The 72,089-nt window shown below is 38.8% G+C and overlaps 3 protein-coding genes and 6 non-coding genes across 9 annotated transcripts; 6 read left to right on the forward strand and 3 right to left on the reverse strand.

Moving 5' to 3' along the window:
• Positions 1 to 7,239: 7,239 nt before the first annotated feature.
• Positions 7,240 to 16,123, forward strand: LOC136764551 (membrane-spanning 4-domains subfamily A member 18). The gene is made up of 7 exons (XM_066718716.1): positions 7,240 to 7,316; positions 8,376 to 8,489; positions 10,968 to 11,078; positions 12,805 to 12,861; positions 13,430 to 13,573; positions 14,704 to 14,817; positions 15,655 to 16,123. The coding sequence occupies exons 2-7, from the start codon at positions 8,379 to 8,381 to the stop codon at positions 15,688 to 15,690; spliced, it is 573 nt and encodes a 190-aa protein (XP_066574813.1). The 5' UTR covers positions 7,240 to 7,316; positions 8,376 to 8,378; the 3' UTR covers positions 15,691 to 16,123.
• Positions 16,124 to 17,429: 1,306 nt separating this feature from the next.
• Positions 17,430 to 17,503, forward strand: trnai-aau (transfer RNA isoleucine (anticodon AAU)). The gene has a single exon. It is a non-coding gene; the product is annotated as a tRNA-Ile (tRNA).
• A 234-nt stretch (positions 17,504 to 17,737) lies between these two features.
• trnaa-ugc (transfer RNA alanine (anticodon UGC)) lies at positions 17,738 to 17,809 on the forward strand. The gene has a single exon. It is a non-coding gene; the product is annotated as a tRNA-Ala (tRNA).
• Positions 17,810 to 20,694: 2,885 nt separating this feature from the next.
• trnal-cag (transfer RNA leucine (anticodon CAG)) lies at positions 20,695 to 20,777 on the reverse strand. The gene has a single exon. It is a non-coding gene; the product is annotated as a tRNA-Leu (tRNA).
• LOC136764556 (ubiquitin-like) lies at positions 20,778 to 25,672 on the reverse strand. Its single transcript, XM_066718722.1, has 5 exons — positions 25,349 to 25,672; positions 24,611 to 24,666; positions 24,246 to 24,309; positions 23,973 to 24,150; positions 20,778 to 21,113 (listed from the first exon to the last, which is right to left on the reverse strand). Exons 1-5 carry the CDS (start codon positions 25,379 to 25,381, stop codon positions 21,031 to 21,033), a joined length of 414 nt encoding a protein of 137 aa, XP_066574819.1. The 5' UTR covers positions 25,382 to 25,672; the 3' UTR covers positions 20,778 to 21,030.
• A 3,239-nt stretch (positions 25,673 to 28,911) lies between these two features.
• On the reverse strand, positions 28,912 to 28,994 carry trnal-cag (transfer RNA leucine (anticodon CAG)). The gene has a single exon. It is a non-coding gene; the product is annotated as a tRNA-Leu (tRNA).
• Positions 28,995 to 29,562: 568 nt separating this feature from the next.
• On the forward strand, positions 29,563 to 29,636 carry trnai-aau (transfer RNA isoleucine (anticodon AAU)). Its single transcript has one exon. It is a non-coding gene; the product is annotated as a tRNA-Ile (tRNA).
• A 234-nt stretch (positions 29,637 to 29,870) lies between these two features.
• trnaa-ugc (transfer RNA alanine (anticodon UGC)) lies at positions 29,871 to 29,942 on the forward strand. The gene has a single exon. It is a non-coding gene; the product is annotated as a tRNA-Ala (tRNA).
• Positions 29,943 to 50,431: 20,489 nt separating this feature from the next.
• LOC136764529 (macrophage-expressed gene 1 protein) lies at positions 50,432 to 55,944 on the forward strand. Its single transcript, XM_066718680.1, has 2 exons — positions 50,432 to 51,188; positions 53,207 to 55,944. The coding sequence occupies exons 1-2, from the start codon at positions 50,727 to 50,729 to the stop codon at positions 54,899 to 54,901; spliced, it is 2,157 nt and encodes a 718-aa protein (XP_066574777.1). The 5' UTR covers positions 50,432 to 50,726; the 3' UTR covers positions 54,902 to 55,944.
• The last annotated feature ends 16,145 nt before the right edge of the window (positions 55,945 to 72,089 follow it).

The following is a 72,089-nucleotide window of genomic DNA, read 5'->3' on the forward strand; positions in this document are numbered from 1 at the left end:
TGTGAGGCAAGTCTCCAATTACTTGATTCTGTCTTTTGATAGTAGGCAAGCAAGTTCACAGTCTAGCTGCATTCCCAAGAACACTACAGTCTGCGCGGGCTTGAGAGAGCTCTTCTCTGTGTGAACTGCCCTGGATAAGAGCGTCTGCCAAGAAATAATAATAATAATAATAATAATAATAATAATAATAATAACTGAGAGAATCAGTGTAGTCACGTGACATATGACCTCTGTTGTCTGCGCACACCAGCCAGGTCCAGGTAGTTTAGGATCCTTATCCTCTTTGTTCTGAGGGGGGTCAAGGCTGCATCCATGCGCTTTGAAAATTTACGGGGTGCCAGAGAAAGGCCAAATGGCAGCACACAGAACTCTTACGCCTGGCCCTGGAAGGCAAAGTGCAGGTATTTCCTGTGCACTGGGAGGATGGAGACGTGGAAGTAGGCATCCCTGAGGTTGATTGACTTGAACCAGACGCCCGGCCCAACAGACTGGAGGATACACTGTGCAGTCAACATGTGGAAGTTGATTTTCTTCAGAAACATGTTGAGGCCCCTCAGATTGAGATTGGGCCTGAAGCCTCTGTCCTTCTTTGGCACCAGGAAGTATCCTCTGTCCTCTGCCTCCCCTAATTGTATCAATCGTTTCTCCCACATCACAGAGATTTGCGACAGGACTCTCGCCCTTTCAGGGCATCCGACAATAGTGGTTAGCACCCCCCTGAAATGAGCAGCGATGAAATGCCACCTTAGGATTCATTGTTAGGAGGAGGTCTGTTAGGTTGTTGTCCTCCTGTAGATCCTTCAGAAAAGCAGAGAGCTCCTGAGGCAAGGGCACCTCTCGTAATGTCTTGCAGGAGATGAAGTCGCTCTCTTCAAATGGCTGCGATGACGAAGTTGTCGACATAGATCGTTGGGAGGTCCATGTCGATTGTCGGGAGGTTAACAGGGGTTCCGCTGTCAATGTGGGCATCGATGTTTGTTGACGTCAATGTTGAGTTGTAGGTCAGAAGCCTCTTCCAATTCGGTAATGGCTGTCTTTCGACTTGAAAGGGAAATGTTGCAATACCTTCAGTAGTAATTTTATTAAGATAAACATTGGGTATATTGAGGTATCAGTCATGTACGATTGATTTAATAGTGAGTTATATTATAGAGTAATATTACATTTTGCACACAGTTTTGTTCTGCCTTTGAGGAAAAACAGATCACGCTCACGTTTGTGAACCCTCAAAGTTGTAAGAGTCGTGCATACAATAATAATTATAATAATTATAATAGGACAATATGTCTAATAACCCCTCCACATTGATTCGATTTCTACATAACAGAACCAGCTTTCTCATTTCTCTTAATAATAGCTGCTTGTTTGATTTAAAGACATTATCTCTGCATCCAGTATAAGCTACAGTGATCAAGTGTCTTCTGTAGCTAAAAAGGAAAAGTCAAATTTTCTTGCAAGACCCAGTGATTGTTTGGACATCTCCCACATTCTTTAACCTTTAAACACCTCTGTTCTTATCGTGGGTTTAAAAAATACCAACAGAACAGGGTATGTTTCTAATAACGTCATCTCCTTCACACAATCATACATTTCTTAGTAATAAACAGTACTGAGAAGAACTTCTAAACATAAAAAAAGGGGGCATTGTTATATTCACCACTACTATTCTCCCAAAATCATTACCATTATCTTACAATGTGTTAATATTTACCTGATTTACTGGACTAGAAAGTGCAATGTAAAAATATATAATATACATAGTGTATATATAAAACAGAGAACACTTATATTAACTTTTTGTAATTAACTTATGCGAATACAAATTGCTGATGTTGCTTATTTTCTTCTCGTAAAGGAGCCAATGTGAGATGGAAAATCATGTTCGACAGATAACTGATGTGACTTTTTTAAGTGTACAGTTACTAACATGTATTAATCACACTTGTTCATTCTGTATGATTTCAGATACATTTCAGAAAATATAAATGTAATCTTTTAAATTGCTTTAATTTACCAAGAAATGTTATATCATGTTAATAGACTTTATTTTTATAAGAGATCTGACACTGTGAAAATTTGGCAATATGAAGAAAAACTTCAAACAGCAGCCACAGAATTGGTGAAAGCTGGCACACATCTTTTAGCCTTTTGCTTTAAACTGAGAAATCATCCTTCTGCTTTAATACAATATTTGTTCAATCACATTTCACTGCTACTTTGTTTTGTTAATTTTAACAAGAGTGGCAGTCAATTCCCAATAGGAATTGCAATTGATTGGTCAATTATAGTTAATTTCTGTAACTGATATTGAAGACAATCCATTACAGAATTAGGATAGGAATTGACATTTTGAATAGAATGGAATTTTACCAAAATCATTTTTACCATGTTGTACCAATCAGCACTGAATTGCTTAAAGAAACATGAATTTCACCAATGTAATATCAACATTAATTGTGATGAATTTGATAAATGTATATTTATTTTATAGTCTATATATTCATTATAGTGTACTAAAGCATGACTGTTACATTTCCAAAGCTTTCTAGATTTTAATTTTAAATTAAATTAAATGTAACTGTTATACTGTATGGGGTGTCATGGCATCAGGGCTCTTTTGAAGAAGTGGGATCCTGGGAAAAAACATATCCAGAGACAGTGGTATGAAAAAAGAAAACCTTTCTTGAGAATTGATTAAACTTAAGCAGACCTTCTCCAATCAACCAGACAACTAAACTGCTTACTGATACAAAAAAACAAATAAATCAGCCCAGAAGCAAATATAGTCATGGCCATATCTTCAGAACTCGAGTTCTCTCTCTCCCTTCCTGCAGTGAGTGCACCCCATGGCATCTGTCAGTGCCAACCAGACACACACAATTCAGCACAGGACTGACTGGATCATACCTGTATAGGTGGAAGCTCTTATATATTTAATCAGTTTATTTCTTTATTTTTGTGCAAATTAGTAATTTTTGGTAAATATTCCCTTCTCATTTGACCTGCTGTAGGTATTGCCCCTGCGTTTATTACATGTTTGTTGAAAAATTCACGTAGCTTGGGGTGATCAAGTTTTTCCAGAGGAATATCCGCACAGACAAATGCCTCTGTCAAGTCATATATAACAGCATGTCGGCGTTCATAACTTTCTTTCCCCCTGCGTTTTAAGCTGGAGAGCAATGCCTCATCACCATCAATCTTAGCCTTTCGCTTTACATGCTTTTGTGATGTTAAATGTCTGTCTATTGCTAGCTTTCGCTTATGGCTCAATGGTTTATTGCAGGTAGTGCATAATATCTTACTCCCATCAGTTTGCAGTACACCAGGTGGGTATTGCTGCACATACTCGTCCAACTGCACTGTTCTTCTGTCGACTGGCGGCTTCTCTTTTGATGTTTGCAGGTGATGGTGAAGCTTTCCTAAGAAGGAGGAAGGCTTGCCACAGGCGTCGCCAGGCACTATGGGTTCTTTCAAGCCACATTTGATGCCGTTTCCATCCTCACCTCCCTGACATGTTACCCCACTCTTCATTTCGAACTGTGTTACTGATTCCTCCACTTTAATATATGCCAGTTCCACTCCTTCCTCAACAACGACACATACTTCTTCATATTCTTCCTGTTTCACTAAGGAAGCATCAATCTGTAGTGCAGAATTAAAATGACCAGACTGTGGTTCACACAACTCCTTCTTAATGGGAACATGTTCCGTTTCATGTGAATCCACTTCCTGTTTAATCTGGATAGGCTCTGGTTCAGGCGAATCGATTTCCTGTTTGATGTGACCATACTCTAGTTCAGGTGAATCCACTTCCTGTTTAATGTGGACAGACTCCAATGGAGGTAACTCACTTTCCTGTTTAACAGAGACAGACTGTATATTCGATAAATCCAGTTGAATGTGTTCAGACCCAAGTTCAAGCCCTTCTTGTTTTATAGGAACGGCTTCCATTTTTAAAATGTTCTTTCAGCTTTGGTCAGAGTGTAGCAAACCTCCTAGAACAAAGAAGAATACAATTCGTTTTATTATCTCACCAGTGTCTCATACAGTGAGCTAGAGCCTAACCTGGCAGGTACCGGACCCAAGGCAGGTTCACTCTGGACAGGGCATGTCCTAGTCTATCGCAGGGCAGCACACACACACGTCAAATACAGGGCAATTCTGAGAGCTGTGGGTCACCAATGTTTTGTCAGCAAGCTGTATTAGGATTACCTCAAAAGTGATGTCAAATAATATATAAAGTTTTTAATTAACTATATGCTTAATACATAATCAAAACTTAAATATTAATATTAATTCATAAACTAGTTTTCCTGATGTCTTTCAATCTTATCAGAGACAAATGTCTCTTTTTTATATTTAATATTAGTAAATTATTATTTATTTATTGGCAGACGCCCTTATCCAGTCACATTGTATTCACATGAACTTAGACAACATTTGGTAGTCAATTAAAAATGTAGCAGCCCCAATAATGTTTTAACTTTAACTACAGCTAATAATGCGTTTTTACCATGTAGTACTAGTATTTGTGTAATGAATGAACCCGTTTGATAAAATCATTATTGGGGGGTTGTTTGGCACAATTCTGTGAACCCTGCATCTCTATCAAAGATTTCATCATTCGGTCATGGATATCATTATTAATAATATTAACCCCCCTTTTATATTTCAAATAAACGCAACACGTCCTGTTTAAAAACATCACTCTAGTTGTTTTCAGCTCCGTTTTCAGATTAATAGTGTTTTTATTCTTTGACTGATCAATGCATTAGCGAACTGGAGTCAAAACAATCGTTCAATTATCTGTATTAAATACGCGGTTGTGTGCTAATAATATATCCCGTGCAGACGTCGCCCACACAGAGCCGTCTTTCTGCTCTTGCTCTTTGGGTTAATCGACACGAATTTCTGATGACAGCAACGAGAGGATCTTACCTTTTGAAACAGTAGCAGTTAATGGTGATCAAGTCTCCACAGCTTAAAAACAAAACTCACATTTTCTTTCAGGAACTAGTGATTGTTTGGACTCTAATTTTATTGAGCTTTAAACACCTCCAATCACAAATCACACATGCAAGAGTCAATTTATTCTTTAGATTTTCTCAATGTGTAATGTATTTTAATTTCATATAAAGAAATATATATGTATATAAACGTATCTGCTTATTACAAGGGATGGTGTAACTTACAATTCCTTCCCCGAAAATTAGTTCCGTTTGATGTCCGTGTCTAATTTATCCGGAAACAATTAAGCATGCAACACTGTCGACTGGTTTCTATAACAACAGTGCCGATACATACAAACTTTGTTACGGATGAAGAGGGGAATAGAAATAAAGATACCTATATGCACTGACAACAATAAAATGTAAATAATTAATTCCATAAAATAAAAAAAATACCCTATGCTGTTGGCTCTATGACGTCAGCTAGGATATAAAACTCTTAACACTGTTAAAAGTTTAGTTTTTCAAAAATACTGTTTTTATGTTTTAATGTTAAGCTATGACAACAACCCAATCTAGTATCCGTTAATCTTTACTTTAGACATGTACATTGTCCCCCTTCCCTCTCAGAGCTGTATTACTGTATGTAGTTGGCAGACTCTCTCTCTCTCTCTCTCTCTCTCTCTCTCTCTCTCTCTCTCTCTCTCTCTCTCTCTCTCTCTCTCTGTGCACTTTCGAATTTCTCTTAGTATCTAGTTGGTCAAAATATTATACATAACAAATCATATATGATATACACATACTCTTAGCCTCTCTTTTTGTTTGTTTCTGTGATGTTAGATTGCTTTTGGTTCAATGAAAAATTGCATGTTGTGACAAAGATGTATTCTCTTCAGATTGCAGTTACAGCAGGTGGATGTTCCTGCATGTGTTTACTCAATGGAATGCAGTTGTTGGCACATCAATGTTTAGGTCTCTGTTAAGGCCACAAACACTCATCATATTTATTTTTGTATAATTCGGATTTGTTGATTTAATTTGAAATTATTTTTAAAGGTAGTGCTGCTCGAAAGGTACATATCCTGTGCTACTGGCTGTTACAGCAAATAGCAGCAATTTTCCATTGTTTACATCTTGACCAATTTTTTACTACAGTCACTCACTACCACTGGTCCATCTTTATGTTATAATGTCACACACATTTAATAAGCTGGACAAAATATATTATCCCAATTTATGAAGCCTCTGTATGAGACTGATTTATATCACACTGGGTTCCTAGGAGTTCAGGCTCTGGTGGCTAGGCTGCTCATTGTTCTTGCCCTCCTGCAACATCTGGCCTACAATATGGTTTAAAACAGATGTTTCCAATGTCTGGTTATGGAGTGCCAGTTTCCCGGAGTTTGTATAAGAATCCCTTTTTATTTTCTATTCATTTATGTTAAGGAACATGTATGAACTTTAATTGTTGTTTTATTATTTTCCCCCAAATTACATGTGGAATTTGTTACAGATTTTTTTCAGAAAGTGTAAAAATGTAGTAAAGGTTCAGAAAAGGGGTGGCTGAAGGTTGGCTTTGGGGGAACACACCAAATATCCTCAAGGGCCACATTTTTGCCCCGGGCCACACTTTGGGAACCCCTGGTTTAGAAGAACCACCCTCTGAACAAATGTAAGGTACTTCCTGTTTTTAGATTTCAACCACAAGGGGATCCTAGCATGTCTTTCTCTCAAGAATGAGCATCATGGTCTTTTCCATGCTCTTTTATGGTACACTGTTTCCAAGACCACACAGCCTATGCCTGTATTCTCCACCACATGTGGCTGGATGAAGGCCTTCCCAAGATGTTTCTATTTGTTTCAAGGTACAGTGTCTCTTTTCTTGGTCATGCTAGCAAAGCTTCTAATTTCATTTTACCATCTTCTACATTGTCTTCTTCTTGGTATTGTTTTTTCTATGGGGATGTGCCTGGCCCATTGCAAGAAGAATAGCAACTATATGTAAGTGCTCAAATAAATATACTCATGCACATTCTAGTTATTCACAGAACTAACATTTGATCCCACTCTCTCTTTTATATGTGCCTACTCTCACAGCCCTGCTTTCTCAGTCTCACTCTGCCCATGAAAACTCCTCTTTACCTCCTTTCTCCTTTGTGCTCCCTTATACTCTCTGAATGCCCCTCCCCCTTTTTCTGAGTGTTTTGTGAACTCTGAAAAACAATTTCAACATAATTCCCCACCGCCCACCCTCTCGTCCCTCCCTCCTCTTTTTTCCCTTTCCACCTCCTGTCCTCCCTCCCTCTCCCTCTCAGTTGTGTAATATCACCAACCTATCCAGTTAAATTTTTTTCCTACAGAGATCAGGTTAGTATGAGTTTTTAACAATCTATGTATCTGTGTCTTTTTCTGTATATATATATATATATATATATATATATATATATATATATATATATAATTCTTATATAGATTAAAAAGCAGTGGATATGTGTTATGTAAGCCTGCATAGTGTGCCTCTGAACATGTTTGTGCAAAAGTGTGAGTGCTTGTGCATGTGCTTGTGTCATTAAGAATCATGTATTCTCTCTCTCTCTCTCTCTCTCTCTCTCCCCCTCTCTCTCTCTCTCTCTCTCTCTGTCTCTCTCTCTCCCTCTCAGTCTCATAAATCCAGCCTGAACTTTACCGATTCATCTCTCTCTCCATCTCTCTCTCTCTCTCTCTCTCTCTCTCTCTGTCTCTCTCTCTCTCTTGCACAGCTGCAGCTGAAACTTTCTCCCATCTGTCCCTCTTATTACACTCCCACTACTGCATCTGTTCTTCGTTCTTCTGTCTCTCTGTCTTCCTCCATTTATTCAATCCAATGAGACACCCCATATTTGTTCATAGTATTACCCCTATACAACATGAACATATTTTAGTGTTACTATTTAATAAACAACTAAAAATGCATTTTAAACTTTCAGATCTCTCTGGAAAAAGTTATTAAACTTATAAAGCCTACTGTTCAGATCGCTAATGAAGAGAGGTGATGCCATACAGAAAACAAGTTTAATAAATGGTTTATATATGTACTTTTTAAAATAAACATTATAAATAAATGTTCTATTTTGTTTAATATTTGTTAAATATACTTCAGAATGTATTTTGTACATTATATATCAGTATATGCACATTTATACTTTGCATTTTTCTCACAAATACTAAAATGATACTGAAATATATATTGTGTATCCAAAAATATTCACATTAATATGTTTAAGAAATGACTTGCAGTGTTTGTAAACAATATATTTATGTATTGCATATAATAGGATACTGATGTTCATACACCACTAAAATGAAGATCCACAGACACAGACATTGTGATTTTAATTAAACTTATTTGTACTTTCTCTATCTGTTTAACCTCTCTCTCTTTCTCAGATCATGGAGTTGACAGAAACTACAGCTGAAGGACCTGGGGAGCCACAGGCCACTGTGGTGGGGGGGCACAAGCCACTGCATCGTTTCCTGAAGGGAGAGCCAACAAGTGTGGGGGTGAGAGAGATGAGTTGGGGTGGAATACACTGCAGCATATGTAATATGTAAAAAAAACAAAAAAAACGTATTGCACAAAAATTATACCTCGCCATAAAGACACAAAAGCAGAGTTCATGGTTCAACATTAAACTTATTTGAAAGTGCAAATCTTTGTAATGAATAGAAGTTCCATTTCTACATCAACAGGTACCATTCATGTCCAGCTCCTCCGCGATAGCTTGCCAAATACACCAATCAGCCATAACATTATGACCACCTGCCTAATATTGTGTAGGTCCCCCTTTTGCCGCCAAAACAGCCCTGACCCGTCGAGGCATGGACTCCACTAGACCTCTAAAGGTGTGCTGTGGTATCTGGCACCAAGACGTTAGCAGCAGATCCTTTAAGTCCTGTAAGTTGTGAGGTGGGGCCTCCATGGATCGGACTTGTTTGTCCAGCACATCCCACAGATGCTCGATTGGACTGAGATCTGGGGAATTTGGAGGCAAAGTCAACACCTTGAACTCATGATTCATCAGACCAGGCCACCTTCTTCCATTGCTCCGTGGTCCAGTTCTGATGCTCACCTGCCCATTGTAGGCACTTTCAGCAGTGGACAGGGGTCATGGTGCATGGGCACCCTGACTGGTCTGCGGCTACGCAACCCCATACGCAACAAACTGCGATGCACTGTGTGTTCTGACACCTTTCTATCAGAACCAGCATTCACTTTTTCAGCAATTTGAGCTACAGTAGCTTGTCTGTTGGATCGGACCACACAGGCCAGCCTTCGCTCCCCACGTGCATCAATGAGCCTTGACTGCCCATGACCCTGTCGCCGGTTCACCGCTTTTCCTTCCTTGGACCACTTTTGATTCTCTCTCAAATTATGATGTTACATTGATTATGATGTTTCTAGATACCATGTTGGGATTTATTCAATTCGGCAACCCAAATACTCCTTTTATTCCTACAGTAGTTAGAGTTTGCACCCAGCAAAATAAATATATTTAAAAACTGTAACCTTTACAGACCTTTGATTGATCTGACAGAAATGAAAACAAACTAACTCTGTCATTTTGTTTTTGTTTTTTAAAAGTACTGACATTTTTGCATGCAGACTAATGTAACTGATTACTTGTTTCCTCAGTTTTTATAGCATGGTACACACACTCAAAGATGCATGATATATAGTGCTAATCCACACAATTCCACTAACTGAGCGATAGACCTGCTACATCCAAAGACCGGTCCCCCTGAAGCCGGGGGGGCTTGAATGCTGTACTGAGTTCAGAGGGATGACATCACTGTAACTCATACACTATGTGGCCCTGTTACAAATGCTAACCCTCATCATTTACCACAGTGGCACATTGCTGCTGAAAGTCAATACAGACAGCCTGGACACCTTTGAGCAGAAATGTCTATAAGCTAGAGAGAGAGAGAGAGAGCACTGTAGCACCCACACTAAGCACCAAGAGAACAGCACAGTAGTACAGCATACCAGCCCTTGTCAACCAGGAAACTGCCCCTGATATACAGACAGCTGCCCCAGTCAACACTCGTCCAGCACCAAGTCCAGACCTTGAACCCCCAACTCTAGCTCTCCCAAACTGCCCAGCTGCAACACAGGAAATGAAGGACAGCCTGTCTCTACTAGAACTAGAGTTCAGAGAGTCAAAATAATGTATTAGAGAGGCCCCTCATAGCAGTGTAGGGATAAAAGTAGCTCAATGTGTATAAAGCCACAGAGAGCGGAGAGAAGAGGTGAAAGAAGTGCTCTTTGTAATGTTTCAGTTTCATTCAACCAAGTTTCTCATGATTGGAAACATGTAATGGATATAATGAAAAATACAAAGGATGAAAACAAATAGGTTATTTGATCAATATAACCTATAATATAGTTAATGGAGAAGGTCTATACAACCCTATACTGATTTGATCCGGAAAATGTATTTATTTATCAGACTCCCTTACCCTGAGTGACTTACAGTTGACACAAAATACAGTTCTCAAAAGCATTACATAATTATTGTAAAATACAGTGCAAAATACAATATGCACCATATAACAGGATGACAGGTACAAAACAGGGCATCGTTTTGGGGCATTGTATTTATAGGTTTTAATTATGAGGGGTGTACAAACTTGTATAAGAGTAAAAGAATGGGAATTAATTTGTGTTGTTTTCTAGATCCCCTGATCCTCTGAATGCATGCCTTCTTGACTATCATGGCACACTACTGGTATATACATAATAACTGCTTCCCTACTTTTTGTAAATATACCTGCTTGTCCCCACTGCACAAAGCACTAATGTGATATTATCACATTTCTGCCAACAGTGCTTCTGAAGAAGCCCAGTATGGAGATCTTGCACTGTTTCCACCAATCTCTCTCTCTCTCTCTCTCTCTCTCTCTCTCTCTCTCTCTCTCTCTCTCTCTCTCTCTCTCTCTCTCTCTCTCTCTCTCTCTCTCTCTCTCTCTCTCTCTCAGATTGCTGTGCTGTTTCTGGGATGTGGACAATTCATTTTTGGCATAGCAATGAAAAACTATGATATGTATGTCACTACTTTCACCTACATCCCATTCTGGATAGGACTGATGGTTAGTTGATGTGTCTTTGTATGTCTGTTTTTCTGTCTTTGTGTAGATCTGTAATTGTCGTGTTCCTTTGTTGGTATGTATGCTTTATTTCAGTGTAGGTGCACAATGAGTTTTTCCATACTGCACTGTACTGCAGTGCATTATAGTATGTGTCAAGGAAACAGGCAAAGTTGTTGCCGACTTGTTTCAAGTCCTTTCCACACATTTAAATGCTGAACATGAAACCAAAACAAAAATCAAATTCGTGCAAGAAGGCAACAAATTCCTCCATTTTCATCAGGGATTGTATAATAGTGATCTTATTTGATAGGATATTTTAACTGACTGGTCTGTGCTAGTCATTTTGAATGGAAAAAAATGGCAGTGATTGCAAGAGGTGGGGGAAAGTGCATTTGTGCATCTAGAGTTTGATGGGACCTGATTTTACTTTGCTGTGGGCCCAGTTGAGATCATTACCTTTGCAACCCCTCTGACGCTAGCATTGCACAAGACCAGATTAGAGTGTACTATAGCACACATACAGTTAGGTCCATAAATAATTGGACAGTGACACAAATGTCACCATTTTGGTTCTGTACACCACCACAATGTATTTGAAAGGAAACAATCAATATGTTGATGTTTAGACTTTCATCTTTAATTTGAGGGTAGTTACATACAAATTGGATGAACGGTGTAGGAATTACACCCATTTTTATATGTGGTCTCCCCAATTTTAGGGGCTCAAAAGTACAAACTTGGACAAACTAAAATAATCATGAATTAAATTTCAATACTTGGTTGCAAATCCTTTGCAGTTAATGACTGCCTGAATTCTGGAACCCATAGACATCAGCAGATGCTGGGTTTCTTCCCTGGTGATGCTCTGCCAGGCCTGTACTGCAGCTGTCTTTAGTTCCTGCTTGTTCTTGGGGTGTTTTGCCTTCAGCCTTGAATCTGAGCAGATAATATAGCCCTAAACACTTCAGAATTCATCCTGCTACTTTTGTCAGCAGTCACATCATCAATAAATATAAGGGAACCAGTTCCCTTGGCAGCCATACATGCCCATGCCATAACATGCTTCACAGATGAGGTGGAATGCTTCGGATCATGAGCAGTTCCTTCCCTTCTCCATACTCTTCTCTTCCCATCATTGTGGGACAAGTTGATCTTTCTCTCATCTTTCTCTCATCTTTCTCTCGTCCATAGGATTTTGGTCCAGAACTGTACAGGGTTCTTTAAATGTTTTTTGCGAAACGCTAATCTGGTCTTCCTGTTTTCTGTTTACATCTTGCAGTAAACCCTTTGTATTTACTCTGGTGAAGTCTTCTCTTGATTGTTGAATTTAAGTGTCAGCACTGGGGAGTAGTGGTTAGGGTTTTGGACTGATGGTTAGAAGGTTGTGGGTTTAAATCCTGGGTGGGGCAGTGCTGTTGTACGCTTGAGCAAGGTACTTCACTTTGATTGCTCTAGTAAAATGCCCAGCTGTATAAATGGGTACAAATGTAAGTTGTCCTGGATAAGAGTGTCAGCTAAATGACAAAAATAAAAATAATAATCTTGATTGTTTCCTTTCAAATCCACTGTGGTGGCGCATAGAGCCAAAATGATGACAATTGTGTTACTGTCCATATATTTATGGACCTATCTGTACTTATTGTGCTGTGCCTACACTACAGAGGGTATATGACTCTCCAGAGTATTATATTGCACTGTAATCACTATTTTTCACTCTCTCTCTCAGTATATAGCTTCAGGCCTGCTCTGCATCTTCTGTGAGAAAAAACCCTCCAAAACAATGGTAGGGCCTACTGTACTCGATCTGTCTGCCTGGCTACCTGTTCTAGTCTTTGTTTGTATGGTTCAATTGATTGTTAATTCTGTCTCTTTCTTAGTGTCTTTAGTAGCTCTCTGTATCTCTCTTGCATAGCATTACCAGCAAATATGCTTCATTATTTTTTTTACTACAAAGTATACTGTTGACAGTGTCTCTACTGTACTAACCCTACTTCCCCCTATCTTTCTCTGTCTGTGTAGATGACAGTGCCTATACTATATTAAGCCCCCCTCCCCCAGGGTGATGACAATAATTGGTCAGTAAACTTCCATTTGAAGAGAAAATGCAAGAGATTTAATAGCAGAACCATGTTCAGTTTTAATGTGTCTGTTTCAGGAAGTAATAATAATTACTTAGAATAGCTACACTTGCCACAGCATTCATCTCTCTCTTTCTCATGCTCTCATACACACTCTCCCTAGGTTACAGTATGCTTGTGCTATTTTGTATTAACCCCTGTCAATCAATAGGTGACACTGTTTCTTTGTTGAATTGCATTGATCTCTCTCTCTCTCTCTCTCTCTCTCTCCAGGTGACAGTGTGTCTATCTTTCTGTATTATCTCAGTGGTGGGAGGGATTATATCCTTATTTATCTACGTATCCTCCATGGGCATGATTTATTATCACCACATTAATGACTTTGACCACGAAGATCCATGGATTATTCTGCACTACGTGAGACTCTTTGGTCATTATATCTAAAGCTAAAACCACTCACATTATTATTATAATTATAATCAAGGCAATGTATGGTTGATAGTTGTCCTGTAGAGATTTCCACATAAATAACAATCATAATCAACCATAATTGTAACCACCATTATTAAACTATTACCCAGAAGCATAATCATATATTCTTTGGTCCACCTAAACTGCTTTATGATCTGTAGTCCAATATGGCTATCTCAGTCCTATAGACTAGACATTGCTGGCTCCAGTCTGGACTGGAATAGTCTAACCCTGTTCAACCCAAGCCATTTCTGCCTGTTCTTACCTGGTGTTAAATTTGTAAATGTAAATGCCTTACATTAAATGAAAATGAAGAAACAGTTCTTTCAAAGAAAAAAAGTAGATAGGCTAGGAATCACCTAAGGTAGCAAAGATAAAAAAGAATATTAATATATATTTTAAAACTAATAAAAAAATTGCCAGCCAATTGATATTGCAAATGCTATGATTTTTAGAATGTTTTGAATACATACACTAATCTTAGAATAATTCAACAATGACAATATTGTGTTGTTGGGTAAAGTTAAATGTGTAAATGCAATTGTTTCTTGCATTGTTTCTGTTATTGTTTACAGATGATTGACATGACCGCAGCTGTCCTCTCGCAGTTTGCATTTAGTTTTTCTTTGACAGTTAATGTGTGATGTCAGACTATAAACATTCTTGCAGCACAGGTTTCTTCATTTGAGCACAGATCTACACTATTCTTGTAACTTAAATAATTAAAATTAAAAGAAAAACAAACCAACCAAACAGAACCGTATATACAGAAATAAGGTGTCTTTTGCCTTGCCACAAACTGAAGAATTGTGTTTGAGTTAAATCATTTTGCGTTCACTACAACCACAGTACAAAATATGTAAAAAGCGCAAAACTTCCTACTGCAAATGTAGCACGGTTACCTTGCATAAGGTAATTAATTTAATAAATAACATCACAAATAGGAGGGAGTATTTTCAATTCTTACAAGAGACAAGTTGTCGTTCTGTTTTCTCCATTGTTTTTAAAAGGCATTCTTTATTTGTTTTAGTCTGTGCAAAATGATAATGTCATGTGTTCCTCTCTCCTGCTCTCAGCGACCGCTATACTTCATGAAGTCTGTGATGTTGGCTCACAGTGTGGTAGGTGTAATTCTTCTCATGGTGATGTGTGGCTTCGCCGCTGCTGCTCTACGCTCCTCCAGGACACAGGTCAGTAATGTTTTTCCATACAGCATATTTTGAATATAGCATATGATCCTATAGACCCAAATGTTTTTACAATGTATATTTACTTACAGGACTGTATAATTAGAATGCTTGTGTCTGTGCTAGAAGTCACAAGGTCACTTTTAATCCTTCAGCGCTGTCAGGAATATAAAGTTTCCATTGCCTCTGAAATCATGCATGTGTGCATGTTTTGTGTTTGTAAATCATTAAGAAAATGTCCTCCAAAGTGCACATTTTGGTGGGGGAGGGTGAGGGAATCGTATTATCATTTGGCTGAAAAGTAAACAGATCCTATCAAGTAAACACACATATTTAACATTGTATCAATAGGTTTACATAAACCCCTGTAAAATATTTAGGGATAATAGTGAGTGTGCTTATGAGGTGTTTCAGTATCTTTACTAGTTGTGAACCACATTGCTAACTGGGGAAGATGTTCAGGTGAGAAAGGCACTAGCAAAATTAAAGTTCCTGAGAGTAAAATTGAGGAAGTCCATCGCCTCGTCCATAGTAACATGAACAACACAATACCAGCCTCTATTTCAACCCTTATGCAAGCTTACCCTGGTATATTTACCATAGTATTTTTGCACTTGTTTACATGGTTTTATTATGAATGTGCCATGTTTCTCGTTAGTGTTCTATGGTTTCAATTTAACAGAATAATTGCTCAATTCGTGTTTTGGCAATATTTAAGTGGATACATCTGTAGGCCAATTACTGAAATGCACTAGAAAAAATAAAATCTTAGATGAAACATTCACAAATTTGGTTCTTATGAAGTACTGTTAACACATGTTTTTCTCTGTCTCCCAATAGGCTGTCATCATAATGCGTAATTTACCTTCAGAATAGAAGATACACATTTAAAAAAACACTTTCTACCTTTTACTCTTTCTGTCTTTCCTATTGCTTAGTGTAATAAGTGTAATGATCTGATTGCAAATTGTTTTTTAAATATTAATATTAAATATATTGGTATTAGTATTTAGTGAAAAACAAAGAATTGCTCTATAACATACACAAAGATAAAAGGAATAATAACAAAATCCCTTAATAACAAAACAAGATATTGTAAGACATGAGAGAGAGGACAATGAAACATCTCTCTGTTACTAACAATAACCCACCCTATATGATATATAGATGATGGAGGAATAAAAGAAGCTATATGAAACACATAACTAAAATGAATGTACACAGATATGTATTTCTTTTGTATCAAATCACACCATCTGTTTGTATTATCTAGGCCTATTGAATAAATGTACTTAATCACTGTGTAAAATGTGTTTTGATTTGAAAATGAAGAAAGGGTACAAACACACACAAACTAACATACATGCACACACAGAAACACACAGACATAGAGAGAACTGGACAGAGACAGACACCTGTGCTGGCCATAAAGAAAAGGCTTCTCCAACCAACAGTCAAATCCATATCCCATTCACTGTAACTGAAACACACTAAATTTTTAAAATTGTGTTTTTTAGTTTCTTAAATTATGATGCTAAAAACTCATCCTATTGTCAATTTAGCAATTTTTTTTTTTTTTTTTTATTTGGGGGCTAAAATAAAGTGATGATTGGGCAGGACCACCAGCATCAGAGGAATGTACTGTGGACTATAGATAAGATAGGAATAACATGGAGCCCAGTCCACAGCCAGCAGAACAGCTGGAAAGTATTTTACAGTTGCATAATCTAGTCGATGTCTGGAGGAATGCCAATTTACAGGTCAAACATTTTGTTGACCAAGATGAACAGATTTTATACCTCCATGTCAATCAGAAAGGCCGGTGGGAGTGATATGGCAGCCGCCGGTCTGACCACTGCCTCGTCATTGTGAGAATGACCCCGCTGTCGTGCCGTGCAGTGTCTGTTGGCACTTCAATAAGAGTTTGCTACAGGACCAGAAATGTTGTGAATCTTTTATTTTCTTCTGGTAGAGGAGGAGGCAAGAGAGGTTTGTCTCCCTGAGGCAGTGGTGGGGCATTGACAATATTCAGACCATGGCTCTTCTGCCAGCAGTAAACTGAGCACAAATTATTGGTTCTAGAAAATGTAAGAAATCATGTGGAATTAAAACCAGAACAGTTTTCAATCCCTTTCTTGTACTGGGATATTTCCAACAGGGATAATGGCTGTTGATTTCCAAACACTGTCTAGTGCATCTCTGCTATGTGCTGTGTTATGTTAAAGTCTGAGGAACATGGCAAGTGAAAAGAGAAAGAAAGTGCTTCTTTCAGTTGAACACACAGTTGGAGCCTAAGAGACAAGACGAAGGCGAGTCCATGCAAATAATACAAATGCATGGATTCGCTGTGGACTAAACATATACATATAAACTGACATAGACATTGATGTATTTGTGTAGCCTATCGTTTTACACAACAACTGAAGTGTGAAAATCTATCAGCCAACAGAGGCAGCCAGATCATGCTGAATATAGTGACCGGGAGTAATGCTGTGAATATGTGTAAGGGTTGTTCTTTTCCTCTGTTATCGAGTGATGAACACAATGCAGTGAAATGGACCCATATGATGCTTTTGTCTGTTTTTTCCACATTTGCCAAAACGTTCCGCTACGGCGGCCGGTTAGCTCAGCTGGTTAGAGCGTGGTGCTAATAACGCCAAGGTCGCGGGTTCGACCCCCGTACTGGCCAGATTGCGTTTTACATCTAACCCATCCCAATATTACTGATATTCTCATTCTTATCATAACTTATAATGTACGCGGGAATACTGCCATGTCCTTCTGAACGCCTCTCATTACAGAAATGTGTGCGTGTTCACCCCCATCATTGCAAATGAACAATAGTCTTCACTTCAGAGCAGATCATGCGAGAGATGGTTACAGGACAGGAGGCTGCAGTGCGCAGGGAGAGCGCGCATGCGACGGGGATGTAGCTCAGTGGTAGAGCGCATGCTTTGCATGTATGAGGCCCCGGGTTCAATCCCCGGCATCTCCACACTGTGCGTTTTACTGAACATAAGACATCATCTTGCCTTTTAAAGCTATCCAATGCCAGCTCTAACAAATAGTGTGTTGCAGTGACGTGCCCTTGTAAACAATATAATGCTCTCCTTACAAGAGTACAACCGCATTTTATATTAATTTTGTAAATAAAAATACGTACCACGTTCATTTGAAAAATAAAGAAATACGTTTATATCTGTATTCTCTCCTTGCGTTTTCACTGTTATTTATTGCAGTAAATGCATCGTTGTCTCGCTGCGACACCTAGTGGTGAGACATATGTATGGCGTATGGAGGACTGTCCATGCCAAAACGTCAAATAAATGCAGTACAAAGTGCAATAATACAGTAGGCTGCAGTTCAAAGAATAATGCAATTTACACAAGTGTATAGGAAGATATACAGTAAACAAAATAGAAGTCCTACATCCTAGATTGTATGTGTGCCAGTGTGATTTCCCTCCCCGTCTGGATTGCCCCACAATCTATCCGCTCACAGAACACTTTCATTTTCGCTGCCTGGAAAAGGGTTATTTCTGGGAACGCATCTGTGTATTTAGCGGGCGAGAGAGAGCTTGTGGGAGAGGTCAGCGATACAATACAGAATAGGACAGTGCAGGAAAGAACAATGCAATAGAAAGGAAAGGGGGGGAGAGAGATAGAGAGGGTCAAATGCAATACAGTGTAGGAGTACAGAGAAAAGAGAGGTAGAGGAGGGAGAAACAGTCAAGTACAGTAAAAGTCTTTGAGGAAGAGGGGGGACAGAATCAAAGAACAGTACAATAAAGCACAAGAGTGGGCAGAGTATTATTTTCCCCCCAGATAATGTAAAGATGACACAGTCCATTCCAACACAATAACTTGCTCTGCAGTGCATCAACAACACCTGCATGCCAAATAGTAGTTTGGTTACTATAAACAATTATTTATTTATCTTCCACTCTTCTTATCTTATCTTCCATGGTGCTTCATAAATCACATTCAATTGGAGAGGAACTCCCTTGCTAACACACAATAAATTGGTAAGAACTACAGTGAAAACATTATTTTACAGTATAATACAAATCATTACAAAAACTTCCCAACTCAATCATAATACAAAAAGGAAAAACTAATCCTAGATGAATCCCCTTCCCCATGAATGTATATTAAATCAGCACCAAGGCTTAATAGTTTCTCTCCTGGGATCTTTCAAACATAACTGACAAAGATTATAACAAAAGAGGGCTGTAAGGACTTTTCAGGACAGAGATAGTTATTTGGCAGGTGGAGAAAACGGTATCAAGCACACCAGGTTTTAGAAGGGAGACTACTCGGTCTGTTCCTCTTGGCTACCACATCTCTCCTGCCTCAGCAGGTTTATATGTCGCTCTGCTCCCCTCCCCCTTTCTCACCTGCAGCCCTTCAAAGAATAATCAGATTAACCGGTCATTTTTTCAGCAGTCACATCATCAATAAATACAAGAGAAACAGTTCCCTTGGCAGCCATACATGCCCATGCCATAACATGCTTCACAGATGAGGTGGAATGCTTCGGATCATGAGCAGGTCCTTCCCTTCTCCATACTCTTCTCTTCCCATCATTCTGGTACAAGTTGATCTTTGTCTCATCTGTCCATAGGATGTTGTTCCAGAACTGTACAGGGTTCTTTAGATGTTTTTTGGCAAACTCTAATCTGGTCTTCCTGTTTCCTGTTTACATCTTGTGGTAAACCCTCTGTATTTACTCTGGTGAAGTCTTCTCTTGATTGTTGACTTTGACACAGGTATGCCTATCTCCTGGAGGGTGTTCTTGATCTGGCCAACTGTTGTGAAAGGGTTTTTCTTCACCAGGGAAAGAATTCTTCTGTCATCCACCACAGTTGTTCTCCATGGTCTTCTGGGCCTTTTGGTGTTTCTGAGTTCAGCAGTGCGTTCTTTCTTTTTAAGAATGTTCCAAATAGTTGATTTGGCCACACCTAATGTTTTTGCTCTCTCTCTGATTGGTTTGCTTTGATTTCTAAGGCAAAACTTAAGGCAAAACACCCCAAGAACAAGCAGGAACTAAAGACATATGTAGTACAGGCCTGGCAGAGCATCACTAGGGAAGAAACCCAGCATCTGCTGTTGTTTATGGGTCCCAGACTTCAGGCAGCCATTTGTTGTCCTTGTCCAAATATCTATAGATCTAGTCGTTACGGTGGTGTACCAGGGGTACAGCAGGGAGTAGGATTCAAGTGCGGACAAAACCAAAGGATAAATAATAGTTGTAGAGGTCACGACCTGGCGGTCAATCGATCAGGCGTACAGACTAGACTAGGGAAATCCGAAAGGCAGGTAACGAGCTAAGGGTCAAAACACAAACAGGCACAAGACACACTAAGGCTTGGTAGCACAGCTAAGAGACCAGCAATACTTCACAAGGAAGTGATGGAACAAAGGGCTATATATGCTGTGGTGAGTAAACTCAGTTTCAGTTTAAGCATGTTTACCCCATTCCCTCAAATAAGGCCCTATGAAATCCGAATTGCAGAGAACACTGACGGAATCGCGGAATTCAGGGCACAAAACAGAATCACATACAACAAATTAAGTTTAAACAAACATATGTGTGTATATATATATATATATATATATATATATATATATATATATATATATATATACATATAAAGAAATGTCCCTTTTTCAGGACACTATTTTAAAGATAATTCTGTAAAAATCCAAATACCTTTACCATTTAATTGAACATGTATTTTAATCTGTAAGTATTTGTTATTTTAAAAAAATGTGGTCCTCTATAGTAATCCTCCGCAAGAAGCACAGTGCTGCTCATGCTTCCAAGTATAGTATATGAGGGAATCGCACTGACTAATGTGGATTAGAGACACAAAACTCTTGTCAGAAGTGGGATTCGAACCCACGCCTCCAGGGGAGACTGCGACCTGAACGCAGCGCCTTAGACCGCTCGGCCATCCTGACAGCGAAAAGCAGCGTTGGTGCTTAGGAGTGGTTTTTGTGTGTGTTGTCTCTGGTAATTTGACAAGAGCTTTTGCCAAGTAAACCAATTGGAAATGAACTACTCTGATGTCTTTCTCGCTTATCATACTTCTTATTATGAATCGTTGCCGGTTGGCTCAGCTGCTTAAAGTGTGGCGTGAGAAGGAGTGGTAAATACAATACATGCATAAACAAAAGCTTTAGCAGTGGACAATGCTCAGCCCTCTCTATCTCTCTAAGCACGGCGAATGAGATTCAGAGTATTCCCTCTCCGGAGTTTGCTCTCCCTCACTCTCTTATTTTCATCCAGCACTTCTCCTGAAAGAAGGGAGGGTACAGAAGGAGAAGAGGAACAGAGGAAAAGACTTAGTCAGACAATCATTCCTTCTATTTTTATGCATTTCTTTATCTATACATCCATTCATTATAAATGACCACTTCATCCAGTAAACAGTCAGTTTAAGCACTGCTCCAGGAAATAATAGCATTTGAATAAGAGCGGGGATCAGTTCGAGAATGTTCCGGGTTCTTTGCCTTTGTGGGTGCCAGATACGTATATATCAATATACACTCACCTAAAGGATTATTAGGAACACCTGTTCAATTTCTCATTAATGCAATTATCTAACCAACCAATCACATGGCAGTTGCTTCAATGCATTTAGGGGTGTGGTCCTGGTCAAGACAATCTCCTGAACTCCAAACTGAATGTCTGAATGGGAAAGAAAGGTGATTTAAGCAATTTTGAGCGTGGCATGGTTGTTGGTGCCAGACGGGCCGGTCTGAGTATTTCACAATCTGCTCAGTTACTGGGATTTTCATGCACAACCATTTCTAGGGTTTACAAAGAATGGTGTGAAAAGGGAAAAACATCCAGTATGCGGCAGTCCTGTGGGCGAAAATGCCTTGTTGATGCTAGAGGTCAGAGGAGAATGGGCCGACTGATTCAAGCTGATAGAAGAGCAACTTTGACTGAAATAACCACTCGTTACAACCGAGGTATGCAGCAAAGCATTTGTGAAGCCGCAACACGTACAACCTTGAGGCGGATGGGCTACAACAGCAGAAGACCCCACTGGGTACCACTCATCTCCACTACAAATAGGAAAAAGAGGCTACAATTTGCACAAGCTAACCAAAATTGGACAGTTGAAGACTGGAAACATGTTGCCTGGTCTGATGAGTCTCGATTTCTGTTGAGACATTCATATGGTAGAGTCAGAATTTGGCGTAAACAGAATGAGAACATGGATCCATCATGCCTTGTTACCACTGTGCAGGCTGGTGGTGGTGGTGTAATGGTGTGGGGGATGTTTTCTTGGCACACTTTAGGCCCCTTAGTGCCAATTGGGCATCGTTTAAATGCCACGGCCTACCTGAGCATTGTTTCTGACCATGTCCATCCCTTTATGACCACCATGTACCCATCCTCTGATGGCTACTTCCAGCAGGATAATGCACCATGTCACAAAGGTCAAATCATTTCAAATTGGTTTCTTGAACATGACAATGAGTTCACTGTACTAAACTGGCCCCCACAGTCACCAGATCTCAACCCAATAGAGCATATTTGGGATGTGGTGGAACGGGAGCTTCGTGCCCTGGATGTGCATCCCACAAATCTCCATCAACTGCAAGATGCTATCCTATCAATATGGGCCAACATTTCTAAAGAATGCTTTCAGCACCTTGTGGAATCAATGCCACGTAGAATTAAGGCAGTTCTGAAGGCGAAAGGGGGTCAAACACAGTATTAGTATGGTGTTCCTAATAATCCTTTAGGCGAGTGTATACAAACATATTGTCAACTGAAAGAAAAAAAAAAATACACAGAGGGCCCAGCCATCTAAAGAGGAGATATCAAACCAATAGGCCAAGTTGTAATAGTTATAATTTGCCAGGATGCAGAGAACAAAGCCATCAATCAAATTACAAGAAATTGTTGGTGCAAACTTGGCCAGCATTGCTTCTGCAATTTGAATGTTGTTCAATGCTGGCCACACATCATAAAGTGTGTGTGTGTTGTGATTTTGTGCAGTTTGATCAAAAGCTTGATAATATTTCAATCTTTTGAGTATGGAGCTTTTAACTGTATAAAAAAAATATAATACTAAATACTATTAACTACTTAAGAGGTGTGTTACAGCAGATATTTCAAATGTTTTGGAATGAAGGTTTCAGAGGCTGCCCAGCTCTGGTGCAGAAGATGTAAATGCAAAGATCTTAATTCAAATCCATTACATTTTAAATTAATGTTAACTTAAAAACAAATCCTAGGTCAGCCTGCACATGTAGCCAGTGAATACCTTCTCAGATTTCCAGTTTGAAATGTTAAGTCGCATCAACAAGAGTTTACAAGGCTAGATTTTGAATCTCTGTCACTGTAAACTGAGAGACTATGAAATATATGGTTGTATTATAAGGATCATTGACATTTCTCCTATTGTATTTCTTGTCAAACAGTGTCTTCATGTATGGAATATTATATTTAAAAGGTCAGGGCCCCTGCAAATGCACGTCATTCTTTCAAGGATTCAATTACCTGTAACGTAACCACTGTTACTGTTTTCGGTTTGATTTGGTCTTGCATTTTGATGCATATGTATATATTCAAACATTTTCAAAAGTAGCTTTAGCTAGCTACTTTTAATCCAAAGCAGTTTAGAGTGCCATTATCAACTTTTTTATTAAAAGTAGCTTCCCCAATTCTGGGACTCCACCTCTGTTATTGAGGCTCCAGGGGTCATAGGTTAACCTTTAAGTCACCCTGGATAAGGGCATTTAAAAAAAAAAACCTACATACATAAACTGGTGTGTCAGAACAAACTCTCTCCTGTTGCTTTTATTACTTTTCTGTAGCCTGCTAAATCTATCTTGCCACTGCAAATGCTACAATACCAAACAAAAAATAGAGTCTACATACTACTTCTGTTACAGATATAAATATTAGTATTATTTGTACTACCACTATTAATACCATTTATAATAATAATAAACACAACTAATAACAATCATAATAACAATATTAACTAAAATATTACTCATCATGCTATCCTTACCTGACAAGCCTAAAAATAATGACACAATATAATAACTAATATAAACTTCAGTACCCATCATTCTCTGCCAATAACAATAAAACAATATACAAAAGGAAACCCAACATGCTCTGCTCACCATCAAAAACCAGTTGCATGTGGTCTGGCTCCAGGTTCGCCTGTCGACATGCTTCTTCTTTCACACTGGCCAGCATCTCCCCTGGAAACACATCCAGTTCGATGGTCTTGCCCCCTTGGAGCCTCACATGCAAGTTCAGCCTGTCTTCACTTTCTGCATCACTGCACACTGAGAGCACCTGAGAGAGTGGGGCAGAGGGCAGAGATGCAGTAAAACTCTCACACGCACTATAATAATACCACTACAGAACAGTGATATTAGTTGGTCAGTTACCCTGAAGTGGTTGGGGACAGGGGAGCTGCTCTCTTCTAATTTCTCCCTGTCTGGGTCCTGCACTCTGGGGAGAGAAAAAGAAAGAAAATTAATTGCAATTAGATTATCATAGATAGTTGCTATACATCCATACATACTGATCTGTACTCCATGTAGTAAAAATGTCTCAGACTGACATGCAGGTTAAACATTAATGTTTAATTAATATGGGTGTGGTAGTGCACGCGTGTGTGTGCAAGAGAGGAGAGATAGGGAAAGAAAAAGAGAGGGGGAAGATAGAGAATCAGAGAGGGAAAGAAGAGAGACAAGCAGAAAGGGGACAGAGAATGAAAGAAAGCAATACATGAAAACAGTGCAGATATTACCTTGGCTGTACTGGACTGGACTCCTCCTCTCTCTTCTCCTCCTCCTCCTGCTCTGGCTGTATACATGAAATTGGAGAAGTCTTTCACCATCACTTTCTCTTTCTGTTCCTCTGACAATTTCATCCTCATACCTGTGAATGTGTCTCATGCAGAGTCATATTTCTGTTGATTTTTCTACATATTTTTATTTCTATTTGTCTTCATGGTTTAATGCATACTGACAGCTACCCAATGTATCTGTTCTGTAGTGTTGTAATGCAACAATTTGTATTCAACACTAACAACTAACTAGTTTTGGTGTTACTGTTTCCTGCAAAACAAAAGTCAAACCACACAAAGCTGACAGCTAGCACAGCTCACATGCATATTAGTACTTTAACTCCTGTAACACATTACTGTAACTGTGGTCTCATATCACACAGACACACAAATGTATACAATGACAAGACACACACACAAAATTATTAACAAAACTGTAGACTAAAATAAAACGGTTTTAAAATTTCGAACACAAGTAACATGCACACCAAATGTCTAAATACAATTGATTCAGATTTTTAGTTTAATTTACTGATCCTTTTATAGATAGGGTATTATTCACATTGATGTTAATGCGTTTATTCTGATACTGTTTTGTCCAGTATGTATCTATTGCATATGTTCAGTAAAACAATAAACTAGTGTATTATATATCCATAGTTATTATAATATTCAATTTTCCAGTCAGTTTCTACTTACCGCTTCAGTGAACCAGCTCCATAATTGCCCCATCTCTCCTTCTGATCTCACAGAATTGAAACAGAGAACAGCAGAGTCCAAACACTGTACTCAACTGAACTACACTGTAGTGTCTGTACTGCTCAGCACTATGGCACACTGTAACTGCCTCTAAGTCTGTCTCTGTAACAGCACGAATCCGTCCCACTTAACGTGTATAATAAACAGTCCAGAAAGACTTTCACTTGAAATTGTTTTACTGCACTAGACTTTATATGATGCTGATTGTAAGAGGGGCGGGATCCCAGTTCACTACAGCTGGGCTGCGCACGTATATGAAGCGTCTCCCTCTTATTCCCCCATTCAAGTGTCACGACTTATTTTTCACTGATTGTTCTATTGACACTGATTTACATATTACGGTTTCTTAAATAATTACCACGTGTGTTTATTGAATCCAATTATCTTTGATAGATTCCCAAATAGTTGGACCATTCACGTGTGTCTTCTTTATCACTTGACACACAAGAAGAGCTGTGTGCCCGACAACGGATTGGAGAAAGGAGGCGTTTTTTCTACGCGTTTTGTTTTGAGCTCCTGCACCCTGTAAATATAATAGAAGCACGTCTGTTGCACCGGCCCCCTGCCAACTGTTTCCTTAGCCTTGCCTTTTTAGAGCCCTGACCCCGTGTCCATCCCCACACGGTGTCACAGTATGTAATACATTATTATTATTATTATTATTATTATTATTATTATTATTTCCTTAGCCCTTATCCAGGGCGACTTACAAAATATAAGCGCAGTACAAAGTGCAATAATACAGTAGGCTGCAGTTCAAAGAATAATGCAATTTACACAAGTGTATAGGAAGATATACAGTAAACAAAATAGAAGTCCTACATCCTAGATTGTATGTGTGCCAGTGTGATTTCCCTCCCCGTCTGGATTGCCCCACAATCTATCCGCTCACAGAACACTTTCATTTTCGCTGCCTGGAAAAGGGTTATTTCTGGGAACGCATCTGTGTATTTAGCGGGCGAGAGAGAGCTTGTGGGAGAGGTCAGCGATACAATACAGAATAGGACAGTGCAGGAAAGAACAATGCAATAGAAAGGAAAGGGGGGAGAGAGATAGAGAGGGTCAAATGCAATACAGTGTAGGAGTACAGAGAAAAGAGTGGTAGAGGAGGGAGAAACAGTCAAGTACAGTAAAAGTCCTTGAGGAAGAGGGGGGACAGAATCAAAGAACAGTACAATAAAGCACAAGAGTGGGGAGAGTATTATTTTCCCCCAGATAATGTAAAGATGACCCAGTCCATTCCAACACAATAACTTGCTCTGCAGTGCATCAACAACACCTGCATGCCAAATAGTAGTTTGGTTACTATAAACAATTATTTATTTATCTTCCACTCTTCTTATCTTATCTTCCATGGTGCTTCATAAATCACATTCAATTGGAGAGGAACTCCCTTGCTAACACACAATAAATAGGTAAGAACTACAGTGAAAACATTATTTTACAGTATAATACAAATCATTTTAAAAACTCCCCAACTCAATCATAATACAAAAAGGAAAAACTAATCCTAGATGAATCCCCTTCCCCATGAATGTATATTAAATCAGCACCAAGGCTTAATAGTTTCTCTCCTGGGATCTTTCAAACATAACTGACAAAGATTATAACAAAAGAGGGCTGTAAGGACTTTTCAGGACAGAGATAGTTATTTGGCAGGTGGAGAAAACGGTATCAAGCACACCAGGTTTTAGAAGGGAGACTACTCGGTCTGTTCCTCTTGGCTACCACATCTCTCCTGCCTCAGCAGGTTTATATGTCGCTCTGCTCCCCTCCCCCTTTCTCACCTGCAGCCCTTCAAAGAATAATCAGATTAACCGGTCATTTTTTCAGCAGTCACATCATCAATAAATACAAGAGAAACAGTTCCCTTGGCAGCCATACATGCCCATGCCATAACATGCTTCACAGATGAGGTGGAATGCTTCGGATCATGAGCAGGTCCTTCCCTTCTCCATACTCTTCTCTTCCCATCATTCTGGTACAAGTTGATCTTTGTCTCATCTGTCCATAGGATGTTGTTCCAGAACTGTACAGGGTTCTTTAGATGTTTTTTGGCAAACTCTAATCTGGTCTTCCTGTTTCCTGTTTACATCTTGTGGTAAACCCTCTGTATTTACTCTGGTGAAGTCTTCTCTTGATTGTTGACTTTGACACAGGTATGCCTATCTCCTGGAGGGTGTTCTTGATCTGGCCAACTGTTGTGAAGGGGTTTTTCTTCACCAGGGAAAGAATTCTTCTGTCATCCACCACAGTTGTTCTCCATGGTCTTCTGGGCCTTTTGGTGTTCCTGAGTTCAGCAGTGCGTTCTTTCTTTTTAAGAATGTTCCAAATAGTTGATTTGGCCACACCTAATGTTTTTGCTCTCTCTCTCTGATTGGTTTGCTTTGATTTCTAAGGCAAAACTTAAGGCAAAACACCCCAAGAACAAGCTGGAACTAAAGACATATGTAGTACAGGCCTGGCAGAGCATCACTAGGGAAGAAACCCAGCATCTGCTGTTGTTTATGGGTCCCAGACTTCAGGCAGCCATTGAATGCAAAGGATTTGCCACCAAGTATTGAATCTCACAATTGAATTCATGATTATGTTAGCTTGTCCAATTACTTTTGATGCCTTAAAATTGGGGGGACCACGTATAAAAATGTGTGTAATTCCTACACCGTTCACCCAAATTGGATGTAACTACCCTCAAATTAAAGAACATCTTGATTGTTTCCTTTCAAATCAATTGTGGTGGTGTACAGAGCCAAAATTATGAAAATGTTGTCCTTGTCCAAATATCTATAGATCTAGTCGTTACGGTGGTGTACCAGGGGTACAGCAGGGAGAAGGATTCAAGTGCGGACAAAACCAAAGGATAAATAATAGTTGTAGAGGTCACGACCTGGCGGTCAATCGATCAGGCGTACAGACTAGACTAGGGAAATCCGAAAGGCAGGTAACGAGCTAAGGGTCAAAACACAAACAGGCACAAGACACACTAAGGCTTGGTAGCACAGCTAAGAGACCAGCAATACTTCACAAGGAAGTGATGGAACAAAGGGCTATATATGCTGTGGTGAGTAAACTCAGTTTCAGTTTAAGCATGTTTACCCCATTCCCTCAAATAAGGCCCTATGAAATCCGAGTTGCAGAGAACACTGACAGAATCGCGGAATTCAGGGCACAAAACAGAATAACATACAACAAATTAAGTTTAAACAAACATATGTGTGTATATATATATATATATATATATATATATATATATATATATATATATATATATATATAAAGAAATGTCCCTTTTTCAGGACACTATTTTAAAGATAATTCTGTAAAAATCCAAATACCTTTACCATTTAATTGAACATGTATTTTAATCTGTAAGTATTTGTTATTTTAAAAAAATGTGGTCCTCTATAGTAATCCTCCGCAAGAAGCACAGTGCTGCTCATGCTTCCAAGTATAGTATATGAGGGAATCGCACTGACTAATGTGGATTAGAGACACAAAACTCTTGTCAGAAGTGGGATTCGAACCCACGCCTCCAGGGGAGACTGCGACCTGAACGCAGCGCCTTAGACCGCTCGGCCATCCTGACAGCGAAAAGCAGCGTTGGTGCTTAGGAGTGGTTTTTGTGTGTGTTGTCTCATGTGGAATTAAAACCAGAACAGTTTTCAATCCCTTTCTTGTACTGGGATATTTCCAACAGGGATAATGGCTGTTGATTTCCAAACACTGTCTAGTGCATCTCTGCTATGTGCTGTGTTATGTTAAAGTCTGAGGAACATGGCAAGTGAAAAGAGAAAGAAAGTGCTTCTTTCAGTTGAACACACAGTTGGAGCCTAAGAGACAAGACGAAGGCGAGTCCATGCAAATAATACAAATGCATGGATTCGCTGTGGACTAAACATATACATATAAACTGACATAGACATTGATGTATTTGTGTAGCCTATCGTTTTACACAACAACTGAAGTGTGAAAATCTATCAGCCAACAGAGGCAGCCAGATCATGCTGAATATAGTGACCGGGAGTAATGCTGTGAATATGTGTAAGGGTTGTTCTTTTCCTCTGTTATCGAGTGATGAACACAATGCAGTGAAATGGACCCATATGATGCTTTTGTCTGTTTTTTCCACATTTGCCAAAACGTTCCGCTACGGCGGCCGGTTAGCTCAGCTGGTTAGAGCGTGGTGCTAATAACGCCAAGGTCGCGGGTTCGACCCCCGTACTGGCCAGATTGCGTTTTACATCTAACCCATCCCAATATTACTGATATTCTCATTCTTATCATAACTTATAATGTACGCGGGAATACTGCCATGTCCTTCTGAACGCCTCTCATTACAGAAATGTGTGCGTGTTCACCCCCATCATTGCAAATGAACAATAGTCTTCACTTCAGAGCAGATCATGCGAGAGATGGTTACAGGACAGGAGGCTGCAGTGCGCAGGGAGAGCGCGCATGCGACGGGGATGTAGCTCAGTGGTAGAGCGCATGCTTTGCATGTATGAGGCCCCGGGTTCAATCCCCGGCATCTCCACACTGTGCGTTTTACTGAACATAAGACATCATCTTGCCTTTTAAAGCTATCCAATGCCAGCTCTAACAAATAGTGTGTTGCAGTGACGTGCCCTTGTAAACAATATAATGCTCTCCTTACAAGAGTACAACCGCATTTTATATTAATTTTGTAAATAAAAATACGTACCACGTTCATTTGAAAAATAAAGAAATACGTTTATATCTGTATTCTCTCCTTGCGTTTTCACTGTTATTTATTGCAGTAAATGCATCGTTGTCTCGCTGCGACACCTAGTGGTGAGACATATGTATGGCGTATGGAGGACTGTCCATGCCAAAACTTCAAATAAATGCAGATAAAATAATACAGAAATAAACAAATATATGTTAAACTAAATACAGACATGAATAAATTAATGAATATCGAAATAAATAAACAAATAGACATGTTTATTCTTTTTTGTATGTAAACATGTATTCATTTAATTCAACATGTATTTTAATCTGTATGTATTTGTTATTTTAAAAAAATGTGGTCCTCTATAGTAATCCTCCGCAAGAAGCACAGTGCTGCTCATGCTTCCAAGTATAGTATATGAGGGAATCGCACTGACTAATGTGGATTAGAGACACATCTGCGCATCTTGTCGGTGGGGCCCATGCAGCAGGGACGTGCATATTTGTTGTGTTAGCTCCCATGGAACTTGGACCGCACTTTGTAAGCACCCCCCAGAGTCCTCACCCCCAGCCTCACACCCTGCCGAACTGTACTTTTATTCTTTCATGGGGCCCTGAAATCCTGGCTACACCACTAATTGGGATACTTTTCCTCAGCAGGACCTGAAAAGCTTGTTAGGATTGAAGGATAAATTGATTAAGGAAAGTACAGGTAAAGACTAGAGAGAATCCTGTTTCAGTTTGCTAAATGCTTAAAACTGGGGCAACAATGCACCTTCCATGTGAATATTGCTTGTGAGCAGAGATGATTGCAGATCAAATTTGAGAGACAGAGATAGATAGATAGATTCAAAGGTATACAAATATTTAGTTTGCAAAACAGATTTAGGTTTTAGTTAAAGTATTTAAACTGAAAACTCAAAATAGAGATCTAGAATTTAAGGCTGTATTTTTCAAACTTGTTTCTTAAATCTAGAAAAACACAACATTTAAGTTGTATCTGAGCAGAATACTAAATCATGCACAATAAAGTGTGTTTTACATTTGGTAACCCCATATGAAGGAGTGAATGAAAGATCATAGATCATGAATTCTAATACAGAAATGAAGTGGTAAGAATTAGTATTTTTAAATATTAGATTGACCTTTAATTTCCCATTTAAAATAAAGATCACACAAAACACACATTCAATAAGGAATTTATGTCAGAACATATTACAACTTTACAAACCTTATATATACATACAAGGGTACAGGTTTCCGTTCAGAATTAGAATTAGAGGGGAAGCTGGCAATATTGGGGAAATACCCGAAAGGAAATACCGAAGTTGTCGAGAGAGCGGAAAGAGCAGACTTCCCACAAAAGGAGAACCGAGAATACTTATATTTTTAATATGCATGGGCTTAGATACAGAACACATTTTTTTCCATAGGAATCCCCAGGGTGATTGGTGCGACTGACTGTACGCATATCACCATTAGAGCACCCCTGGGAGCACATGAGGGGAATTATGTATATAGGAAGTCATTTCACAGCATCAATGTTCAAGTATTTGATCATATCGTATTTGATCTGACATGTAGGCTAGCCTACATTATTTTGTCCTTTAAACTTCTACTTATATTCAAGACAATTAAAGACACATTAGGTGGTGAGACACGAGCAAGAGTGGATTCCTGAAATATCCCGACATTTCTGCCCAAGTTCTTTCTGTTTGCTGTGAACACGTGAATAGTCTATTATAAGTGTAGGCTACACACCATATCTCTACTGTATATTAATAATGAGTATTATTAATACACACCACTTGATAGAATATTTTTATATTTCATCTGGACTTGTTGCAGGTGCGTTTCCACTGGGGCTGCAGCTGAAATGATTGTGAGAATGAAGTTATTCTGAACACAATAGCATTACATTCAATTCATACAGGCAGCCCTACAGCCTGGGTGCTTTAGGTAGTAGATCTTAATTCATTAACAGTGAGTAATGGGTCGATTTCAGAGATGTAGTCCATAGGCTATAATTTAAGTATCCTAATTGTTTTCACATATTTAGATAGACTATTTTCTTAGTGTCCTTACATATCAACATTATTACAAATATAAGAAGAGTCCGTAAGACAAAATAGAGAACATATGACAAGAACACTACTCTTACGAATTTACGCTGCCAACAAGCCTATCTTTCTTTAAACTGCTCATATCCTGACATTATCAGCGTGCAATCTTCCGGCGACAATATATATATATATATATATTGTCGCCGGAAGATTGCATATATATATATATATATATATATATAATTGGCTCAAATATTGTAAACAAAAAAAATGTATCGAAAGCAAAAAAACCAAAAACAATAGCAAAACTCGCCTGCAGTCCCTGTCTTTGCTTGCGATGATGCAATTTTTGCTTTCGCCGCCAGTTTCTTTGCTTTCGATTTTTATTTTTTTCGTTTAGGAGTTTTGGCGCTGTTTTGTCGTGAGGGCGGGATTTACAGGGAGGCGGGGATCCTGGGTCTCCATTGGTCCAGCAGGCTTGAGTGACGGTTCTTCCTAACCCAATCAGTGAGCAGGTGGGCTGGTCTGACAGTCACTCTGCAACACATCTGACTTCAGCGCTGACTGACCCAGACTGAGTGGAGCAACTACATGGAATTTAATTATTAACAAAGCATGCTTTTAATAAAAGTTGTGAACAAACCCTTTCTACATATTACATGTGTTTATTTCACACAGCCTTTATTCGCATCTTTATCAATGGCGCCAGTAATTTTGTAGGTGACTGTGTGCATATATATATATATATATATATATATATATATATATAATATATATAGTGTGTATGTGTGCATGTATGTATGTATGTATGTATGTATGTGTGTGTGCTCCTCCATTTGCTAAATGCTGTGAGCTGCATCAGTCTGGCGCCCTGTTATCTGAGCAGCTGAATTAAAGTGCTCTGCAGGTTACATTCATATGAACATGATATTAAACATGTTACTGTGCATGTAGCAGGTGAATCCTGTGTTTTGTTTCAGTGCTGTGTGTTTGGGCTCAAATGGCGGTGGGATCCAGTGACTGTCCAGCTCCAGGTCTCTGCGCACACAGGGGGTTTAATGAGTCGCTGAATCGGCGCTGCTGTTGAAACCAACACTGTCGTGTCCATCCCACACAGAGGTCACTAGACCAGCCCACCTGATCACTGATTGGATCAGGAAGAACAGTCACTCAACCGTCACCAATGGAGACCCAGGACCCACGCCCCCCTGTAAATCCCGCCCTCAAGACAAAACCGCGCCAAAACTCATCAACGAAAAATAAATAAATCGAAAGCAAAGAAACTGGCGGAGAAAGCAAAAATGGCAGCATCGCAGGCAAAGTCAGGGACTGCATGCGAAATTTGCTATCGTTTTTGTTTTTTTTGCTTTCAATACATTTTTTTTGTTTACAATTCTAAAAAAATTGCATTCGATTTTTTATTTTTGATCTCAACATCAAGTTTTTTTGTTTTGTTTACAATATATATATTTGAATACGATACTTATGGCGCTAATTTGAGCCCATAACAATACGGAGCACAGCCATTGTGCGCAAACTCAGTCTGCGCTGCCGAACACACACGAACTCCAGTGAACAGCGAGTCAACTAACCGGCATCTTAACCACCGTCGCAGTGCCGTTTAACACCAGTTTAGGCAACCAGTTTGTCAACCTGACTTTCCTTCATAACCCCGAGTTAAATCTGAGTAGGTTAAACTCCCTTCGTAGTACACCCCTCAGGTGTTAGTCAGTTCATTATTCGTATCACTTAATAATAATAATAATAATAATAATAATAATAATAATAATAGTAAATGGGCACTGTAGGATTTTCAAGATATTGACATCACAGGAATGATCAGATCCATCACAAACCATGCTAAATTATAGATGAACGAACACAAGGAGGCACATGACTGATTGTTAAAAAGGATGCATGAATTGTCATTTTTTATTAAACAATACAGTGAAAAAATGCAAGAACGCTGCAGTATTTTATATTTATTGAATTGGTTAAAGACAGAGCAGACTGCTCAATCAGCCATCTTTATTATTTTTCACTGAACTCTGACCCGGTCCTCCTCCCCACCCGGTGGCAGCATATGAACGTATATTACAAACGCTACGTGCAAACATAAAATAGATGTATATATTAAATAATAATAATACAAAAAAATTGTGAAAAAGATAGTTTGAACACATTTATTTTGGACTGTTTACAAAAAGTATATACACAAATATTATTGTGTGTTCTTGGTTGTGTGGTATGTCCATTTTAAGATATCAACAATGTCTGGAAGCATTTGTGGTTGTTCATGAGACAGAATGGGTGGATGTCACATTTTTAAAAAGGTGCGTGCTGCGGACATGTTTGTGTTTCATTGCTTGGTACAACCAACATTATATTTTGGTAACAGTTTCGGTTATTTATAATTGCTTTGTGATGTATAATTTCTCTGCTGTATATGTGCACAAAAAGGTGAAACAGTTAAACAGTGAACAGTGAACTAGTTAAATAAATAGGGATACGGTGCTAAATAACTCTGCTCGTGTGCGGGAGTGCATATTTACACAGATCTGCGTTTGTAGAATTGAGGAAATCTGCCCTACAAGAATGCAGCCTCCATTGTAACAGTTTGTTCATGCAAAAAACATAAAATAATCACACAGACAAAAATCTTTTAGTCGTAATTAAGTTTTATTCAATATGACAAGACTCATGGGCACTGAAAACCACCTTAAATTACCTTACAGTCACACGATATTCAGAAGTCAGTATTGTTTGCTGAGGGAAGTCTCTTTCACAAATGAGACTGACACATAGTAACCCTTCTAAATTTAGCAGCTGTCATTTTTTTTTTTACCAACAGTAGTTATTATAAATGTAGAATAAATGCTCTTGGATGCAGAATGCAGGAAATATGTCCAATTCAGGTACCAATTGAACGTGATTTCTGGACACCAGGCTAGCAGAAACAAAGTATTTTTAATTGCGTAACACTGCTGGCATTTTTTAATGAAACTGACTCTATATTTGTGTGGTTATATTTATAAAATATCTTGACTCTGTTGTTTCTATTCAATAGGCTACTACGATGGACAACACAATTGTATGCTATAAAGACACAGATCATAAACAACGTGGGGAAAAAACATAAATCACCATCTAAACATATTATTCCATTATCAGTTCATGTTATAATCAGTCTAAATGTCTGTTTATAATGATTAAATATGGGAGACAATAATGCTTAGTGAAAACGAATACTCATGTTTGTGGTGACTAAATTTAGAAGGGTTCACACAGGAATGAAACCAGACAAGTGTAGTCATTGTGAGACTAGTTTTGTTAGATAATCCCTCCTTAAATCACATATGTACATCCACACAGGAGAAATACCTCACAGCTGTGTTCAGTGTGGGAAGGGTTTCATAACATCAGGGCAAATTAAAGTACATTACCAAAATCACACAGGAGAGAAACCATAGAGCTGTAATCAGCATGTGGAATAATTCACTAATTCATCACACCTTATTCATCACCTGCACATGCACACAGGAGTGAAACCATTCCAGTGTGCACAGTGTGTGAAGAACTTCAGTCTGTTGTCGACCATATTATTATTAATGAACCTAATGAAACTCATATTTTGATGCCATTCAAAGGGGTTGTGTAGTATGAGGCTGAGGTCTGGTTCAATTGCTAAGAGGATATAACTCAAATGATCCAGTAAAATCCCAATTATTCCATTTATTTTCTCTCTTGGTGAAAGTGCTGTATAGGATTATTTATTTATTTGTTTATTTATTAGCAGATGCCCTTATCCAGGGCAACTTACAGTTTACACAAGCATTACAATAGTGCAGTAATGTAAATCAATATAGAATTAAATTTAAGCTTTACAAAATTGCAGTTACAATTAATATAAAGTACAAAGCATACATCCTAGTTCAAATAGGTTTAAAGTACAGACATGATGCATAAATGATAAATGGAGAGGAGCATAGGAGAAATCATAGTAAAATAGTAGGAGTTATATGTGTAAGAAAGCAGGAGCATAAGGAAATATAATCATATGAAATGTGAAATTACAAGAGTGCTGAACATCTCAGGAGAATAAACTACTATATTAAAAGTACAGTGTGAACAGATGAGTCTTGGGTAATTGGTCGTTTCACCACTCATGGGCAAGGGTTATAAAGGTGCAGGCTCTGAAGGAAGGGGAGTGGAGAGGGGGCAAGGAGGGAGTTGCCAGGGTTTGGATGAACAGCTGGGTGGAGGAGTCGGTGAGGAAGGGGCAGATTTGATGTATGTTACTCAGTAAGATTCGGCAAGTGCATGTCAGCGTGGAGATGTGCTGAGAGTAGGAGAGAGCAGGATCAAGGCTGACCCCTAGATTCTTAGCAGAAGAAGAGGGGGAGAGTGTGGTAGATTCCAAGGGCATTGAGATGGAGAGATCAGTAGAAGGTGTGGTGGGAGAGGGAAAGAAGAGGAGATCATATATAGATAGGTTGAGCTTGAGGTGATGTGAGTGCATACAGGAGGAAATAGCAGACAGACAACAAGCGAGAGGATGATGGGGTCAGAAAATAAATAATTAATACATAGCTATAAGCCTATATCTGTACTTCCAGTAAATACAAAAGTATTTGAGAGTAAACAAACAACTGAAGAATTTTATGGAACAATCATATTTTAGTTGATTTTTAGTCTGGAATTCGCTCAAAGCATAGCACACAAACTCTTGTCCATAGAGTGATTAATTATATATCTCTTGCACTGGATTCTAGTAATGTTGTTTGTGATTTATTTTTTTATCCATCTAAAGCCTTTGACCCTGTGGATCATGCAACTGTATGTTATTTTTCAAAACTGCAGATTGGTTCAAAGTTTTGTCTATAAAACAATCATCAGTTTGAATTTACTTGTTTCTGTGGGCTACTTTAATTATTACCTGGAATTGTATTACACAACAGTAGGAAAGTATACTGACAAAGTATTATGGGACATTGTTACTCTATAGGGAGAGTCACTTCAGAGGGTTTAATATTAGGGATAGTTAGCAACGTCAAATTTGCAGATGATACTAAAATAGGTTTCTCAACAGTTACAATCTCGGCAGCACAGGTTATTCAAAGGGACTTAGATAATATTCAGTTGTGGGCCGACGCCTGGAAGATGAAATTCAATGTGGACAAGTGCAAGGTGTAGCGTTAAGGGGGGGTGTATTGTGATAAGAGCATTCTAGCCCTGAAGCTAAACTTCTCCCCCAAAGTTACCAGAATTCCTGAGCTCATCGGCCCATGAACTGTTCTACGTCAAAGTGACAGTCTTGGGAGTATGGCTCACATAGATTGGGTCAAATGGCTCAGAATCCCTGCTGTGAAAATGTCTGGGGAATAGGGCCTGAAGGTAATAAAACCCTTTGAAGCGGGCGAGAGCCAAAATCCCGAAACAGAGCTACGAACCCAGGCCAACCGGCATTTCCAAAAGATGGCATGGATTGACATCAGGCATAAATCAAGCCTCCTCCAATAGGACACTGGGGGCTGAAACCGAAATCCAATCTTGCAAACTCAAGAACCAATCGCCTATGATCTGAAGGCATAATAGGCAACGCACAGCACTCTCTCTCTCTCTCTCTCTCTCTCTCTTTCACCTGAACCAGTAACTCGCTGCCTCAACTCAACTTAGCTCTGTTGCCAGAACCGGAACCAGAAACCAACAAAGTCTTTGCCGGCAACAGAAGAGTTAAACTGGGAGAAGGAGATTGAGCCGTTCAAAGAATTCTTTAAAGAACTTTAGAAACTGCGCCTGCCCGCCTGTACCCATCTGATCAGTGGAGTGTGTGCAGCTGGACAATTTACTAAGTCGACTGTAATACAGAAGTGTTCAGTCATTTAAATATCTATTGAGTCTTTAGAAACTTGACCCTTGGAAACGAACAGGGCCCTGCTTTCCTCAAAGACTTTGTTTTCAAGTAACTACGGTGGAAAACCCTGCTTACAAAGAAGACAACCTGTGCACACCCTTGGAGCCTTCAAACCAGTGGAAACTCTGTTTGGAAAAGACTCTACTTTCGCGAAACCCCAACTTCCAGAAGCATTGACTGAAGTGGAAGTTATTGGACAAAGCCGAACCGGACTGCCTTTGTTCCAAACCACACGGACCTCGCCCCACCCTGTGGAACCTCGTGCCGTGTGCTTTTATTTGACTGTTTAGTCTGAAATTGACACACGTTAATAGACACTAGATTATAGGTGGCCCTGCCTATCCTTAATCATTGAACAGTAATCAATTAGGGAGAATTGTGGTAACAAGAAATGATAGAATCTTTCTTGGCACCCAACGTAAATGAGACTGATATATATAACAAGAAGTTATTTGATATAAATACTAACCTGCATTAGTTATTTGATGTCTGACTAATAATACTAATGAGAGACTCGCCTTCGTCTTACTAACCGGTATTGTAGTCAATGTGTTTGTAATTTTGTGTAAGGATTTGTGTGTTATCATATGAGATTCCATGTTCTTTCATTTGGTCATGGAAGTGATTTGTCTTTGATTTGTTGATCTTGAGTGAATTTTAATTCGTTTTTCCCTTTTTGTATAACTAGTGTTACATTTTATCTTTGTTTTTAATAAATTTGAGAATTTATATCTTTGGAATTGGTGCCTGCATCCAATTATTGCAGAAATTGAGTTCTACAAGATTCTAGGATTCTTGATAAGGTGATACTTAAATTCACTTCTTTAACTGAAATGCATAAGTGTACCTTACTCTACAAAGGTATTACATGCAGGTAACAAAGATGTCCACTATTATTACACTATGGGAGGAATAGAACTAGAAGAAGTAAGTAATGCATGAGAAAAACCTAGGAGTTTATGTGGACTCATCACTTTCTACATCCTAAAATGAGGGGAAGAAATAAAAAGGCACACAAAACGCTAGGGTATATTATCAAAATTGTACAAATTAAAACAAGGGCAGTAATGTTCAGACTGTACAATGCACTAGTTAGAGCTCATCTGGATACTGTGGACAGTTCTGGGCTCCACGCTTCAAGAAAGATATTGCTGCTCTAGAGGCAGTTCAGAGGAGAGCAACTAGACTTATTCTGGTCTGAAGGGAATGTCCTACTGAGAGACTGAGGGAACTGAAGCTTTTCACTCTGGAACAGAGGAGCGAAACAACACCAGCACCCACCCCCCCCGCTAGCGTGAAAGAAACACCGTCAGCACCAACCCCCCCTACCCGGTGGGAACCGCAGACAAAACACTGTCGGCGGGCGGCATCTTTATGTCTTGCCTAGGGCAATCATGAAAGGTATTGACCAGATCAAACCAGAGGAGATTTTCTAGATCTGCAGAGACACACGCACCCGGGGACACAACTGGAAATTGGGCTTCAAGGCATTCAAGACGGAAAACAGGAGACACTTCTTCACACAGAGAGTTGTCACAACCTGGAACAAACTCCCCAGGGATGTGGTTGATAGGATCCTTGAATCACTTATTAATCAGTTATTAATGGACATCAAATGAGCACCATTGGTCGAATGGCCTCCTCATTTGTAAACTTTCTTATGTTTCTTATGTTCTTATTATAAATATTTAGGCATGTGGATCATGTGGGGTACACCTGTGAGGGTGCAGTGTGGACAAAGATCCTCACCATATCACCTCGTAGGTGTGGTCCTTGAGGTAGGAGGAGAACCAGGTGAGCGCAGTTCCAGAGATTCCAAGGTCGGCAAGGAAGGAAAGGAGGATGGAATGATCGCTGGTATTGAAGGCTACAGAGAGATCAAGGAGGATCAGAACAGAGGAGAGGGAGGCCATCTGAGCTGAGCTGAGGGAGTCAGTGACCACTTGGAAAGCAGTTTCAGTGGAGTGAGCTGTGCGGAAGCTGGTTTACAGAAGGTCAAACAGTGAATGATGGGTTAGAAATGCCTACAAGAAAACCCCTGTCAAGAGTCAAGAATCAGCAGATTTATTGCAAAGGCACTTGGAGAGCCAGAACTCACACAGAGGGCAGAGCTCTAGTATGTCTCCATAACTGTGAATTTATGGAAATATACATTTATTTAATAGATAGACATTTCTACTAAATGTTTGTTAAGAAAAAAAAAAAAAAAAACATAAGGAACATGCAAACAAAGCAGATTTTAACAGAAACAATATCATCATACTTCTGCTTTTGATCATCCTGAGTTTATTATTGGGTCAAATGTAATTTGGTACCTAAGACGGAACTAAGCTGATATCATATTTATTTTGATACTGTTGTGGTTAAAGTTATTTAAAAATACATTTAACTGTCTGCTAGTGCACGAATGTAGGCATGTAGCAAGTTATCTTGTCTTAGAACTAATGAGAAATGCAGTTTGCCTGTATTTGGGAGTGTTAGTAAGATTGCAATTTTAGATCTGCAAAGAAAATGTTCTTTCTTTTGCACAAATCCATATATTTCTCTCCACGCTGGCTGAGACTTTCTAACATTTAAATTATTTTCTTAAGTTCCATTAACGAGAAGAGTGGTGCACACCTGAACCCCCAGGGTTTCATAAGATTTTCCAAATAAGATTTTTTTCCTACTTTCCTTTTCCAGGTCGTAACCATGCACTGTTAAAAACTGCCATATATTTAGGTGGTTTTAACCTTCATTTGTACATTCATTTTGCCATTCAAGTACATGAAAAACCTTTCAGTGTTACTGCAAATGACTCTATAAAATGTGCTATTAATTTTATGTAAATATACAGTGAAACACATTTAGGTATGTAATTTGCTTACAAAATGATAAATTATGTTAAATTACAGAAAATGACTTTAATAAGTCCACAGAAGCTGTATTTATTACTACACAAACTGTAATGTTAATGTATGTAATGGTTATTTAAAAAAAAAAGTAAATTACTGAAAAATCAATTTGTTGTAGAGCACAAAAGTTGCACATTTCAAACTGAATTTGAGGGCCAAGTTTATATCAATTTTTCATTCCACTCAAATCCCCAAATCTTCCCCCATTTCAGTCACTAACACACTTGGGGGGCAGGGTCAGTGAATGCTGATTGACTGTATATCGGGGAGTTTGGGTAGTTGTACGGCATTGGCGGGATGGGGCCGTGGGAGCTCTGAGGACAAAAGGGGCACCACTCTGTTATTGTCAAAAACATAAATTATATATATATTAAAAAAAATTAAAGGTCATATTGATTAATTAATTTTGAAAATGAACTGTACCCGAATTGTTCATTTTAAATAAAAAAGACTTTCTAAAATCTCGCGATACTAACAAGCCTGGATGACGAAATGTCCTGGATGTTCAAGCAAAGAATATAGAAGCACAAGAGACGAAGACTAATAGGACGTTCCATTGCAACATCTGCGCGCAGCAGCAGAGCTACGCCTTTGGACTGTGAATCCAGTAAAACGTCCCTCCAAACAAATTGCCCTATAAAAGTACAAACAAAATGATCAATATTTTATCGCCATATATTTAATGCCTCTACCGAAATAGCATGTGTTAAACAATTATATATATATATATATATATATATATATATATATATATATATATATTTCGTCTCAAGACACTTACGGTTGCATAAACTGGGATCCCGAGCACCTGCCAATAACAGAGACATTTGCAAGTCAAAAATGGCAACAAGAAGAAATGAAAACCATATTCCAAGAAAGAAACTGTGATGCACAGGTCATCTCCACAAAAATGATCGCAACGTACTACACTCAGAGAAAAGACATCATCCGAGGTATGGAAACTGAAAAAATAAGGAGGGAGTGGCCATTTCTGTTTGAAATGCCAGAATTACAAGCACACTTCGGGGTTCTTACAGGTGTACAATTAGAAGGGACATTTTTTTGAGACAAATTACACAGAATTCTTGCCTACTGTCACAGCTACCATCTAGCACTTCCACTTTCCCCCACTAGATGTTGCCATCACCCTTCCTTATCAGTCACTTCTCACAGCTTCCTTCAATCATTCAATTAACATTCCTGGAACCCTTGTGCACTTCTGTGATCACCCCCTGCTCCCTTTCACCCTGCACCTCTCATGTTGTTTCTCTGCTCCACAGTCTAAATTACCAAAGATGCCAGGGCTGGTTTTGGTGCTGCTTGCGTACTTTGGTAAAGATGACAAGTACATGTTTGTCCTGGTGAATGACACTTGCCAATTGCCAACATCTGATCTTCCTGCATTATTTTCTGTGGTATAAGTTTTGTTCAACATATGCTGAATAAGTTTTACTCTTGAATGAGGAATAAATGTCAGTAGTATAACCAGAATTGAATTAGCATCACCAGAAAATTTACTGAAGATAAATGCTTTGTGAACAGTCTGACATCCAAATGACATTTTAAATAGTTGTATAGGATTCATGAGCAGTTTTGAGTGTTTTTATTTTGTTTCTTCTCACCTACTAAATAACTTTGAGTCCAAAAATTGTTTCCAGATTCTGTAAATGTTTTGTACACAATTCTTGCTAGAATTACCTGGAGCATTAATTAAGTAAACTGCTAAGGAATGATTTTGTATGAAAATGTAGAAGCTCCAAGTTCCGTCAATTGTATGATTAACTGTAGTGGGTTTGAGTGATTTTATTTATGTTTGATAATGTTTATTTTCATTCTGAAGACAGTGAAGTCAATTTAACAAGTTCATACATTTTCCTGCTGCAGGAGATTCCCTTCTGATGGCATCCCGCTTCTTGATGAGCATTGATAAAGTTGTTGTTACAGAACTAACCAATTTTGTGGAAGCTTTGCTTATGTTTGCATCCTATTACTGCTTGAACATTCATTATCCATCAGAGTTGGGAGCAACACTTTAATTCCTTCAAAGGTACATTATAACAAATGAATATGTACCTTGTTTAAGCTTTAAATTGCTTATACTGTAGCTTTTAAAACTTCTCAAACATTTGTGACACCAGTAATAAGTCTAATACAATGGTAATTTTCATTTTGTATTTGAATGTTAAACTACCCTCAGTTGATACTTCTAAGAGCATTTTAAGCATGTGTGAAATGATATACATAGTGAATATATACACTGCTCAAAAAATTAAGGGAACACGTAATAGTCACAGTATAACACCAAGTAAATTAAACTTCAGGGATATCAATCTGTCCAGTTAGGAAGCCTAAGCGATTGTGAATCAATGTCACCTGTTTTGGTGCAAATAAAGTCACAGCAGGTGCACTGGAGAGGCAACAGCAAGACAACCCCCAAAAAGGGAATGGTGTTGCAGGTGGTGGCCACAGATAATTGCTCTCTCCTTATCATTCCTGACTGATTCTTCTCTAGTTTTGCATTTTGCTAGTGTCCTTGTCACTACTGGTAGCATGAGGCGGTACCTGCAGCCCATTCACGTTGCACAGGTAGTCCAGCTCCTTCAGGATGGCACATCCATACGTACCATTGCAAGAAGGTTTGCTGTGTCTCCCAGTACAGTCTCAAGAGCATGGAGGAGATACCAAGAGACGGGCTGTGTGTGTGTATGTGTGTGTGTGTGTGTGTGTGTGTGTGTGTATGTGTATATATATATATAATATACTTTTTTAATGTAAATAAAAGCCTGTTTCATTTTTCTTTCTCTTGATACAGATTGTCAGTAAACATGTCAATCAAGTTCAGCACAAAGATTTGACAGTTATAAAGTGTCTTCCACCGGGAAAAAGACAAGGGGTGTTTTATTATATATATATATATATATATATATATATATATATATATATATATATATATATTTTATAATGACTCAGTTTGAATTCAAGTTTAATGTTCTCTAAATACAAATCTGGAAATGTATAAAACATGCCTAAGAGTGTGCGCCAATCAGGGAATTTGGAATTGTGTTCTATGCAGATATGGGGAGTTATAAATGTACAACAAAAATTGATTACTATTCTACTTCCTCCTCCATCTAGTTCTCACCTTTCAATGTCTGCTTAGGAAGTAATATCATTTTTTCTGTTCAGAGCTTAATCTCGACTATGACTGACTGTACATTCACAAACTAGAAGATGATGTTAAGGTAAAATAAAAATGCTAAACTGATGAAGTGGTGTTAGAAATCCAATTAATAATATAATTCCTCTTGCATCTTCTGAACCACACTGTAACGTACCGTGGGGCACGGGAACAGGGGAACCCAGTTGTGGTGCGTGGTAGAGGTGGTCAGACAGGCGTGGGCCCTATACCAGCAGAACAGGGCAAACGAGGGCAAGGCAAAGACATTGTCGTGGTCACTGGCAAGGGTCGGGCAATCAGGCAAACAGAATTAAGGAAAGTCCAAAGTCAGTGGTCGGGAGGTCAATCAGGAGGTCAAGGATACAAGGCTAAAACAAGGCACAGTGAGACTGCTCAGAGATATAGTAAACACTGACAAAACTTCGCGAAAACTGAGTGTGAGTGAGGGGTTTATATGTGGAACAGAGGGAAGTAAGGAACCAAGTTTGGGGGTGCAGGACGAATGGGAGCAGAGGGTGACTAGCATGGGCGTTGCTAGACCCCTTTTAATGGGGCACGTGCCCCAGTATAAATCTGCTGTGCCCCAGTCAAATCTCAAGTTGGACAATTTACTTAATTTGTCAGTGCATTCATTTAGATTGATAATCCCTGAAAAAAGAAATGGATCTAAATGCAACGCAGTAACCCAATCAATTCTTGTAAAAGCAATGCCGTTTAACCAAAAACACAAACTGATGCGTGCGTGCCTGTGTGCTGCTATAATAGCCACTGCAGCACACAGAGGCCAGTGTCGGCACACAAGTCAGATTTGAAGTAGGTTTTGTTATTTGCATATACAGTGTATGCCTTTTATGCCGTAAAACATGTTGAGAAACTTAAATATTTTCATAAAGATTAATATTGCTACATGTTTACCTTTCCCAGTACTTGTTGCAGTGTAGGAATAGTGGGTTAAGCAAGGGAAGTTTGTATAGTGCATTTTGTTGCACAATTCTTGCACGCAGCAGGCTTTCACATTAAAAAAACAAAAAAAAAGCGATATGAGTAATGGGGGGCCTGTGCCCCAGTAGAGTTTTATGTCTAGCAACGCCCCTGGTGATTAGAACAAGTGCACATGGTGTTCAAGAATGTTGACTGAAGCGAGCTGGGAGACAGGGTTGCCAGGTCCAAGAAAAATGTCCAGTCCAATGACAACTCAAAACCCACCCAAAAGGAATGAAAAGTAGCCCAATTTTTTTCCGTCCAATCAGACAACTGCTGGATTCCCACAAAAAGCCTTACAATAAATGTTTACCATTGCTTTTGATTTATTTATTGTTTTAAATCCTTTTTGGATGGTTTCAGCTAGGCTAAAATGTAGTAGGCCCTAATTAAATGTAATAATTTGATAATTGTTCAGTTTGTCCAATTTGTCTATATATGTTTCAGAAAATCAATCTGATTTGATTTTACAATATTTGAAGCACTTTGCATGATACATTATTTTAAAATCTGATAAATATGAATATCATGTGTTCAGCTGACATAGCCATCCATAAATTTAGATTTATCTAAGCCAGACTATTCTCTTACCTTTCTTTAATTCTTGTATCACATTGTTTGTTTAAACAACCCTTATACAATAAAGGAAAAAAAAGAACATGTTCTCTTTAATATTTTCTAATCCTGTTCAAGACCATTACAAATGCTACAGCATATGTGACTTGTACTTATTTTTTTCTCTTCTCTTCTCTTCTATTTTATCCTCTCCTCTCCATACTTGCTGTTGTTCTGTCAAAACACAAGTGTCAATATGAAATTAACCTACACTAGCAAACTCAATAACAAAAACTAGCTATTACCAAGGTTATTAAAAATATGCTTACTGGGTGAACTTGAACACTTGTCCTTTGTTTTGTTCTTTTATGTCTTCTCTTTTTTCAGAACTCTTCAGAACATTTTCTTGTTACATTTTATGAGGCCTAACTGTACTGCCTGCTTTCAATTACACCTTTGAACAGAACTATCTACAATCTTAGGGCTGTAGTCTTTTAGAAATGTGTGTTCTTTTCCCCCTCCTCCTCAGGTGGTGCTGAATAGATTTCAGCAGTAAAGAGAAAGCATCCGTGGTGATGGTTTGAATTCATGGCAGCAGATTTTTCTTCTCTGCATGTAAGCTCGGATCCTCATTATATTTAGCAAAAACTTCTGCTCTAGCCTGTTTCGTAGCTTGTTCTTTATCAGTGACATTTGGGAAAATGAACTTCAACTGCTGCATTGCTGAATGGTAAAGCAAGAAGACACAATGCAAAATTTCCAAGATCTTCAAAGTTTTTATCATCTGCAGTATCTGTGTATGCAGCAACTTCTACCCAGAAGTCCTCTGTTTTGTTGTCTTCTGTATTGGTCCATTCTAGAGTGTGAATTACTCTCAACTGTTGCTCTGCTTTTCCTACATCTCCCTTGAATAGGTGGAAAAAAGGAAGATCATCAAGCCTTGGCTTACTTGAGGACAGAACATGTTTCAGTGACAGGAATTTGAGAGCCTCTAATTGTTTGATGTTATCTGGAAGTCTCTTCCTAATCTCCTTAGATAACTCCAGCATGTAGTCCCTGCACCTGCGTTTCATGTCCTGTTCAGCATGGTCACTTATTCCCTTTGATTCATGCAAGGCAAGACGAGACTGTACCCCAAAGTCTACAGCTTCAAGGGGCAAAAGACTCTCATCAGAAAAGTTAAACTCCATGATGTCCTGCCAGCTCTGGAATGTCTTTGGCAATCCTATACGCTCAAGTACTGGTAAAATGTTACAAGTTTTGCAGGATTGGGTTTGTCAAGTTGAAAGATTTTAGTAAGTCTGTTTAACTCTGACACAATTGGTTGGAGTAATTTCAGGTAGATCGAGTTAATATTGTCGCTGTACATTTGGTACAGCAATTCCACAGCATAGCTCCTCTCACTATCTTTTGTCAACTGGAAATACAACTTAAGCTCCTCATACTGTGAAAGAATACGGTTGACACACTCACTAATAGAGAGCCACCTAGTGTCTGACAGCTGCAGAATCTTCAGAGGGCTTTCACCTACATTTATGGTTTTGTACAGTTCAGAATATTTTTGGAGGCACTGGGTGGCATTTGAAAACCAGCTGTAGGTCTGGGAAACCATGTACTTTACATTTCTGGGCAGAACACTGTCAGCTTTTGATGCACAGAGCTGAAGAGAATGGCGCACACACTTTATGTAGACAATATGAGGATTGCGGTCACGGAATTTCTGTAGCACTGAGTTATGTTGCCCACACATTGTGTTACAGCCATCCGTTGCAAGGACGAAGCCATTCAGTATGGACATTTTTATTGTCGTCCAGAAACAAAGCATTTGCTATGGTCAGTGAATCACCAGCTACTATATGTATCACTCCTGCAAAGGTGCTAATGATTTCTGAGAGTTTCTTGCTGTAATATCTGATAACTATGCATAGTTGTTTTCTGGTCGTGACATCAGTGCTCTCATCAACAATAAGAGAGTATGGTCCACTTCCTATATCCTCCAGATGGTCTTCATGCACTACTGGTCCTATCACTGAATTAATTAGAGCTGTGCATTTTGTTCTGTGTAAACTGATACCTTTCTTGGAAATGTCTTCCACAACGCTTCCTAAATGATCAACATTTAAGGTGCTTGATTGGCAAGCAACATGAGTTCTTAGAAAGGAACTGCCTGTGTCAAATAAAGTTCTGGCATTTGAGAAAAGAGCTGATTTTTTTTAAAATGCTTTTCGGTTGTAGCATGAGCTAACAGATCACTGTGGTGAGCTCTGATTTCACCATTGCAATATTTGCAGAACGCTTTTTTATCATCATTTGGAACACTTTGAATCCATTGAAGCCATTAATCCTTTTTCTGTCTCCCATTTCTTTCCGTACTTGCCCCATTTACTTGCCATTTTATAATGCTGCTCGACTGTTCATCCGCAGACCAACCAGCACTTCACACTGTCACTGACTGCTACCACTGTACCGCTGCCTTTCGCAGATATGGGCGTAACTCACCTAATGCTCATTTAATACGTGGCACATGAAAGTAGCCCAAAAAACGCAACCCGCGGCTTTGTAATTTTTCCCGCGATTGCATTTTCAAAATAGCCCAATTGTGGGGGAAAACCGCGACCCTGGCAACACTGCTGGGAGAAGTGATTGATAAGGAAGGGTGATGGTGAGATCTAGTGGGGATAGAGTGTAGTGCTAGATGGTGGTGCACCTTTTACCTAAATTAATTTCATGTAATTACATGTAATTCATGTACTTACTGTAATTACTATATCCCAGCAAATAAGTTCAAAGAAAATGAAATGTAAACCTGGAATTGATCAGATCCAAACCTATAAATGTCTCTTAAGCAGGAGACTTGTATTTTGTTTACTCTATTTAGATTACATTTAAGAGTAACCTATCTTGCCTAATAAATATGTATATTCTCCTTTTGTTCAGTAAATTCAACATTGAAAAGTTGTAATAAAATTCTGAAAGTTGGAGGGACACTTGTTCATGTATTTGTTCCCTGTTTACCGCTTAGTGTAAATGAATTAATTAAACACAGATTTGAGCTTTTACAAATTGTAGACACCATAACCTGCAAATTCATGTATTCCATAGTAAAATGACCAAACTTAACATAAATTATAACATGTATAAACCATCATTACACAGTATTAAACTGCAACTTTAAAGTGTGTAACCTATTTATTAAACAAGATTGAAGTAAAATGAAATGTAAAAACATTTATTTTACAGATTTGTCTTGATTATTGACAGAATAATTATGTAAAACTAATTTTACTACATTTTGCAATAGAATCACAACATTTATTTTTACAATACATTTACAGTTGTAACCTGTAAATATAAAATAACCGTTTATTTCACAAATTAATCCGTAATTTAATTTACAGTTCAGGTTATTTTACAAATATTCACCGTGCAGCTCGGCTGCCAGACAATTACCGTTAAATTACAGATTTTGTACAGTGTGACTGCAGGATTTATTGCAACATGATTGGTTTAGGGTGGGGATGGGTAGGCTATATTATGAAATTCCTTGTTAAAATACCGCAGACTATATGATTTTTTGATTTGTCTTTTAATCTGATGATTTCAATCTTGAGTATTTTTAAAATATGTTTCTACATTTTTATGTTTTAATGAAATACCTTTAACTAAATATCTTCGAAAAAGTGACCTCACACACAGACTTTTTTTTAAAAGGGCTGACATGCCAAGCAAAATATTGTTGTGTGCCATATATTGTCACGCATGCTGGGGGTTGCCGACCCCTGTGATATATGTGCTTATGACTAAAGGGATACATTGATTTTTGTTTCTAGATTAAACAATTAAAATGTAATTTAAGGAAGATGACGATTATTATTTTTTTTTTTTTGGGGGGGGGGTTTAAAAAGAAAGATACAGTATTACAGTAAAGAGATCTAACAAAATCATACTTGAAATGAACACAGAATTATGTCACACGGTCTATTATTTATTTATTTATTTATTTATTTATGAGCATACGCCCTTATCCAGGGCGACTTACAAAAGTCAATAGAGCAATACAAAGTGCAAAGTGCAATAATACAGGTCTAGCTCATCATCAGTCTTTATATGTAACTTTGTAAATTATCCAGTAGACTCACAAATGGATTTACTTTCTCTGCTTACAGGGGAAATGTAGGCATAATGTATTATAGATTATAACCCCCCAGAAGTACTCAACCTTATACACGAAACCAAAAGTAATATGGTTACTCACTAAAGTACGAACACAAATAACTTGATTTCACATCACGGGTTACAAAAGTTCCTCTTTTATTTAAATAATCCCTATACTTTTACAGACGTAATGCATTCCGACACACTGAAATGCAGAAGTACAGATACAGTACATAAGTACAAAAGATACAGTACACACATAGCGAATAGTGAAATAGTGAAAACGAATAAACGCGTCCCCCCCAGTAATGTGTGCCAGGTGTTCTGACAATAGTAGCTCAGTTTGTCAGAACACCTGCTCCATAGACATAGTGGACATGTCCCCCCCAGTTGTGAAAGCAAACCTACGCCACTGAACATACTTTTAGGCTATTGCACATTGTCGTCGCATGTAGAGAAAAAACAAGTGTACATCATAGTCGGACAGGTAGGAAACACAAATATCGTTATATAGACATACTAAAATTTAGAGAAGCACACACATGGCAAATTCCTAGTCTACAGAAACACACACACCAAATTACGTTTACAAAAAAGGAAGTGATCCTCTTCAAAGTTTCTCTTTCAGTGTCACACGAGCAATCACGCACAACAAAGTGCGCTAGCTAGCGAGATCACAGCTTATGGGGGCTTCCCATTAAAATAGCATGACTTGATGGACTTTAAATAAACGAGTGATATTACATATAGACTAGCCTACAATTCATATTTACAGAAAATTGTACAAGTTTAACCTCTTGCATTTAAATAAAGACAAATAAGTATATATAGAGAAAAACAGTCTACTTTTTATTATTATTTGTTAAAGAAAACGTAGCCAGACATCATGCCGATTTGCGTTTCATTCTCACTATTAATGACCCTCTTGATCTGGGCACCAAAGTGCAACTGCCGTCCTCTGGCTATGAGAACCGACAGCGGAATCCGAGAGTGCAAGAAGACCATGGCGAATACCCCAGCGCTGGAGGTGCTGCCCGGGGGCGGCTGGGACAACATCCGCAACCTCGACATGGGCCGGGTGATGAATCTGACCTATTCCCTGTGTCAGACCACTGAGGACGGCGCTTATCTCATCCCCGACGAGGTGTTTGTGGTCCCACAGAAAGTCAGCAATGTCGAGACCAATTCAGAGATAATCGAGAGCTGGCTGGACCAGCGCAGCTCTGTGGCCAGCTCTATCAATACTGATGTCTCTTTTTCCGGCGTCCTCAATGGCAAATTCTCCACCGAAAATGAGCGAATGAAAACGCACCAGGTGCGGGAGGGCTCCTTCACTACCCGAGTTCAGGTGAGAGACTGCTAGAGAATAAATACATAAATAACACACACACACACACACACATTGTTAATCTGTTATCTATATATATCTATATATATATGGATAACAGATGAACAATGATTCACAAACTTTTTTGCCTCATAGCTATAAATCATTATAAACGTGTCTACCCCAATAATAGGTATCAATATTGTAAGTACAACTGCATGTATAACTTAAAAAAACAAAACAAATTATATATATATAAAACACAACACATTGACAACAATTTTCAATTATCGTTCAAATTGCAAGGACCAACAAACATACTGGGGAAACACTGAATAAAGATAATTATCTAATAATTTAAAATGTATTTATAATTACAATGTAAACTGTAGCAAAGTACAAACCTTTGTATCAAAATGATTACATTTATGCGTAGAACAAAGTAAAATTACTAAAATGTATTTGTTTATTATTTTATTGTTTATTTGATTACAATTTTGTAGTTTTCTATTAGCGGGTGGTTCAAAATTTTGATTTAATCCCAGCTTATTTAAATTAACCATCAAGGGAAATCAGTTTAAGGCAGTGGTTTTCAAACCAGTCCTGGAGTTCCCCCTGCCCTGCTGGTTTTTGTTCCAACCAAGGTCTTAATTGCTTAATTGAATGGTATATTAAGGATGCAATTAAGCAATTAAGACCTTGGTTGGAACAAAAACCAGCAGGGCAGGGGGTACTCCAGGACCAGTTTGAAAACCACTGGTTTAAGGAACTTGAAGCAAGGAAAGCTCAAGCAGTAATCTGACTTCAGATTTGTTAAGATCATTTTAGGTTTACTTTACTTGGTTCAAACACCTTGACAATCAACTTTGAAGGCTTGAATGTGAACTTCAGTATTTTTGTTTTCTTTTCTTACACCAAAAAATGATAAAAATTGACAAAACAAAAATCCATTTTGAATTCTACCTTTCCATCTTAAAAGGCAAAACCTAAACCACTAGACATATTTAACTTGGCAGGTGTCTTCTTAAACATAAGAGTACCAGAAGTTATTTAAATAGTTTTCATCAATCCAAGATGGTGGACATTTCAAAAGGCAAATCAAAATCCAGCATCAACAACTCTTGGAAAACCACACACCTTTATACATGGTTAAATGCCTATGAGGATGTGTACCTGAGAGGAGATTGTGATTGTAGCTTACATGGCTTAGCCACTATGTTGCTTTTTATTGCAATTTTAAGCAAATTTAAGAATTCTCTGAAGAGACTGCTAATGCAGAGATGTGAAAGTTGATACACACATTTTCATGATAATGCACAGCCTATGGAAAACTACTGAATACTGTCTTCAGATTACAAAATAAATAAATAAATACATAACATATCTTTGCACATTGCATTTGCATTTGTAATCTCAGGATAGTTAGTCAGTATCCCACTATGTAGAATAGTTTACCCCAGAAATATACCAGAACTCCATTGGCTGTGTGTAATACAAATAATACATGTATTGGAAAAGGTATTTTTATTACAGATAATACCCCTAAAACAGTACAACTAAAATACTCTTCGAAGCTGATAGCTGTGTGTGACTTCTGCCCTCTACTCTATTCTGAACAAAACTATAAAACATGCAAATATACAAACAATATTGTTTTTCCAAAACATGAATTATAGTGAAATAGCATATTATTATACAATACTGCATTGACATCTGTTTTCTGGTGCTACAACTCTCCATAAATAAGAATACAAGTAAATGGTTAATAATCTGACAAAGAAAAAGTAATACAATTATTATTTACAGCTTATGTTTCTAAATGTTAAAACCATTTAATGAATTTAAGCAAATATTTAGTAATGGTAACTACAATTATTGTCTTCCTGTGAGGAACAAAATGGATCAGCTTAAAAAAGGCATAAATAAGAGAAGATAAAACAATCTAATACCACAGAAAACACTTCCCTCTACTCTCATTTTCCAGCAATCTCTCTGTCCTCACCTCTGTCTTCTCCTCTCATTCTTTTTCTCATTGCCAGGTGCGCAACCTAATCTACAGTGTCAAAACAATACCAGGCTTCTCTTTTGACCCACGGTTCGAAATGCGAGTGGGGGAAATTGCGAGTGCCCTGGAGAACAATCAGACACACCAAGCCGCCTTCCTCTCTGAGACACTGGTACTGGAGTATGGCACTCATGTCCTGACTTCGGTGGACGCTGGTGCTAGCCTGGTGCAGGAGGACTATGTCCGTGCGTCCTTCCTTTCTGATGGGAATGTGGTCCGTTCCTCCATCAGTGCATCAGCCGGGATCAACTTCTTCAATAAGGTTAACATTGGGTTTGACTGGAATAAGTCAAATACAGATTCCCTCACAAAAGGCTACCAGGGCAACACTACCTATTCTCTGACCCAGGGCCATGGTGGAGTGCCTTTCTACCCTGGAATCACCTTGCAGAAATGGCAGGAGAACACTGCTAACAACCTGGTGGCTATTGATCGCTCTGGACTCCCATTGCATTTCTTCCTTAACCGAGACACCCTCCCAGATTTGCCAGAGCCTGCAGTTGAGAAGCTGTCAAAATGTGTCAGTCAAGCTATTGAACGCTACTACATGATCAACACCCATCCAGGCTGCGTTAAACCTGACTCCAAGAACTTCAACTTCCAGGCCAATGTAGATGATGCTTCTTGTGATGGCCCAGTCACTAATCTTAGTTTTGGAGGTGTTTACCAGCAGTGTACTGAGCTCAGCCAAGACGCTCGGATCCTCTGCCAGGCGCTGGCCCAAAAGAACCCACAGACAGGCTCCTTCTCATGCCAAAAGCCCTATCAGGCAACCCACCTACGTTCAGAAGTGAAGGAGGAAGGGTATAGCCAGTTAGAGTGCCATGTAGAGTGCCACAGCTGCTGGCTGTTCTTCTCCTGTTGCAAAAAAGTCTGTGGGGATGCGTACCATGTGCGCAGGGTGAAGATTGATGCCTATTTGTGTACCACCAATGGGACAGCCCCAGAATTCTCAGGGTATCTTTTTGGAGGGCTTTATGGACCCTCCTTGCAGAACCCACTCACAAAATCAAAGGGCTGTCCCCCAGCCTACATTGCTCTCTCTCTACTGGGTGATGGACTGAAGATCTGCCTCAGTGATGACTATGAAATGGGTACCCGCTTCTCAGTACCTTTTGGAGGGTTATTCAGCTGTGAGTCAGGCAATCCTCTGGCGGGAGGGCTCTCAAAATGCCCATCTGGATTCAGTCAGCACTTAGCAGGGGTCAGTGATGGGTGTCAAATGCTTTATTGTGTGCGATCAGGGATTTTCACTGGTGGGGAGCTCCTGCCCATCCGTCTACCCCCCTTCACTCGTTCACCACTTATCAGTCTCAGTGCCACTAACACAGTTGCGGTGATGACTGAGGGGGAAATGTCCTGGATCAAGGATAGCAAAACCAAGATGTGGAAGATTGCCAAACCAGAGGAGTTGCAGAAGATGGCAGAGGTCTTTGAGGCTTCTTCTCATGGGGCCATGTCAGGTGGTGCAAAGTTTGGTGTGGCCCTGGGGGTCACCCTGGCGGTAGCTCTGGTAGTTGGCTTGATTGCACACATGATAAGGAGGAAGTGGAGGAGGGGTAGTGGGTATGATGAGATTCAGAGTGAGGAGGTTCAGGAAGAGCCAGTACCAGACAGAACAGCGGAGACAGAAATGGAGGGAGGTTCATCTCAAGCACTGCTGGCTTAAGAGTCGCAATGGACAAGGGTTCCCAGCCACATCACAAAATATTAATTTGTGTGTTTGGGTCAGCTTCAATTTGCTATAGGCATTTAATGGAAATAATATGCACATTATATACTATGAACAATTAATTACAATTGCACAAGCTTAGGGACAATAGTTAAATTTCTTGTAAATTGTTTGGATTTGGAATATATCACAATTTGTGGTTTCAAAATATTAATTCTGGGCTGTGAAAAAGATAGGTATGGTCAGGTGACCAATGATGTTAAAAATGCAGCAAAGTCAGTATTAATGTCCATAAACACCAGGGTTTATTGAAATGGTGAATGAACTGGCCACCAAGAAGCTGTCAGCCTACAAACTTCCATAAATTGTCAATGGTAATGAAATTGGTGTTTAAATAAAAGTTATAGAAGATGTGCATTCCTTAGTAATCAGTTGATACAACAGGATATAATTAGTGGTTTTACGGGTTTTACATGATTTAACCCAATTTCTACACCCTGAATATTTTCAGGTTAATCCCCAAAACTCCAAGAATCTTTGAAAGCTGTCAGTTAATACACGTTATGAACACATTGACGATTCAAATGCAGGAGGAGACATGTAGCCGATTTAACCCGATGTATACATCCTGAATGGTTATTTTGGCATTGCAGTTAAACCTGAAAATTGCGGTCTGCTTCAAATTCCAGGGAAGAATATGACAATGCTGATGGTAAACTGAATAACCAGTTTACCAAAATAAAAAAATATAAAAAATTGAAGATTTAATGATTAATGAAGGAATTCCAATTAAGAAAATGTCTGTAAATAGTGATCTATAACCAAGTGTAGCTTTTTCAAATATAAGTAAGTTACTGGCATACATAATGTTGTGACAGTTGGAACATCACAAGGTTAATGTAATGCTATGAGAATATCTGTGATTTTATGTTACTATGTTAAAGTTTGACATGATGAATGGTAAGATGTATTTTACATTACTAATATTATATTCACCTGCACAACTACATAGCTGCAAATAAAATTGAACTAACAACTGATTTTGTTTTGAATATTTTTTCAGTGTGTGTGTTCATTCATAAGACAATACGTTAACTCAACAAAATAAGATTTATATAATACAGTAATAAAACAGTAATCATACAAGCAAAAGAAATACAAACATTTAACATTAAAATACCATGCCAAAAAAATAAAAGCAATACCAGTGCATTAACACTAGTACAGGTAAGAGTGTTGTAGGTTTTCAGTTACAGAAACAATTGCCATGAAGCTTTGTTACAACTTATTATACTTATTATATGTGTGCCCTTATAAACTAAATCTGATTGTTGATATTAGAAATTAATGTAAAACACAATGAACATGTGGATCCCTGAAAGATAGGGTACAATGTAAAAACAAAATACTGTAATCTCTGTATATTAAAGTTTTCTTCAAAGCAAAACACTGCACGTTTTTATGTTCTTTTTTTTAAACAAAACAGTCAAATAAAAAAAAGGAAAAATCCAAAACCAAAAATAAAACCAAACTCCACTCACTTGGTCCTTATCAGTCACAGAATAAAAAGATAGATACAAAGTTCTTGTTCAAATATGAAAACCACATGGAGAGCAGCAGGCAACAATAGAGAAAAAAGAAAAATAATTACTTAAAAAAATAAATAAAGCTGTCAAGACGTTTAACATAATCAAATTGAAAAAATAATTAAAAAGGCCTTAAATAACTTCATAGGAATAACTTTTCACTCTTGTGGTAGCAATTACACCATGTTCTCATGCATAGTCGTCACATACAACTTTTATATACTTAAAAAAGAAAATGAATACTTAGTCATTTTTGCCCTTCAACCCAAAAAGTGTTCCCAGAATAACACAAACATCGTGTTACTATTTTGGCTGTTCTCAGCTATAACAAAGCATTAAAAAAAAGAGTAATCCATTTTTGGGTATTATGAAACTGTACTAAAATAATTAGGTACCTATTGCAACAATCTTGTCTTTAGCTATATATTAAAATATTTATCATTTGCAACAAACCCACAGTATCACCTGCTGCCCTCTAGAGTCTAAAGGAGTGCTATTATAGTAGCATTTAGCTATATATAAGAATATACACCGATCAGCCATAACATTATGACCATCTGCCTAATATTGTGTAGATCCCCCTTTTGCCATTAAAACAGCCCTGACCTGTAGAGGCATGGACTCCACTAGACCTCTGAAGGTGTGCTGTGGTATCTGGCACCAAGACGTTAGCAGCAGATCCTTTAAGTCCTGTAAGTTGCGAGGTGGGGCCTCCATGGATCGGACTTTTTTGTCCAGCACATCCCACAGATGCTCGATTGGATTGAGATCTGGGGAATTTGGAGGCTTGAACTCGTGATTCATCAGACCAGGCCACCTTCTTCCATTGCTCCGTGGTCCAGTTCTGATGCTCACGTGCCCATTGTAGGCGCTTTCGGCAGAGGACAGGGGTCAGCATGGGCACCCTGACTGGTCTGCGGCTACGAAGCCCCATACGCAACAAACTGCGATGCACTGTGTGTTCTGACACCTTTCTATCAGAACCAGCATTAACTTTTTCAGCAATTTGAGCTACAGTAGCTCGTCTGTTGGATCGGACCACACGGGCCAGCCTTCGCTCCCCACGTGCATCAATGAGCCTTGGCCTCCCAAAACCCTGTCACCGTTTCACTGCTTTTCCTTCCTTGGACCACTTTTGATAGGTACTGACCACTGCAGACCAGGAACACCCCACAAGAGCTGCAGTTTTGGAGATGCTCTGACCCAGTCATCTAGCCATCACAATGTGGCCCTTGTCAAAGTCGCTCAGATCCTTACGCTTGCCCATTTTTCCTGCTTCTAACACATCAACTTTGAGGACAAAATTTTCACTTGCTGCCTAATATATCCCACCCACTGACAGGTGCCATGATAACGAGATTATCAGTGTTATTCACTTCACCTGTCAGTGGTCATAATGTTATGGCTGATCAGTGTATATATATATATATATATATATATATATATATATATATATATATATATATACAGCTCTGGAAAAAAATAAGAGACCACTTAAACATACAGGAGTGGTCTCTTAATTTTTTCCAGAGCTGTATATATTTTAAAGTGTTATAGTGATTCAGGCTATAACACACTGCTATGTCTCAGCAATCTACCTGTGCAAAGCTTGCCAGGCCAAGCTTCCCCGGGTGATGTGCAGTATTTCTGTGTGGCCTGCCTTGGGCCAGACCAATAAAGACTATTGCAGAGGGTGTGCAGGCTTCCAAAAGAGGTTCTTGTGCCACCAGCTTGCAAGAGAGATGGGTTAATGACCACCCATCATCAGTGACTAGATCTTGGATGACTGAGGCTCTCTTTGAGTCCTTCCCTGCCACATGGGGTGGGGAAAACGTCTACAGTGAAGTTTGTGCCCACCCAGTTTGATTATTCTTTGCTTTTATAAACAATGAATATGCTAAATAATGTATTGAATATTTAGGGTCAATTGCAATGAACTGAAAGCTGGAGATGACCCCATGTTAGTAAGAATATTATTTAATTGATTTTACCAAGTGGATGCCCCCCAGACCGATCCATGCTTCTGCCGACCCTGTCTCCCACTGTCTCAGCTGCTGCCATGCCTGGAAAGAGGCAGCCCTTCTCAAATACACAGAAACTTATTTTTCTCGCTCTTGATCTCCTCAGAACCCCAGACACATATTATCATTATTATTATTAAGTCTTTAGCTAGACATTTATTGGAGGAGACTGACAGGGTTTATAATATGTAATGTAAAATGAAGAAAAGGGAGTGCTCCTAATCTCAGCTCGTTACCCGTATAAAAGACACCTGTCCACAGAAGCAATCAATCAATCAGATTCAAAACTCTCCACCATGGCCAAGACCAAAGAGCTGTCCAAGAATGTCAGGGACAAGATTGTAGACCTACACAAGGCTGGAATGGGCTACAAGACCATCGCCAAGCAGCTTGGTGACAAGGTGACAACAGTTGGTGCGATTATTCGCAAATGGAAGAAACACAAAATAACTGTCAGTCTCCCTCGGTCTGGGGCTCCATGCAAGATCTCACCTCGTGGAGTTTCAATGATCATGAGAACGGTGAGGAATCAGCCCAGAACTACACGGGAGTTGTTAATGCCTTGTTAATGATCTCAAGGCAGCTGGGACCATAGTCACCAAGAAAACAATTGATAACACACTACGCCGTGAAGGACTGAAATCCTGCAGTGCCCGCAAGGTCCCCCTGCTCAAGAAAGCACATGTACAGGCCCGTCTGAAGTTTGCCAATGAACATCTGAATGATTCAGAGGAGAACTGGGTGAAAGTGTTGTGGTCAGATGAGACCAAAATCGAGCTCTTTGGCATCAACTCAACTCGCCGTGTTTGGAGGAGGAGGAATGACCCCAAGAACACCATCCCCACTGTCAAACATGGAGGTGGAAACATTATGCTTTGGGGGTGTTTTTCTGCTAAGGGGACAGGACAACTGCACCGCATCAAAGGGACGATGGACGGGGCCATGTACCGTCAAATCTTGGGTGAGAACCTCCTTCCCTCAGCCAGGGCATTGAAAATGGGTCGTGGATGGGTATTCCAGCATGACAATGACCCAAAACACACAGCCAAGGCAACAAAGGAGTGGCTCAAGAAGAAGCACATTATGGTCCTGGAGTGGCCTAGCCAGTCCCCAGACCTTAATTCCATAGAAAATCTGTGGAGGGAGCTGAAGGTTCGAGTTGCCCCTCAAAACCTTAATGAGTTGGAGAGGATCTGCAAAGAGGAGTGGGATAAAATCCCTCCTGAGATGTGTGCAAACCTGGTGGCCAACTACAAGAAATGTCTGAACTCTGTGATTGCCAACAAGGGTTTTGCCACCAAGTACTAAGTCGAAGGGGTCAAATACTTATTTCACTCATTAACATGCAAATCAATTTATAACTTTTTTGAAATGCGTTTTTCTGGATTTTTTTGTTGTTATTCTGTCTCTCACTGTTAAAATACACCTACCAATAAAATTATAGACTGATCATTTCTTTGTCAGTGGGCAAACGTACAAAATCAGCAGGGGATCAAATTTTCCCTCACTGTATACATTAATTCACAAAACTTGAATCCTAAGGATAATATGTAATAACTTCAGTCCTAATAAGATCACATTAAAGTTTAACAAGTAAAGGTAGTAGTAAATGGTTAATCAAACAACAGCAATTCTAAAAGGAATGCTTGTGCACATAGCACATGTCCAGACTTGAAAATGGTAATATCAACATAACATTCACAGCTACACATTTGCTAAGACAGTTCCAGTTATGTATACACACATAAGCAAATGCAGTTGCATTAAGCAATATAACAATAATGAAATTGAATCAACGTAGATGCAGAACATACATACATATGTATATGTATATACAGTGCCTTACACAAGTATCCAGACACCTGTCCAATTCTCTATTACTGACTTACAAATGGTACATTGGAATTTCATTGTGTCTGAATTTGTATTTCACTGAACACTGAAATTCAAAATCAATTATTGTAAGGTGACTTGGTTTTATGTTGGGAAATATTTGTAAGAAAATATGTTGCTTGCATAAGTATTCAACCCCTGTGCTGTGGAAGCTCCCACAGAAAAATAAACTGCAATAACAAGGACACCATTACCTTACCATTGGACTCCACCTGTGAACTATTAAAGTTGCTATCACATTTTCTGGATAAAAAAACCCACAGTTGAAGGATCATTGGCCAGGCTGTGAAACTTAAGGAAAATGAAGACCAAAGAACATTCTGCAGAAGTTAAAAATAAAGTATTTCAAATGCATAGATTAGGAAAAGGGTACAACATAATATCCAAGTGTTTGGGTATACCAGTGAGCACAGTTCAATCAGGAAACTGCATCACACCACCCAGGCACTCCCAAGAAAAGGCCATCCCTCAAAACTGAGCACTTAAACAAGAAGGAGACTTGTGAAAGAAGCCCCGGAGGGGCAAGCAAACACTTTGAAGAAGCTACAGAGTTCAGTGGCTGGGAGTGGAGTAATGGTGCACCAGTCAACCATATCAAGAGCTCTGCATAACACTGGCTTGTATGGGAGGGTGGCAAGAAATAACCATTACTCAAAAAGTGCCATGTGAAAGCATGTTGAGTTTGCCAGAAACCATGAGAGTGACCCAGCTGTGATGTGGGAAAAGGTTTTGTGGTCAGAAATTATTATAATAATTATAACCTAATGATAAATTATGACAAATATTAATGATACACTACATGGCCAAAAGTATGTGGACAGCCCTTCTAATTAGAGGATTCGGCTATTTCAGCCACACCCAATCAAGCACACAGTCATGAATCTCCTTAGACAAACATTGGCAGTAGAATGGGCCATACTGAAGAGCTCAGTGACTTTCAACATGGCACCGTCATAGGATGTCACCTTTCCAACAAGTCAGTTAATCAAATTTCTGCCCTGCTAGAGCTGCCCCACTCAACTGTATGTGCTGTATTGTGAAGTGGAAATGTCTAGGATCAACAACAGCTCAGCCTTGAAGTGGAAGGCCACACAAGCTCACAGAACGGGGCCACTGAGTGCTGAAGCGCGATGATCACCATCGGCTGGAGTGGTGTAAAGTTCTCCACCATTGGACACTGGAACAGTAGAAAAGCATTCTCTGGAGTGATTAATCACGCTTCACCACCTGGCAGAGGTTTTGGGGCTGTTTTTCATGGTTCAGCATACAATGATATTCTAGACTATTTTGCACTTCCACATTTGTGGCAACAGTTTGGGGAAGGCCCTTTCCTGTTTCAGTATGACAATGCCCCCATGCACAAAGCGAGATCCATATAGAAATGGTTTGTCGTGATTGGTGTGGGAGAACTTGATTGACCTGCACCTCTGCGATGAATTGGAACAGTGACTGTGAGCCAGGCCTAATTGCCCAACATCAGTGCCCGACCTCACTAATGCTCTTGTGACTGAATGGAAGCAAATCCCGCAGCAATGTTCCAACATCTAATGGAAAGCCTTCTAAGAAGAGTGGAGGATGTTATAGCAGCAGGCTACTCCTTATAAATGCCCACGATTTTGGAATGGAAACATACTTTTGGACATGTAATGTACATATTCGATATTTAATGGTTAATAATATCATTGTCTACCCACACAGTCTATCTACATTACCTACAAAATTTTGAATGCTGTCCCCTGAAAGTAGAAGCAAACAGTGTTGAAGCAACATATTTCATTCTACATTTTCTAGCAACATGTAGACTGGTGTCCTTCATGCTTTATGCACTTTTTCAGTTTAATAAAATTAATCTGATTATCTAACTGTATTTACAGGGTACCTTTTTCAGCACAATTATAATGAAAATCTGTGCTGTTATCTTTATTACTGCCCAGAGAGAGAGAGACAGCGATAGAGAGAGAGAGAGAGATAAGGGAGGTACAGAAAATAATAATGGTAGTTAGTAAGGATGAAGAGAGAGTTAATTGTAGATAATGTAAAGCAGAATCGAAACACCACATGCTGCAGTTTGCTAAATGAAATGGAACTCAACTGCTAATCTGAGAAAGCAGAAGGGGAACTTACTGTTCTGCATCAGTGTTCGTGTTTGATCAAAAATTCTAAGTACTGTAATTATTAATAAATATGCTGTAAAAAGGCAGATTGGGTGTTCCCTACTTAAAATATTAAATTATTTTAAGACACCTTTAAAAAAACAAAACGAACTGACTACAGCGTACTGAGTGTCATGCTCTGGTAATATATCCCTGTAGTCATGGAAACAATGGCACATGTACACTCACCTAAAGGATTATTAGGAACACCTGTTCAATTTCTCATTAATGCAATTATCTAACCAACCAATCACATGACAGTTGCTTCAATGCATTTAGGGGTGTGGTCCTGGTCAAGACAATCTCCTGAACTCCAAACTGAATGTCTGAATGGGAAAGAAAGGTGATTTAAGCAATTTTGAGCGTGGCATGGTTGTTGGTGCCAGACGGGCCGGTCTGAGTATTTCACAATCTGCTCAGTTACTGTGATTTTCACGCACAACCATTTCTAGGGTTTACAAAGAATGGTGTGAAAAGGGAAAAACATCCAGTATGCGGCAGTCCTGTGGGCGAAAATGCCTTGTTGATGCTAGAGGTCAGAGGAGAATGGGCCGACTGATTCAAGCTGATAGAAGAGCAACTTTGACTGAAATAACCACTCGTTACAACCGAGGTATGCAGCAAAGCATTTGTGAAGCCACAACACGTACAACCTTGAGGCGGATGGGCTACAACAACAGAAGACCCCACCGGGTACCACTCATCTCCACTACAAATAGGAAAAAGAGGCTACAATTTGCACAAGCTCACCAAAATTGGACAGTTGAAGACTGGAAAAATGTTGCCTGGTCTGATGAGTCTCGATTTCTGTTGAGACATTCAGATGGTAGAGTCAGAATTTGGCGTAAACAGAATGAGAACATGGATCCATCATGCCTTGTTACCACTGTGCAGGCTGGTGGTGGTGGTGTAATGGTGTGGGGGATGTTTTCTTGGCACACTTTAGGCCCCTTAGTGCCAATTGGGCATCGTTTAAATGCCACGGCCTACCTGAGCATTGTTTCTGACCATGTCCATCCCTTTATGACCACCATGTACCCATCCTCTGATGGCTACTTCCAGCAGGATAATGCACCATGTCACAAAGGTCGAATCATTTCAAATTGGTTTCTTGAACATGACAATGAGTTCACTGTACTAAACTGGCCCCCACAGTCACCAGATCTCAACACAATAGAGCATCTTTGGGATGTGGTGGAACGGGAGCTTAGTGCCCTGGATGTGCATCCCACAAATCTCCATCAACTGCAAGATGCTATCCTATCAATATGGGCCAACATTTCTAAAGAATGCTTTCAGCACCTTGTTGAATCAATGCCACGTAGAATTAAGGCAGTTCTGAAGGCCAAAGGGGGTCAAACACAGTATTAGTATGGTGTTCCTAATAATCCTTTAGGTGAGTGTATATCAATCAGTGTAAGCAATTAATAAAAGGTCATTACACCAACACTACATGATCCTAAGAAAAGGGTGATGATAAGATAAAACAAGACACAGAGCAACACTAGGGCACAGCCCTTGCTGCTAAGTTGAGAAGGAAAAGCCTCCCACACTGGACAGTGTACTTGAATAATTACAGTAAACATTTTTTTTACAGTGCAATTTACAGTATGAGACTAAATCATTACAATAAATGATTGGCAACTCTGCTGCCAGTTACAGGGTCTGGAACAACATAATACCTCATGAACCTAAAAAGCTTAGGTAAACTTCATTAGGGCTTTCACGATTTGATGGATTTAGGAATTGCCACTTGCACTGTGTAACATGTGATGGATTGTGATAGGTGTTCTAAATTTTAAATCTAAATATTTAATTTCCAGAGGTGATTACAGTTTATTCCAAACTGTTTTGATTATGTCAATGTTATTTTTCAAAGTTTTGTATTATGCTGCTGTTGTTCATGTTCACCAAACAAACCTCCACAGATCGTAAAACAACTTTTATGACATAAGATCAAAAAGTTTCAGGACCCAAGAGGCTGGTCTTGTTAATGTGTAAGCAGAGACTAGCAATGGTATATTTTCATAGAATTTTCATAGAATTTCTGCAATGTAATTTGAAGTCTCTATTCATAAACCATTCCTTTACTTTTGCAACTATAATTCATATTTAGTTTTTTCTCATCAGTGTTTAAAGATGTGTAATTCCCACTCACATTGTCCATCTTTAATTAGTAATGCTTTAAGTTGTACAGGAGAGCAATAATATACTCTAGCTGTTAAACAAAGTATTAACTAATATTTTGGCATTAATATACCTAAAGCAAAGTATTTATAGAAACGAAAGAACCAAACCCTGAGGACATTAATCCAGGAAAGAACATATTTAATGATCTGAGAACAATATAAGTGACTTCCTTATTAACAGGGAATCAGAACATAGGAAAAAACTTCCTCTCCTCAATTCTCAATATACTTTCACTGTTATGTGGTTCTTATACTATTTGTCTATCTCTGTGATTACCAAATACCAAATTACTAATACATAGTGATTTTGATTCTTGAGTTTCAGTGTTTATTTAGTATATAATTAATGATCTTATTATCATCATCATCATCATTATTTTAAATGTATCAAAAAATAATAAAAGATAAACAACAATAAATAAACAACAGGCAGCCATCCTCTGGAACCCGCTGGAAGTCCCAGGGCAGAGTTCCAAGAGGGAAATTCCAGGAATGCATGCAGAGAGAGAGACAGAGGGGAATAGTCATCTATCACCTGACTGCACATGCAGAAACACACCCAGAAAGACAGGGACAGACAGAGTACACACAGACAGATGAACAAAATGTATCATGTAAGGAATTTGAAAGGTGTCCAAAAAATATAATAATAATAATAATAATAATAATAATAATAATAATAATAATAATAATGATCAGTCTGCAATGCACAGGGTCCTACCAGATCAAAATGGGCAGTTGTTGTCTGTCGGTTGTTCTTTTCAACATTTTGCTCATCTTGGCAATGGTGGCCTGTCTCTTGGCGGGGGACAGCAGGTCAGTCTTGTTGAGCACGACCAGGAGCCATGGGCGTGTGAGCTCCTCGCTGAGGCTGTCTGCATCTGGGCGCCCCATGTCATATTCACATCCAGCAGCATCAGGACAACACTGGGCAACACTGGACACAGATAACACTGTAATTCACACCTGGATACAAGTAACACACTGTAATTCACACCTGGATACAGGTAAGAAAGTTAACACACGAGAGGAGGCCATTCGACCCATTGTGCAACAGGTAACACACTGAAATTCATACCTGGACACAGATAACACACTGTAATTCCCACCTGAACACATGTAACACACTGTAATTCACACCTAAACGCTAGTGACACACACTGTAATAAACATCTGGAGAACGGGTGACACACTGCTATAAAGCACACCTGGAGACAGGTAACACACTGCAATGCAACACAACACAACACACCGGAAGTTGAGGAAGTTCCCCAATTGTTATAAATATTACCCCATGTCTGTGCAATCAATGAATCTAATTGGGCAACAAGCGTCAATATTTCAGAGTTAAAATCAATTCGGTCTCAATCCAGCTATTGTGCAATATTGGGGCAGGGGAGTTCAGTGGTTCACTCCAGCAAGCAGGTTTATTATGTTGCCTAGTGGTCAAAATGGGAACTGCACGAAGCACAAATAAAGTTTTGTAGGGGTAGCCAAGTGTCTGCCCTTCACACTCCACAACTCCACAGCCCTCTACCAATCTCTTATGTCAGTCAGCAGGTTTAGGTGACTGTAAAGATGGTGATCAATACAGCTGCAATATTGTGTGTAACTGTAGAGTTTCTGTTAAAAACTGCATTTGAACAACTACAATTACAAGACTCAACAAACAAAGGACAAGGACAATATCAAGAGCATGGCATGACAAGACAAGACAACTCGGCCATGTTGTTGCTCTACATGGAATACCTTGTTCTGTTTTCCTGCAGATGTCATTGTTAGGAGATATATGGACTAACACAGGGGTGAGAGATTTAAAAAACTTTTCAGAACGAGCTAAAGAAACACAAGAATAAACTAAAAAGAATACACCACCCTCTTTCTCTTGAAGGCTGATCCTGTTTCTTGTCAATTTCAAAAGTAACATATCCTTCTCATTGCTGTGAAAATATGTTTAAATTGGAGTAGACTATTTCTAAACTGTAGTTTATTATTGTGCCTGATTTGTCGGGTACACTTGGGCTATAGGATAAAGGCCATCCATCTTTAAAGTTTGTAGGCAACCGCAGCATTTTGTGGGCTGCTATCTGCAGTGGTCTCAGTTAGGCTATTTACCATCTCTTATATAGTCTAACATACAGTCACAGGTGACTCTCTGCTTGCCTGAATTCCATTTAGTTTTCACAACATTACTGAAATAGTGATTTAAAAAGTGGGCATGGTTAGCGATTCAGGGACTGGAGTCAGCATCCGCCCCACCAGTATTTATGGCCACGAACTGCTACTGTTGCCATGGTACACTTTCTGGTGTTAGTATGCTTATCTGTGCTTGAAATCAGCAGCCCCATTCAGATGGCATGTTAATAGTAGAAGTAAAAGTAGGGCAGTAAAAGGTGCTGGAGAGTAAAACATTTTATGAATTATCTTATTTTTTAAATATTAGGGTGGCAGCTGTGAATAGACTAGACATGTTCCTGTGTCAAAGCTAAAACAACATAAGCTGTTAACCACAGAATGTTCCTTTCTGACATTTTGTTAACCAGTGTTTTATTATTATTCATGAATGCAAGCCTGTTGAACCTATAGGATTTTCTAAATACCTGTTGATATCCAAATTTGGAAGACAAATTTAGTGATTCTTAAAAAAAAAAAAAAGATGCATGAATATATAATCAAAAAGGATTATGGAAATATTGAACTTAAGTATCTATGAGGGGAAACCCCAGCATCATAAAAAAATGGTCATTTGACAATATAAACATTCATATAGATAATTCCTTTTCTTTATCTATCATACTTTGAACGGCATAATTATATTGTTCTGTTTCTCTGTCACTATGCAATAATGTACAAGGATAAATAACATTAGTATAGTAAGTAACATCAAGTGATGTCTTATATAAGTACTGTATAATTACTTAAATGCCTTACCAGCCTGATCATGCACTATGATCTACTGACTCTACTCTACTCACTAACTAATTTAATCAGAGATTCACTTTCAATTGAGATTTTAAAATCCAAATTAAACACATATTTTTATAGCATTGTTTTTATGTTTGTCTTTGCTCATCCTTGCACAAAAGTCTTGTATAGAGTATTGCTTCAATAGAGTTGAATATGCTCTAATTTCAGAGTTAAATTAGGCATATTAATACATTTAAATTTCCCCAAGCATCAATAGGTGATACTGGTTGTCATTGTTTAACCAGATTCTTTAATTTTCCAAAAATATACTTTTATTCAATTTACATTTAACAGTAGCTTAACTTAAAGAATGGTTTTACAAATTCACTACAGCACTCAAAATAGGTTTTGTAAGACATAGAAAAATTTAGTGTGGTAAGGCACTTAAGAACATAAGAAAGTTTACAAACGAGAGGAGGCCATTCGACCCATCGTGCTCGTTTGGTGTCCATTAATATCTAAGTGATCCAAGGATCCTATCTAGTCTGATTTTAAATGTTCCCAAACTTTCAGCTTCTACCACATCGCTGGGTAGTTTATTCCAGATTGTGACAACTGTGTAAAGAAGTGTCTCCTGTTTTCCATTTTGAATGCCTTGAAGCCCAATTTCCATTTGTGTCCCCGGGTGCGTGTGTCCCTGCTGATCTGGAAAAGCTCCTCTGGTTTGATGTGGTCGATGCCTTTCATGATTTTGAAGACTTGGATCAAGTCCCCACGTAGTCTCCTCTGTTCCAGGGTGAAAAGGTTCAGTTCCCTCAGTCTCTCAGTAGGATATTCCCTTCAGACCTGGAATAAGTCTGGTTGCTCTCCTCTGAACTGCCTCTAGAGCAGCAATATCCTTCTTGAAGTGTGGAGCCCAGAACTGCACACAGTATCCAGATGTGGTCTAACTAGCGCATTGTACAGTCTGAACATCACTGCCCTTGTTTAAAATTCTACACTTTTGACAATATACCCTAGCATTCTGTTTGCCTTTTTTATTGCTTGCCCACATTGCTTGGCTGCAGAAAGTGAGGAGTCCACATAGACTCCTAGGTCTTTCTTATGCGTTACTTCATCTAGATCTGTACCTCCCATAGTGTAATTATAGTGGACATTTTTGTTACCTGCATGTATTATCTTGCACTTGTCCACATTGAATTTCATCTGCCAGGTGTCGGCCCACAACTGAATATTATCTAAGTCCCTCTGAATAGCCTGTGCTGCTGAGATTGTATCTACTGAGCCACCTATTTTAGTATCATCTGCAAATTTGACAAGTTTGCTAACTATCCCAGAGTCCAGATCATTAATATAGATTAGAAAAAGCAAAGGCCCTAGTACTGATCCCTGTGGAACTCCACTAACAACCTCACTCCAGTTAGAAGCAACTCCTCTAATCGACACCCTCTGTTTCCTACACATCAACCAGTTCATAATCCATCTACTTACATTACCCTGAATGCCTACAGCCTCCAATTTGAGGATCAGTCTTTGATGTGGAACCTTATCAAAAGCTTTTTGAAAATCTAAGTACAACTTGGTGTACTGTGGGTTGTGTCAGGTAACCAAAGTCACATACAGCTCCAAAGGTTTACTTAAAGCACTTATTTTAAATCAACTAAAATCAACATTCAACACAAAACAAGTCGCAGTGATTGTATTATGCATTGGTCTTATGCTTATATATGTTCGACTGCAAAATAATTGCAGGCCAGTTTGGATTTTACTTCCACACCTGTTTAAACTGTACCTATGCTAACATTAGCTCCAAGATACAGAAACTGCAAACACAAAGAAGCATAGAAAGTTGTATGCTTGTAATAAGAAAGAGAGAAAAACAAATACATCTGAGAACAAAAAAGTGTGTGACATCATGGAAGGAGGGTACATTTCACTATGGCAATGGACTAGACACATTGCAAAGAGCATATACCAAAGATGGACAAAATCAGCTATAAAGTGTTTGGAAAAAGAGAAAAAAAACAAATAAAAGATGGGAAGATGAAATGAGAAGCTGTGTGACAGTGTGACATGGAAAGTAGATATGCCAAAACTAAACTATTAGAAACATTTTGGAAAGCAATAGGCAAATGTTATGGACAGAGTAAAAAAATCAAGTGACTGCAGTTACATCAGATTGAAAGACCACCCATTTTTAACAACAGACAATCAGTATGAAAGACACCTATATCATTATCAAGTTGACTCAAGCTAATAGGTTGGCCCTTATATTCAAGAGAACAAAAACTGAGCATGAATTTGCACTTATTAATAAATCTTGACAGATTTCTGTGCAGTGTTTTACCCAAAAACAGACTGGAATGATCTCATTAGTGGACAAATGGTAATAGAATTGTGAGGCCCGCACCTGTTAAGACAGATGCAGTGAATTAAAATAAAAAACAAATAGGTACAACACCAGTTATTAATGTATTACCAACCAGCAAATTAATGTTTTAACCGTGTTATTATGGAACAGAGCACATTCGGAGTTTCATTTAATTAAGCAACTGTGTATTGGGTCTAAAAAGGAAGTAGTGGGTTTAAATCTTGCAAACAATTCAAACAATGAGAAAAAATAGTGGAACTACACAGTTCCCTGTGAAAGCAGGAGTAGCAGTAGCTGTAACCTTTTTTTTTTTTCTTCTTACAGCTGACTACACCATTTGGGTACCCACAAATTTAATCCCACACATATTTAATTAAAAACAAGTTTATAAAATTAATATATATTAAATATATAATTTATATTACTCGACAAATATTTTCAAACTGTACCTCTAATTTATTCCCATGTGGCTCAGCTATCCTGTAAAATTGCACTTATATAACGTTTCATCATACTCCTTGCTTTTACATTGATAGTTCTCGTGTTGATTATTGTGATTTCCACTATGCCCCCTTCACCTAACTACTTAACTATGACTGCACTTCTTGTCTGCACTTATTAGCTATTACAATCTAGGATGTAGGACTTGTATTTTGTATTTTTGTATAACTGTATATTTTCCTATGCACTCGTGTAATTTTGAATTTGTAACTGTATTATGTTTTGATCTGTACTGTACTATATTACTGTATCATCCTGGATATGGGTGTCTGCTAATAAATAAGTAAATAAATAATAATAGGTCCTTTTACTTGGGGCTTTCAGTATGAGTCTTCTCAATTTAACAAATGCCAGAATGACAGTTTATAGAGCAACGAGTGTATTACAGAAGAATGAATCACAATAATGTTTGGGCCATCCAACAATGTAAAATACATGAGACTGTACAGAGTAGATAGATATACAACTCTAGAAATAACTTTTTCCAGAGCTATATATACACTCACCTAAAGGATTATTAGGAACACCATACTAATACTGTGTTTGACCCCCTTTCGCCTTCAGAACTGCCTTAATTCTACGTGGCATTGATTCAACAAGGTGCTGAAAGCATTCTTTAGAAATGTTGGCCCATATTGATAGGATAGCATCTTGCAGTTGATGGAGATTTGTGGGATGCACATCCAGGGCACTAAGCTCCCGTTCCACCACATCCCAAAGATTATCTATTGGGTTGAGATCTGGTGACTGTGGGGGCCAGTTTAGTACAGTGAACTCATTGTCATGTTCAAGAAACCAATTTGAAATGATTCGACCTTTGTGACATGGTGCATTATCCTGCTGGAAGTAGCCATCAGAGGATGGGTACATGGTGGTCATAAAGGGATGGACATGGTCAGAAACAATGCTCAGGTAGGCCGTGGCATTTAAACGATACCCAATTGGCACTAAGGGGCCTAAAGTGTGCCAAGAAAACATCCCCCACACCATTACACCACCACCACCAGCCTGCACAGTGGTAACAAGGCATGATGGATCCATGTTCTCATTCTGTTTACGCCAAATTCTGACTCTACCATCTGAATGTCTCAACAGAAATCGAGACTCATCAGACCAGGCAACATTTTTCCAGTCTTCAACTGTCCAATTTTGGTGAGCTTGTGCAAATTGTAGCCTCTTTTTCCTATTTGTAGTGGAGATGAGTGGTACCCGGTGGGGTCTTCTGCTGTTGTAGCCCATCCGCCTCAAGGTAGTACGTGTTGTGGCTTCACAAATGCTTTGCTGCATACCTCGGTTGTAACGAGTGGTTATTTCAGTCAAAGTTGCTCTTCTATCAGCTTGAATCAGTCGGCCCATTCTCCTCTGACCTCTAGCATCAACAAGGCATTTTCGCCCACAGGACTGCCGCATACTGGATGTTTTTCCCTTTTCACACCATTCTTTGTAAACCCTAGAAATGGTTGTGCGTGAAAATCACAGTAACTGAGCAGATTGTGAAATACTCAGACCGGCCCGTCTGGCACCAACAACCATGCCACGCTCAAAACTGCTTAAATCACCTTTC

This window comes from Amia ocellicauda, chromosome 12, assembly GCF_036373705.1.
Source record: "Amia ocellicauda isolate fAmiCal2 chromosome 12, fAmiCal2.hap1, whole genome shotgun sequence".
Lineage (NCBI taxonomy): Eukaryota > Metazoa > Chordata > Actinopteri > Amiiformes > Amiidae > Amia > Amia ocellicauda.

Excerpts from the sequence above, each read along its gene's own strand:
- LOC136764556 (XM_066718722.1), bottom strand. The coding sequence starts at position 25,381 with ATGGGGCAATTATGGAGCTGGTTCACTGAAGCG. Across the intron at positions 24,667-25,348 it reads GGAGCTGGTTCACTGAAGCG|CCAGAGCAGGAGGAGGAGGA; the intron begins GTAAGTAGAAAC and ends TCATGTATACAG. Across the intron at positions 21,114-23,972 it reads CATGCAACTGGTTTTTGATG|GAGAAGTGCTGGATGAAAAT; the intron begins GTGAGCAGAGCA and ends CCCTTCTTTCAG.
- LOC136764551 (XM_066718716.1), top strand. The coding sequence starts at position 8,379 with ATGGAGTTGACAGAAACTACAGCTGAAGGACCTGGGGAGCCACAGGCC. Across the intron at positions 8,490-10,967 it reads GAGAGCCAACAAGTGTGGGG|ATTGCTGTGCTGTTTCTGGG; the intron begins GTGAGAGAGATG and ends TCTCTCTCTCAG. Across the intron at positions 11,079-12,804 it reads CATTCTGGATAGGACTGATG|TATATAGCTTCAGGCCTGCT; the intron begins GTTAGTTGATGT and ends TCTCTCTCTCAG.
- LOC136764529 (XM_066718680.1), top strand. The coding sequence starts at position 50,727 with ATGCCGATTTGCGTTTCATTCTCACTATTAATGACCCTCTTGATCTGG. Across the intron at positions 51,189-53,206 it reads CCTTCACTACCCGAGTTCAG|GTGCGCAACCTAATCTACAG; the intron begins GTGAGAGACTGC and ends TCTCATTGCCAG.